At 40.6% G+C, this 72,089-nt stretch overlaps 1 long non-coding RNA gene and 1 pseudogene across 2 annotated transcripts; both read left to right on the forward strand.

The window, feature by feature from the left end:
- Nucleotides 1-3,365: 3,365 nt before the first annotated feature.
- Nucleotides 3,366-44,226, forward strand: LOC149474369 (uncharacterized; annotated as a pseudogene). Its single transcript, XR_016311213.1, has 7 exons — nucleotides 3,366-3,495; nucleotides 18,509-18,748; nucleotides 27,422-27,721; nucleotides 32,090-32,419; nucleotides 36,043-36,162; nucleotides 41,057-41,093; nucleotides 43,646-44,226. The product of XR_016311213.1 is annotated as an uncharacterized LOC149474369 (transcript).
- Nucleotides 44,227-47,758: 3,532 nt separating this feature from the next.
- Nucleotides 47,759-59,210, forward strand: LOC149474370 (uncharacterized). The gene is made up of 3 exons (XR_016309167.1): nucleotides 47,759-47,868; nucleotides 50,553-50,593; nucleotides 56,547-59,210. It is a non-coding gene; the product is annotated as an uncharacterized LOC149474370 (long non-coding RNA).
- Nucleotides 59,211-72,089: the final 12,879 nt, after the last annotated feature.

A 72,089-nucleotide genomic window follows, 5' to 3' on the forward strand; every position in this document is an offset into this window, starting at 1 on the left:
TGAGGCATTTTCCCGATACCATTCCTTGTACCCCAACCCAAAGGACACCCCAAACAAGATGTGTCTGTAGGAGACATGAAATTAGGCGTGTCCCTCCTGTACTGGCCAGCATGATCTCTGCCTCAAGGACTGCTTCTGTCGCTACCATACACTAGTGGACTATTAGTATAGGGTACAACACGGCACAGTTTAGGGCACATATTTGCACAGGGTCTCGAAAGATGTTAGGTAGTCAGGAAACTGGTTATCGTATTTTGAGAGACCCTGCAATCTGGTTAAAGTTACAAAAAAGGTAAAAAGAACCCATAAAAAATTAAATGTAAAAGTAAAAAAAAATAAAAAAATTTAAAAACCAAAAATAGTTGTTTTTATGGTTTTACTGTTACTGTGTTATTGTCCTGTTTTATTGTTAACCATTCAGCATATATATTTTATAATATTTTTTGGCACATATTTCAATAAAAAGTTGTTTTATTGAGTTACTGTTTTATTGTTAACCATTGCTGTTTTCTTTGTAGGAATGCCGTTCAACTGCAGCACTGATCTGTTTATTCTGACAGCAACAGGGTCTTGCTCTCAGAATATACATAAGTGTGTGCAGTGCTGTTGGATGAGATTCTTCATCCACAGTTAAAAAAGAGCATATATGCCCAAGCATGGGGGCCTGAGGTGGCCAGTGGGTGGATGGCCCCTATGCTTCGGCATATATTTTTTAAAAACATTTTTGGCAGAAATTTCTTAATCCACATCGATCAATAGAGGAATCTGGCAGGTTCTTTTTTTTTCGTTCAGCCCGTGGGCTGAACGACAAAAATGAGAACATTTCATGTGTGCCCACGATTAGAAATGGGTAGATGCAGGGTGGTATATGGTGGGCATATGACACACTTTTTCTGGCAGAGATTTCTTCTCTTTTTTCCATTCAGCCCACAGGCTGCATAAAAAAAGAACATAGCATATATGCATATATACCTAACGAGGACCAACGATGTACTGATACTTCATTGGACTTTGAGTGGTTATACCAGGATGATGCCTGCAGCTTGTGAGAAAAAATGAGATCTGAAAAATACTCACCATGCCTTTTTTTAAATTTCTTGGGGTGTCCACATTCCAAAAAGGGGTCATTGGAGGGGGTTTAGTGCTATCCTGGCATTGTAGGGCCTCCGAAACTGTGACAGGTAGTGAGGAAGTGAAAAGAGGAAGTTACATACCTTCAGGCTTTCAAAGTGGTCATTGGATTTTGGGGTCCTGTATGTGGCTAGGCTCCCAAAAAGTCTCACACAAGTGGTATCCCATACTCCATAGATGTAGCAAAATGTATTTTGGGGTGTAATTCCACATATACCCATGGCTTGTGTGAGCAATATATAATTTAAGTGACAACTTTGTGTAAAGAAAAAAAATTGTCATTTTCCAAAAACTTGTGGAAAAAAATAAATCTTCCATGGACTCAACATGCTTAATACATTTTCCCCCAATAAATAATCCTTCCACCGCTTATTAGCAGAACGGGGAGCCTATTTATCCACTGAACCTCCCAGACGTTGTTGGCTCAAAAAACTCCCTTATAAAGTGCAGGTGCATTGTGCATGGCAAGGAAATCCATAAATATATATGGCTCAGGTGCTGCTGGACATCACACCATCGTCAAAACGTTTCGCCTATGGCCATAATCACAGCTTTGTGAGGACATTCCTGATGTATCCAGGTGCTCGCTATATCATTATGCCTTTCAGGGACAATTACAGATGAGACTATGGTTAATCAATTTTTCCCCTAGTGCCCAGTACTGGGACTGCTACATCACTTCCTCTTAGCAGAGTGGATTCAGTTTTTCTGACAGCAGAGAATCTTGGAACCTGTAGTCCTATAGCCAATACATCCTGTATTCCTGAGTGCTGAACTACAACTACCAGAGAGTTAGGGAATGAGAAGGATGCAAGGAAAGCAGATATATTCTACAGCAAGGGACTGCTGGCACTGACTCACTGTCTTGGCACAAGATTCAGAGCTGAACACAGGGGGGCTGGTGTTCTCAAAAGACAGATTGCTGGCCTACTGCTGCGGGACTCTGCACGATGCCGATCCCCACACTGGGATCGCATCAGCTTCTCTTCATTGGGACTGTCACTGTCTACTCTTCACAGAGACATCCGTGCTCGCCGCAGTGATAGGTTGTCAGGTGGTAACTGTGCACTTCCCTGCAAACAGCCAAGAGCCTGGGCAAGAACTCTCATTCCTAGGAAGCCGTGCTATCCATGGGATTGGTGAGTGGGCGGATGCACAACCTGTTTCTTTCATCACTCTAGAGACACTGCATGCAGACACCTTTACACCTCAGTTAGCAGGAGACCTTTGCTTTGAGCAGTACCACGGCTTATATGTTTAACTTCATTGAATTACCAATATTCCCTAATACTTATGGGCCCCACCATTGCTAGCAGAAGACAGTGGATACCACTATATCAGGAGCTTTAAACATTGCAGGACTCAAGTTTCAATCTCTTGTTAAAGAGACCTTTTTCTCTTTTAAGGTCATAATTCTCTGCATGCAATGTTGCCACATCAGTGGCACAGAGGGAGCTGATAAATCAACAAACCTTTTCTTCCTCCTATTGCTGCTGGTGTTGCAATTAGATAGTTGAAGCTTACTACTCATGACTGTATAACCTGTTAAATGTTGCTAATTGATTACTCCTATTTTGAGTGTTCTGCTTTTTTTTCATTAACTGGGGTTGTGTATCCTAAACCCATTATTCCAGTAACCTACATTTTTGAATAAGTCTTATATAGAGGTGTAACTAAAGAATTGTGTCTCTTGCATTATTATTCTGTACTGCTGAAATATGTCTGAACCCAAAGTATTAAAGATGTCGGGAGGCTTGCAAGGTGAGGGCAACCACTGGGTACAAGCATTATGAAGCAGCCCCTGCTGGGGTATTGCTACACTATATTTACCTGTATTTCGTTAGTGGAGGGTGGAATTATTTTATATATAAATATCGGACAAACCACTGCTCATCTAAATAGTCTAAACTTTTTTTTAATAACCTATTCAGTTACCTATTAAATGGTTGTCATACAGTAAGCCTACAAATTTTACCCCAGTCATACAAACAATCAACATGGACCTATGAATAACTTAAAATGTGTTTCTAGAATGTTATTTTTTCAATGAAAATATGCATAATATGAATGTAAACCACTTTCTCAGTCTTAAACTTTTATTTACTGGCAGGAGGAGGGAACGCTAGTTCATATTTACTGGTAGCTATGGCTCTTTTTCTTGCTGTGAAATAATGTGACTTCCTCTTAGTCAGATACCCAACACATTAACTGCAATTTAGTAGTAAGCTGGAAGGATTCCAGTAACCTACATCTGCAGGTTTGTGCTGTTCACGCAACAACACCAGCAGAAAGCATAGATGTGGCTAATTAATGAAATGACTATCTGCATGTTGGTTTTTTGCATGGAGTTTACTTTTTCATCTTGTGAGTATAACTTTGTTCACTATTTTTGTTACTATTATCTCCACTCCAAATTAATAGTTTAGTCTTAGCTCAGCTTGGTTGAATTGTTTGCCAACTTCTTTAATAACTTGGAGAATCTAGAGAAGAGGTTTCCTGACATTAGCTTGTGCTTCCACCACTTTGATAAGAAATATATCACTGTCTTAAAGATGGATTCCCTTTTTGTTGGTATGCTCTATATTATTGAGAAGTTATGGTATAAATATTATTATTAACAATGAAAAATGTTGTGTCACACAGTATAACACATTGTTTCCTATACAATATACAGAAAATTAGTATTTATGCCATGCCATTGTTTAGAGTGTGTTTTTTTTTACTTCAATATTAACTTTACTTTATATAGATGCTGTCTTAGGGTAGAAAATTGGATGGACTTTACAATTCTGCTATACTGATGTTGAATAGGGATTAATGAATCACCAAGGGTTTGGCAAATCCTGTTGGTCTGTTTTAAGACTAATGGGCAGGTTTTTGTCAAACAAAGGGAGGCTGGGCACTGTCATGGGGGGCATATTGCTTAGCCAAAAAATGTAAAAAAATACAGTAGGGGAGATAGCCCTTTCCATGTGGCCTTTCGGACAACTCAGAAAAACACAAATCTTTAAATTTTTTTTATTACAAGTATTTATTTAGTGCTGACAATTTACTTTATACTTACTTTATATTTATCTCATAATGTGCAGCACAGTGGCTAAATGGTTAGTACTTCCGCCTGGCAGTACTAGGGTCATCGGTTCAAATCCCAACCATGGCACCACCTGCCTGGAGTTTGCATGTTTTTCCTGTGCCTGCGTGGGTTTCCTCCAGGTACTTCAGTTTCCACCCACACTCCAAAGACATTCTGGTAGGTGAATTGGCTCCTGTCTAAATTGGCCCTAGTATGTGTATGTATGAATATAAGTTAGGGACCTTAGATTGTACACCCCTTGAGGGTTAGGGACTGATGTCAATGTACAATATATGTGTAAAGTGACAGCGCTATAAGTACCTGTAATAAATAAATAAATCATACATTCAGTCCCTGCCCTCAAGAAGCTTATGATCTAAGGTCCCTACCTTAAATGCACATACTGGGGTCAGTTTAGACAGGAGCCAATTAACCTATCAGCATATCTTTGGAGAGTCAGAGGAATGTGCTTCCACATTTTATTTTATTTGTTTGCATTTTGAAATCTTGTAGAGAGTTTAGTCAGCTGTGTGTCTGATAGTATTCTCTAAGCATGTAGCGTGTTATGTTAATCACATGCTGTGTTAAGCTTTCTCCAGCAGGATGTGCTAGATACAGTTGTGGCCAAAATTATTCAACCCCCACTGAAATTGAGTGTTTTGGCCAGTTTGACATTGCTTTTGATCATTCAGTCATCTTGCTTACATTTACATTAAAGAGGCACTTGTAGGTCAGACAAATATAACATAACAGTTATAATGAAATAACCACAAATGTCTTTTCTGTGCTCACAGCATTATCAGTTTTATTCAACCCCCAAGTGACATTCAATCTTAGTACTTAGTACAGCATCCTTTTACAGTTATAACAGCTTTTAAACGTGAAGCATAGCTTGACACAAGTGTCTTGCAGCGATCTACGGGTATCTTCGCCCATTCTTCATGGGCAAAGGCCTCCAGTTCAGTCACATTCTTAGGCTTGCGCACTGCAACTGCTTTCTTTAAGTCCCACCAGAGGTTCTCAATCGGATTTAAGTCTGGTGACTGCGATGGCCACTCCAAAATGTTCCAGCCTTTCCTCTGCAACCATGCTCTAGTGGACTTGGAGGTATGCTTGGGATCATTGTCCTGTTGAAAGGTCCAACGTCTCCCAAGCCTCAGGTGTGTGACGGACTGCATCACGTTTCCATCCAATATCTCCTGGTACTGAAGAGAATTCATGGTACCTTGCACACGCTGAAGCTTCCCTGTACCTGCAGAAGCAAAACAGCCCCAAAGCATGATTGACCCTCCACCATGCTTCACAGTAGGCAAGGTGTTCTTTTCATCATAGGCCTTGTTCTTCCTCCTCCAAACATAGCGTTGATCCATGGGCCCAAACAGTTCTAATTTTGTTTCATCAGTCCACAGAACACTATCCCACAACTTTTGTGGTTTGTCCACATGGCTTTTGGCATACTGCAGTCGACTCTTCTTATTCTTTGGAGACAGCAAGGGGGTACGCCTGGGAGTTCTGGCACGGAGGCCTTCATTACGCAGTGTGCGTCTTATTGTCTGGGCTGAAACTTCTGTACCCACATCTGACAAATCTTTTCTCAGTTCCTCAGCAGTCACACGGGGACTTCTCTCCACTCTACGCTTCAGGTAGCGCACAGCAGTCGAAGTCAGCATCTTCTTTCTGCCACGACCAGGTAGCGTTTCAACAGTGCCCTTTGCCTTGAATTTGCGAATGATGCTTCCTAAGGTGTCTCTTGGTATGTTTAACATCTTTGCAATCTTCTTATAGCCATTGCCCTTCCTGTGAAGAGAAATCACCTCTTCTCTTGTCTTCCTGGACCATTCTCTTGCCTTCACCATGTTTGTAACCACACCAGTAAATGTCTAGAAGGAGCTGAGTATCACAGTCATTTTAAAGCTGCCTAATTGGTGCTTATTATGCTTGATTGCTGCTCGGTGACATCCACAGGTGTTTTCAATACCTGATGGAAAGCACCTGTATGAACCTCTGTTCTTCAGAGTGGTAGTCTTTAAGGGGTTGAATAATTGTGGCAATGAAGAAACCACATAAGAACCATTTACTACTGTATTACATAAACAATTGATGTCATTTTAGTTGCATTTGGGTAGTTACAACGTCCTTGTAGGATTTGATTCTGAATACAATTCCAAATGTACACTATAGTCCCTAAACCCCTTTACAGCATTGGGGGTTGAATAATTTTGGCCACAACTGTATATCATTCTATGTTAAAGCGGAGCTCCACCCAAAAGGGGAAGTTCCGATTTAAGGCCTCATTTCCTGCTCCCCGTTAAGGATTGGCACCTTTGGGGAGCAGGTACCCGATTTTGACACTAACGCACATAATTTGTGAATGTGTTTGTGTAACATGGCTGTTAACATTCAAACAGTTATATACTAGTTAGCACAAGGACTTTTCACTTTATGATGATATTACTGTATGATATTTTTTGTTGAGGACTGCACTCCTATCAATAAAGTGCAACAAAAAGGGTCAAAAAACCACACAGCAGCTGCTATTCAATATAATGTAAACATCAAAAAGCAATATAAATAAGTGAAGAACAGCGATAACCGCAGTGTAAACCAAAAACCTAACTACCCTTTTTTTTTAAAAACACATATTAATGTGAAAGTGCTATGTGCAATATCTACACACACAACAAAAAATATCATACAGTAATATCATCATAAAGTGAAAAGTCCTTGTGCTAACTAGTATATAACTGTTTAAATGTTAACAGCGAACTGTTGGCGCTTTATAAATACTGTATAATAATAATAATAATATATGGATAAAATAGAGGTGAATCTGGAAGAAGTGTTCAGTTCTACCAAAGAAAGAACTGGTATTGATCTGGAACAACAATTTAAAGAACTGAAACATGTTATGGAGAAACAGATCAAAATTTGGTGGGATGTGAACAGTTTTTATATATTAAAGAGAAGATCACACCTAGGAGACTAAGGTGGGATGTTCCTGCCGATAATGGCCTTGTAGAAAAAGAACTTATGGAGGAATGGTTCACATTCTTCAATCGATGTGAAGGGAGACTGATGGAATTAATTATAAAAAGGAGACAGATTAAATTTAGAAAGGTGGAAGCCAACATTAAAGATCTTAAGGAAACCATGACTCCCCTGGTAAATACCAATGAATAGAGATAAAGGTCCAAATTAGTGCAGGATTAGGTCACCAAGGTAGATAGAGATACAACAAAAAAGCTGAAGAAATATCAAAGGGATACAGAGGACAGGGAATCTAAACAATCCACCCCCGAGAGAGAGAGATTATGGAGATAAGGAGCAAACCAAGTGAGAGAGAGCTTGAGAACAGTGATAAAAAAAAGAGAAACACCACAAAAAATACCCAGAGGGTCCAATTCCAGAAAAGCCCTTATTGCTCCACTTACAGGTGAAACTCAAAAAATTAGAATATCGTGCAAAAGTTCATTTATTTCAGTAATGCAACTTAAAAGGTGAAACTAATATATGAGATAGACTCATTACATGCAAAGCAAGATAGTTCAAGCCGCGATTTGTCATAATTGTGATGATTATGGCTTACAGCTCATATAAACCCCAAATCCACAATCTCAGAAAATTAGAATATTGTGAAAAGGTGCAATATTCTAGGCTCAAAGTGTCCCACTCTAATCAGCTAATTAAGCCATAACACCTGCAAGGGGTTCCTGAGCCTTTAAATGGTCTCTCAGTCTGGTTCAGTAGGAATCACAAACATGGGAAAGACTGCTGACCTGACAGTTGTGCAGAAAACCATCATTGACACCCTCCATAAGGAGGGAAAGCCCCAAAAGGTAATTGCAAAAGAAGTTTGATGTTCCCAAAGTGCTGTTTCAAAGCACATTAATATAAAGTTATGTGGAAGGGAAAAGTGTGGAAGAAAAAGGTGCACAAGCAGCAGGGATGACAGCAGCATGGAGAGGATTGTCAGGAAAAGGCCATTCAAAAGTGTTGGGGACTTTCACAAGGAGTAGACTGAGGCTGGAGTCAGTGCATCAAGAGCCACCACACACAGACGGATCCTGGACATGGGCGGCTTCAAATTTCGTATTCCTCTTGTCAAGCCGCTCCTGCAGAACAAACATCAGAAGTGTCTTACCTGGGATAAAAAAAAACAGACCTGGTCTGTTGCTCAGTGGTCCAAAGTCCTCTTTTCTGATGAGAGCAACTTTTGCATCTCATTTGGAAACCAAGGACCCAGAGTATGGAGGAAGAATGGAGAGGCACACACTGCAAGATGCTTGAAGTCCAGTGTGAAGTTTCCACAGTCTGTGTTGATTTGGGGAGCCATGTCATCTGCTGGTGTTGGTCCACTGTGTTTCATTAAGTCCAGAGTCCAGGGTCAACGCCGTCTACCAAGAGATTTTGGAGCACTTCATGTTTCCTTCCGCAGACAAGCTTTATGGGGATGCCGACTTCATTTTCCAGCAGGACTTGGCACCTGCCCACACTGCCAAAAGCACCAAAACCTGGTTCAATGACCGTGGGATTACTGTGCTTGATTGGCCAGCAAACTCGCCTGACCTTGGCATTGCCAAGGAGAAAGATGAGAGACATGAGACCGAACAATGCTGAAGAGCTGAAGGCCGCTATTGAAGCAACCTGGTCTTCCATAACACCTCAGCAGTGCCACAGGCTGATAGTTCCATGCCACGCCGCATTGAGGCAGTAACTGCTGCAAAAGGGGCCCAAACCAAGTACTGAGTACATATGCATGCTTATACTTTTCAGAGGTCCGATATTGTTCTATGTACAATTCTTGTTTTATTGATTGCATGTAATATTCTAATTTTCTGAAATTGTGGATTTGGGTTTTTTATGAGCTGTAAGCCATAATCATCACAATTATAATAAATCACAGCTTGAACTATCTTGCTTTGCATGTAATGAGTCTATCTCATATATTAGTTTCACCTTTTAAGTTGCATTACTGAAATAAATTAACTTTTGCACGATATTCAAATTTTTCGAGTTTCACCTGTATAATAAAAATAAAACCCCAAAAAAACCATCATATGGGAATGTCTATCAGAGGGCTGATTTTTTTCAAAGGGAGTTACAAGGGCGCCCCCCCTCAGGGGATTTAAAAATTACAGAATCTGCCATTGGCAAAGAGGAGGCCGGCAAAACAGAGGGCGATAGCAGGGATGGAATTACAGGGGGGATTCCAAGGTCATCCCAGAGGGGGTTGGAATCAAGGACGGTACATATCACAAGAGAAAGAGAAGGTAGAGAATAGATATGTGGAAGACAAAGAAAGAGGAGGATAACAGGTAAGAGAGAAGGAAGGAGAAAGAAAGATTAAAAGAGAAGACTAGGAGTGGGCATTTTTAACCTGAGCAGTGCTGTGTTAACTGAAATTGAGTTGAGAGTTTTGGACTTATGGTTGAAATATATACCACACATCAATAATATAATAATTTCAATACCTTTATTGATGTACAAAAATTTGTTAGAACACTGAACAATAGAAAGTTTTTTGAATTGAATAAAAGTGATATTAATAATGGTAAACAAGATGAAATGGAATTTCAACACAGTCATTTGAAGAATGCTTCCATGCTTAATCCTAAGAACAAAGGGAATTAATTTTTAGAAGTATTTAAAGTTATGGTGGAAAAATGTTATAAAAAAGATTAACACTAAACATTCTAATAAGTATCTGAAATACATTGAATAAGGGATTAAAGACCTGGAAAATAGAAAGAATATAGTAATTAGAGCAGCCAATGAAGGAAGGGGGGATTATCATCCTGGATAAAAAAGATTATGAAGAAGAAATGTCCAGGTTATTGTCAGTTAAGAATACATAAGGAGACTATCAGGTAACCCTACCAGAAAGTTAACACATCAATTGAAGAAAATCATCAAGAAGGGGAAGAAATTAGGGATTCTCACAGAAAAGTAGGCCAGATATTTAATACCGAAGGTTCCCAGGACAATATATTACCGTCCAAAAATTCATAAACATATTTTAAAAAACCCTATAAGACCCTTTGTGAGCAGTATTGACTCTTTATTTTCTAGAACTGGAGAATATTTGGATTTCTTATAGTAACATATAGTAACAAATAAGGAGGCTTTTTCAAAAGATAGCAAGGAACTCATCAAACTATTTAGGGCCAATAGTGTTACAGGTGACATTAGTCAGTAGACATGGAGTCGCTGTATACTAGCATAGATCAGAAAGACACAAGGGAAGCTGTTAAGAGGGCATTAGAAAAGAAGACAGTTTTGAATAGAAAACAGAGAGAATTGAATTGTTGGATTTTGCCATGACTAACAACTTCTTTTGGTATAATAATACTTTTTTCCAGCAACTAAAGGGTATTGCAATGGGAGATTTTCTGATTAATTATTAGATTCTTATTTTGTGGGATTAGATACAGTGACCTTTGTGAATGGATCTGGGTACAACAATCACTTCCTTACCCTGTGTTTGGGGGAGACCAGAGATTGTTTGAGGATGGACATCTGGTGTGGGAGTTTACCATTTTTTGTAGTACTGTATCTTCTAGGGATTTATATATCTATATATATATCTATATATATATATCTATATCTATATATCTATATCTATATATATATCTATATATATATATTATATGTTTTTTTTATATTCCCATTTTTATTTTAATAGTTTTTAAATATTTTAGTCTCATTCTTGTTTTTCATTGAGAATTAAGGATATAGTTTATATATAATGTATTTTTTTTTTTCTTTGGTGGTTTTCTAACTAAATATTGGAATATTAAAATATCTGGTAAGAGTGCCCCTTTAACAGAATATTGGCCCTTTAAATATGCCTCCATGATAGTGGAGCAGAGAGGACCGTTTTTTCTGTTATAAGGTTCAAAATATATATTTTTTTCAGATTATAACATGTTTATTTAGCTTATGGAAATGTCTGTGTCTTGTTTGTATAATTGTTACCATGGCCACGATACACATAAATATGGCATAGGGGCTGGCACGTGTCATTCCACTCTGTGAGGATGTCTAGTGACTAGGGCGGGGCTTGCATGTGACATCACCACATAAGGCCATGGTTGGACTTGTGGCTTGTGGATCGTGGCCAGAGACAACCCTGCATTACATAATACTGCTGATTTACCAGTGTCAGTGGCACTATAATATGTGAGTGGCCTCTTGTTTTCTTACATAGTAAATAGATTTTATGGTTTTACGCTATTGGAGCTTCCCTCTTCTTTCTTTTTTAATGTTCTGTGTGATTGTCATATGGTCATAGGTCCTAGAGGTAGCAGAATGCAGATCCCCCCCAACATGAAGATGGTGAGTGACTAACTGGGTAGGAAAGTATTATAGGAACCTTTCTATTGCTGTCCTGCCTTGAATACTTAAGCTGGTCATACACTATACAATCTGATTGTACAATCTCCTTTTGGATCCACCATCAATGATGTAGTGAAAGGCCCTGCTTGGTTTGATACAAATTAATAAAATTGTGGTTTGTCCTTATACTACATAGTTTTGGTAATGCTAAAAAGATTGTACAGACATTGTACTATTTTCTTGTATAATGCAACCTTTTTCAACCAGGGTGCCCAGGCACCCTGGAGTGCCTTCAGGTTTCTTCAGGGGTGTCTTGACAAAATGCCTATAAATTTCCCAGAAATTGTAAACAAGCTGGCTGGTGGATCAAGCCTGCCTTTTATTTACACAAAGCCACAGGTTTTCATTGTGCGCCATTACAATCTTCAAGAGGCCAACATCCTAGCAACCAGTGACATAATCAATTGATAAGGAGGATGTTGGGCACCTGCACAGTATCCTTGTTTGCCCTCCCTTGCCCCTCTCCATCAGCACTGGGATCACATTAACTAAGTGAGGGAGAGAAACTGAGAGAAAAGAGAAACATTGAAATACCAGTCAGTACCAGTGTGCAAAGATATACAGTATATGCTTTGGAAGAGTAAATCACCTATAATGTTGGGTGTCCTACATTTGTGTGGATGTTGCTACTTTATTAACTATTATATTTTTTTACCCATTTTAGAATGGGGTGCCTCAGGTTGTGCATAATTTTAAAGGGTGCCTTGACTAAAAATAAGAATGTATGTAGTGGCAAGGTGTGCTGGGGTGTGCTGGAGGGTCTATTGATACTGGCTGCTGGGGGATATATTGTCGCTTAGTTCTGTATTCTCTAAAAGGGTAAGAAATGTGAGGTGGGTAGGAGGTCAAATCGAGGGACAGGCCTTGCTGGTGGGTATGGGGCCAGGGATAAGGGGTGACTTGGAAAATGGGAGTACCCAGATTTTTTCTTTGAGAAAAAAAGCCCTGAGGATATCAGAGACACTTGTGATACAAAAGTAGTATATTTCGGTTCCAAATGACAAAACTTAAAAATAAAAAGTTAAAACCAAAGCAAGCTTTTAAGATATAAAGTTCATTAACCTAGAACATAACCAGATATACTTTAGCTGCCTCCCAAAAAGTTTGTGCTTTAAAACTTGCAGTGATATCCTCTAATATGCTTTTGATGACATTAAAGAACTCTGGTCAGTATGCACTCTTGGTGTTGAAAACTTTTTCTTCCTTCCTTCCTTCAACCCGTTGACAAGTACCCTTTAAGAATCTAGAACTAATTAGTGTACTTTAGTGAACTGTGCTGAGTTGGCCAAAATGCAAGATGAAGAATTCCATACATGAGCTGATAACAGGTATTTGATGCCCTTTTTGCATCTATCACCGTCCTAAACATATTTTATATATATATATATATATATATATATATATATATATATATAAAATATATTTTGTCAGTGTTCCTTATTTTGTAGATGCAGCAATACCTAAAGATTGAAGGCTCATATTTACAAACCAGCTTCCTTCAGCCTGAGGATTTACAATTGGACAGAACTTCCCTGACAGTAATCTCACAGAAGCATGATTCCGGCTGCTAGTAAGGATCTGCTTAACCACTAGCCTATCGGGCACTTTTATCCCCTTCCTTTCCCCTTCACTATAAATGAAAAAAGACCAAAAATTTTGAAAAAAAAAGCTTTTCTTTGTTTCTGTTATAACATTTTACAAATAAATTATCCTTCTACACAAATGTAGGCCAAATATATTCTGCTGCATGTCTTTGGTGAAATAACTCAAATCAGTGTTTATTATTTAGTTGGTACAAAAGTTATAGACTCCATGAACTATGGTATATATCTAAAAATTATTAAATCCTGATGTACTGACAGCTGATCTCATTTCTTGAGGCCCAAAACTGCCAGGACAGTACAAATACCCCCGAAATTACCATTTTTCGGAAATTAGACAGTCTAAGATATTTAGTAAGATGCATGGCAAGTTTTTTGAAGTTGTAATTTTTGTCATAATTTTGTGGAAAATTAATAAAATATATTTTTTTTACATACTGTCACCAATGCAGTACAGAGTTATCATATAACTGGAGTGGTGGTGATCAGGGACACTGACTGGTGACAGTATGTAAAAAAAAATATTTTAATTTTAATAAAACAAAAAAACAATTATTACTTTTTAAGGTACCATAGAAACATTGTACTACTCTGGGCAAGTGATAAGGATTTATTTTTTTTCTATTACTATGATTGCTTATACCAGTGGTGGGCAACCTTTTTTTTCAACTGAGCCAAATCTCGCCAAAACCACGATTGAAATTTATTTTGAGAGCCACATTTTTAAAACTGAAAATACATAGGATGGTACACTGTTTTTAGTTTCGATAAGTTTTTATAGTAATTCATCCCCCATAGTAATTCATCCCCCATATAGTAATTCATCCCCCATAGTAATTCATCCCCCATATAGTAATTCATCCCCCATATAGTAATTCATCCCCCATATAGTAATTCATCCCCCATAGTAATTCATCCCCCATATAGTAATTCATCCCCCATAGTAATTCATCCCCCATATAGTAATTCATCCCCCATAGTAATTCATCCCCCATATAGTAATTCATTGCCCATAGTAATTCATCCCCGATATAGTAATTCATCCCCCATATAGTAATTCATCCCCCATAGTAATTCATCCCCCCTATAGTAATTCATCCCCCCTATAGTAATTCATCCCCCATAGTAATTCATCCCCCATATAGTAATTCATCCCCCATAGTAATTCATCCCCCATATAGTAATTCATCCCCCATAGTAATTCATCCCCCGTATAGTAATTCATCCCCCATATAGTAATTCATCCCCCATATTAATTCATCTCTCATATAGTAATTCATCCCCCATATAGTAGTAGTAAGTAAGTAGCAAGTAGTAAGCCAAGTCCCCCCTGTGTCAATTCACTTACCTTTGCTCCGTGCGTTCCTCTCGCCGTGCTCCCGCGCAGTTCCGGTCTTCAGGGCGGACTGTGAGAGGAGCCTAGCTCCTCTCACGTTCGTCACGCTGCCCCGCCTACACACATCCTGACAGCCAATCACTGGCTATCAGGATGTGAGTGGCAGCGAGACTGGCCAATCATTGCATTTGAGCGCGCTGCCCTGGCTGTTTTTTTTTTGGATCACGCTGCAGAGTCCCTGCCGCCCGAGAGGAGGGAGGGGGCGGGCGCCCGGCACACAAGAGCCGCATTAAAGCATGTAAAGAGCCGCATGTGGCTCGCGAGCCACGGCTTGCCGACCACTGGCTTATACCAACAAATTACATTGGTATAGGCAAGCATTTTTACTGAATGAAACTGATTCATTCAGTAGTTTTTGTTGTGATCAGCTGTAATTGGCCATAGCTGATCACATGCTACATGGGCTGTGATTGTCTCAGTCTGTACATGTGATCACTGTGACCAATCACAGCTTGCAGCACAGTTGTGAGCAGTGAATGACATGAAAGGAAGCCATTCATTGTTTACAGCTGGCATTTGATCTGCTGTGGTTGGTCACAGCAACCACATGACACTGGCAGCAGGCCGGCTGAGTGATCTGTCTTCATCAGTGTCCCGTGGACACAGCCAGTGAAAAATTGTGCCAGACCGTTGCCCGAGATCCTAGGAGGACGTTATATGATGTCCTCATAGGATAATAGGGTTTGGCTTGGCTGCCATTGTACAATAGGCTAGGCAGGAAAAAGTTAAAATGGTGTTTGATGCAGAAGAGAATCGAATGTCTGCCATCAGGGTGCAACCCTCTCCTATTGGATTATTGAGAATGAACACTACATTTGGGCCAGCACAGTGCAATTACACAATTATTAAGCAAGTGAGTATTTTGACCAAATCATAATTTTTATGCATATTGTCCAACTCCAAGCTGTATAAACTTGAATGCTTATTGGATTTAACCACTTGCCTACTAGGCACTTATACCCCCTTATTTACCAGGCCAATTTTCAGCTTTCAGCGCTGTTGCACTTTCATTGACAATTGCGTGGTCATGCAAGATTGTACCCATATGAAATTTTTATCATTTTTTTCTCACAAATAGAGCTTTTTTTTGGTGGTAATTAATCGCTGCTGGGCACTTTACTTTTTGTGCCAAAAGCAAACAAAGTGAAAAAAAATGTGAAAAAAAAAGTTTCTTTGTTTCTATTATAAGATTTTTCAAACAGGTAATTTTTCTCCTTCACTGATGTGCATTGATGAGGCAGCACTGATGGGCACTGATAGGCGGCACTGATGGGCACTGATAGGCGGCACTGATGGGCACTGATAGGCAGCACTGAAGGGCACTGATAGGCGGCACTGATAGGCGGCACTAATGAGGTGTCACGGATAGGTGGCACTGATATGCGGCACTGATTGGTGGCACTGATAGGCGACCCTGATAATGGGTACTGATAGACAGCACTAATAGGTGGCACTGACTGACATCACTGCTGGGCACTGACTGGCAGCACTGCTGGGCACTGACTGGTGGCACTGACTGGCACCACTGCTGGGCACTGACTGGTGGCACTGACTGGCAGCACTGCTGGGCTGCACTGATGGGCGCTGGTGGGTGGCACTGGTGGGCACAGGTGGGTGGCACTGGTGGGCACAGGTGGGTGGGCACAGGTAGGTGGCACTACTGGGCACAAGTAGGTGGCACTTCTGAGCACAGGTGATGACACTGCTGGGTGGCACAGGTGAGCGCACTGCTGGGCACAGGTGGGTGCATTGCTGGGCACAGTTTGGCGCACTGCTGGGCACAGGTGGGCGTAACTTGTGTGTGGCACTGCTGGGCACTGATCATCAGGGCACTGCTGATCAGTGCCCTGATGATCGGTGCCGATCCCCACTCTGACAACTGCCGGTTTTCGGCTGTACTTTCCTCACGATCTGACAGCGTGAGGAAAGTTCAGCTGAGAACCGGCATTTGCATTTCCCGCTAATCAGCGTGTCATTGGACACGGCTGATCACGTGGTAAAAGGCCGCTGTGATTGGCCTTTTACCACGTCACATGATCAGCTGTGTCCGTAGGACACAGCGATCACGGAGATCGCCGGGTGCGCGCCCCCGGGGGCGCGCAGGAGAGTGCATTCTGGGAGGACGTCATATGACGTCCACCCAGAACTCGCCGGCCGCAGTGCAGCTGTCATTCGGCTATCTGCGGTCGGCAAGTAGTTAAGCATATCAGGTAATGTGTGTTTGTGTAATGAGGGAGGGTGTAGCCTAAGGAGATCAACACCCTATATCATAATTATTAGGCAGCTTTTTTTCCTCAGGCAAATGGGCAAAAAGAGATTTAACAGACTCTGAAAACTCAAAAATTGTTTAAAAGTCTTTCAGAGGGATGCAGCACTCTTGAAATTGCAAAGCGATCACAGAACCATCAAACGTTTTGTTGCAAATAGTCAACAGGGTCACAAGAAACGAGTTAAAAAAAGATGCAAATTAACTGCCAAAGATTTGAGAAGAATCAAACGTGGAGCTACCAGGAACCCATTATCCTCCAGTGCTCTCATATTCCATAACTGCAAACTACCTGGAGTGATGGCCCAAGGTAAACCCGACCACCACTGAACAAGACACATAAGTTGAGATGTTAAGACTGGGCCAAGAAATATCTGAAGACAGATTTTTCAAAGGTTTTATGGACTGATGAGATGAGAGTGATTCATGATGGACCAGATGGATGGGCCTGTGGCTGGATCAGACATGGGCACAGAGCTCCATTTCAACTCAGAAAGGTGGAGGTGGGGTACTGGTATGGGCTGATATTATTTAAGATGAGCTTGTTGAACCTTTTCAGGTCGAAGATGGACTCAAAATCAACTCCCAAACCAGTTCTTAGAAGACACTTTCTTCAAGCAGTGGTACAGGAAAAAGTCTGCATCTTTCAAGAAGACCATGATATTTTTGTAGGACAGTGCTCCATCGCATACATCAAAGTACTCCACTGCATGGCTAGCCAGTAAATGCCTTAAAGATGAAAGAATAATGACATGGCCCCCTTCCTCACCTCACCTAAACCCTATTGAGAACTTGTGGGACCTTCTTAAATGGGAGATTTATGGTGAAGGAAAGCAGTGCACCTCTCTGATCAGTGTCTGGGAAGCTGTGGTTGCTGCTGCACAAAAAGTTGATCAGCAGATCAAGGAACTGACAGACTCCATGAATGGAAGGCTTATGACTGTTATTGCAAAGAAAGGTGGCTATATTGGTCACTGATTTTTTTAATGTCAGAAATGTTTATTTGTACATTTTGGGTTATTATTCTCACTTTAACAGATGAAAACAAATGAGATGGGAAATTCTTTGTTTTTTATTTAGTTGCATAATAATTCTGCACACCAATAGTTGCCCAATAATTGTGCACACATAGATATTCTACTAAGAAAGCCAAAACCTCACTTTTACTTTTTAAATGTTCAGGTTTGAGGTTTATTAACATTTTGGATTGACCGAGAGCACTGTAGTTGTTCAATAATGAAATTAATCCTCAAAAATACAACTTGACCAATAATTGTGCACACAGTTTAATTAGTTCCTAAATTTTTGGGTGTGCTTGGCAGGTGTCAAAATTACCTAATAAGTACCCCAGTTTTAGAATCTGTCTGCATATTACCTTTCAGACCCATATAATTATAGTGTGTTTTATTTTATTTTCAAATGAAAAAATGGTGCTACATAGGTATTTAGCATATACGGTTGAAATAAAGACACCAGACTATCCATCTCAATCTATGACCATACCTAGGACCATACATTTCCACGACCTGTTAAAAACTCATACTTGCAGTATTCATGCATTTATATAATCACAGAATTGTTTCTTTTTTATCAGTGGTATGGTGTATTAATGTTTTTCTGAAATAAGTGCTTGATTGATCTTCTAGATCTAGACCCTCAGAAGAAAGATTTCCTTCTTGGTTCTGATGTCACTCGAAAATGCTCATGCCCAAATGAAGCTGAATCACAGTGTTCCGGTTCATACCCTAAGAACAGCAATACTAAAGAATTCCGCTATAAAGATTCACTGTTTGTACTCATTTCAAACTTCTGCAAAAAAAATGAAGGCAAATATGTTTGCGTTAAAAATGGCTTTTTTGACGCAAGAACATTTGAGTTGATAGAACGTAAGTATGAAATTCCACATTAAATGTAATAAGCAAATATTTTAAAACCAACTTCTTGTATCATTCGCATAAGTGAAAGCTATTCTAAGTTGCCCCACTGCCTCTGGAAAATTACAGATGGAAGATGATTAGGCTCTGGAGAGATGGCTCCGGAGCAACTTATCTAAATTAAATGTTAAATAAGACCTATTTTAAGATTAAAGGGTCAGTCCAGTAGAAAATAAAATTTGAGGTAACTCTTACTTAAAAGCAACAAAAATTATATATTGAAGCTTACCAGTCCTTAAAGTGTTACTAAACCCAGGACCCTGCAATTATTTTAGTAAATATAAACTGCTAAATACCTTTTCTCATCAGTAGTATATAGTAGTCTTGTGACTTCTATCAGTGTCCAGCAGAGCACTGATTAAAGCTTGTAGGAGGAGTTTTATTTCTGCTCTAGGAGGATGCAGAACCCCTGATCTCTGTCTGGACAGTGCTGATTGGCCATGTGGTGATCACATGCACGCTCCCAAGAAAAAAACAAAAACCTCTCTAGCAATACACACCAAGCTGAGCATGTACAGAGTGCCTCCACATGATATGTCTTATCAGGAGATAAAGGGGAGGGCACTGGAAGAAGGACAGGGCCAGAGAACACAGGATCAAACAGCCTTTTTACACAATGCAGATGATTAACCCCTTAGATTCCACAGTGAGTATAACAAGCATGATTTACTGCATATACAGACTGATTTTACTGTTGTGGGTTTTGTAACACTTTAAATGGTTGGTTCAGATCACATGCAGTCTAGTGCATTTTTTTCTGCATCAAAAACACATAGACAGTAGGTTAAATGGATGCCAATGCCATAGTTCTTACCATTGCAGTGCGTTCCAGTACAGTCAACAAAAGTAGAACATGCTGTATTTGTTCTGCATGGAACTGCACTGGAACAAGGCAAAGCACAAAAAAAAACCACACTGGAATACAACTAATCACATCAAAGGGGCACCAAAAGCACATGTCACCAATTAGCCCCTCTCACACTGGTGCAACTTCTGATGTGACTTGAGTCGCACAGAATAGCATGACAAGGAAAACCACCTTGTTTTCAATGATACCCTGCGATTTCAGCACCATAGACTTCTTTATTAACTCACAGAAGTTGCATCAGCATTAGATATGGAGCAATTCCTATGAGACTTTGGTAAGATAAGTGTTTGTTTAACCCTCACCTCTCCACACAGGTCATCCTTGCTTCCTAAAAACTCTCCTCCCAATCACAATCCATTCACACCTGAGCGTAGCGGAAACACACATTCTCGCACTAATTTTTTGTGCATTTTTCACAGGTAAATGCATGTCATGCGTAGGGCAGCCCATTCACTTGAATGCATGATAATCATTTCAAAGTAGCTCAAGAACATTTTTGGTCGTGGAACGATTTGTGCGCATTTCAGTAGGATTATAGCATGTTTTGTTGCATGAGAAATGCACAGCAAAACACGTGACTGCTAACTGGGAATGGGGTGTCATGAACAATTAGGCTGCATTCCCATTTGTGTGTTTCCAAACAATCAGCAACCCGCACAGAAAATGTGCGATTTACAGCGAGTTTTGTAAATGTGTTGCAAACACCCATCACCTTTGCATTTTCCATTATGGTGATGCAAGTGTAATGTGGGTTTGCAGCATGATTCTGAAACACAAGGCAAAGCACGCCTTTTCTATGTGGGTTGCCATGCGTTCAAAAATGCATAGATGTGAATGCAGCATTGTTAATGATACCCCAATTGCAGCTAGCATGCCATTACGGCGACACAAGTGTGATGTGTGTTTGCAGTGCGTTTCTGAAACACACGGCAAAGCGCACGTCTTGTGTGCTGTTTGCTGCAAATGTGGGAAACTCAGAAGTGAATGCATTGCAATGCAAGCAGCACACTGTGAGTTTTCAGTGCGTTTTTGTGCACTTTGCCATGCATTCAGAAATGTGCAGCCAAATTGTTAATGACGCCCCAGTTGCAGTTAGCATGCCATTATGGCAATGCAAGCACAATGCATGTTTGCGGTGCATTTCCAAGATGCACGGCAAAGTGCACCTTTTCTGGGTGGGTTGCTGCGCATTCAGAAACACAGATGTGAATACATCCTAATTGTTAATAACACCCCATTCACGGTTAGCAGTTGCATGTTTTTCTACAACATGTCTGCATTTTATCGCAGCACATCGCAGCACAGCCGTATACTGCATTGCAGCGTGAATGGGACACGGGAAACAATTGTTTCTTGTGTGTTCCTGCGGTGACAGATGTTTTACACTGCAGTAAAATGACTATCACAGCACATAATTTGAATTAGTCCTTAACCTCTTATTGCCGGCCAAACGCAAATGCGCGGCCTCCCGCCGTCTGGGCCTAGGCGCCGAGTGGCCGCACATTTGCGTTCTATTAAAAAAAAAAAAGGGGTGAGAGTGCGCGTCCTGCGCGCTCCCAGCACACATGTCTGGTACTCACGATCATGTGACCACCATGACGGTGTGTCACGGCGGTCACATGGCCCTAAACCCCGCCCCGCCTCCCGGCTTCTGAAGCCCTTAAAGGTCCGGGAGGCACCAGTGCCAAGGGGTTAAGGGTTGGTAAGCTGTAATATATTATTATTTAGTTTTTGACTTTAGATACACTTTAAAGATAGTTTCTGATAAAGTGAATAACACACTACTTGTTGTTTTGAGACCTTAACGCCACAATATTTGATTCTAGTCACCCTAAAGAATTATACATTTACACTTTATTAGGTACAAATTGCTAATCAACCAATCACATGACAGCAACTCAATGTATTTAAGCATCTGGACGTGGGGAAGACCACTTGCTGAAGTTCAAACCGATCATCAAAATGGGGAAGAAAGGGGCTTTAAGTGACTTTTAACATGGTTGTTGGTACCAGATGGGCTGCTCTGAGAATTTGCTGCTGATCTACTGGGATTTTCATGCACAACTATCGCTAGGGATTACAGAGAATGGTCAGAAAAAGAGGAAATATCCAGTGATCAGCAGTTGTGTGGATAAAAATGCCTTGTTGATGTCAGAGGTCAAAGGAGAATGGGCGGATGATAGAAAGGCAACAGTTCATGTCAATATGGACCAAAATCTCTGAGGGATGTTTCCAATACCTTGTTGAATCTATGCCACGAAGAATTAAGGCAGTTGTGAAGGCAAACGGGGAACAACCCGGTACTAGCAAGGTATACCTAACAAAGTGGCTGTTGAGCGTAGTTTGAATCTCAGTTTTCCTGCAACCTGTATAATGTGCAATAAAGAAGGTAGAATTAAGCTTAGAAAGTAGGTACATTTTGGGAGTCTTAAGTGGAGACTTACTCATCAAAATCCCAGATAAAAGGCTTGTGTCAGGTTGTTAAAAACTTTCTTGGACTTTCTAGAGAACTGTTTAGGACTTCCTGGGCCTTAGTCTTATGTGTTAACAATTTTGATGCTGTCACTTCTTCTGGTTTTTATTTCTTAGACACACTTTTTTGCTCAATATACATAAGAACTTGGATATGTAACCAACCTACCTACCATCCTTCCTTCCCTCCTCACAAAAATCTGGAAATAATTGGTGTACTGTGTTAGCAAAAATTCAAGATGTAGCGTTGATTCTCATTGATCCACCAGAAGAAAGTTCCACGCATTGGGCTGATGACAGGCATTTAATGCTCTCTTGCATCCATCACTCTTCTAAATATAGTCTTATATGTTGTCAGTGTTCTTTTTTCTGTAGCCGAAATAATACTTGCACATTCAAGGTTCATGTTTACAAATCAGCTTCTCTTATGGTTTTACACCTGAAGCTCGAAGCTCCAAAACAGTCAGGGAGAAAAAAAAAAAATTATTCTCTATGGAGGTGGTTCACACCTCCACGCCAAATCACCTGCAACCAAACACCTGAAGCTCAAAAAAAGTTTTGGAGCTACTTTTATAGCTCAATTTGGGCAGATTGGTGCGTTTTGGAGCAGCTGAAGGCAGAAACGCATAGCAACAAATGATGTAACAGATGACAGCTTTCTCTATTTGCTAATACAAAAACATCAAAGCTCCAAAACACTTGGAAAACTGTACAAAAACTCTAAAAAAAAAGCATACTAACGCACAACAAAATGCGACACTCAGCTGTAAATGCAGCCTAAGACTGAGGATTTACTATGACAGGACTTCACTGAGAGTATTCTCCTAACATGTAGGAATGCAGAATCATCAGCCCATAGGTCCTGGTTCATTCCTGGTGGATCAGTGAAAATGAACACTACATCTTGCATTTGGGCCAGCACAGAAAAGTTAAGTACTGTAAACTAGTGTCTGATATTTCAAGGGTGCTTGACAGGGGACAGAATGGCCTAATAAGCCTTCTACTTCATAATATGTCTGCTGATTGTCTGTCACATGTATTGATACTGTTTATATAAAAAATCCAAATGGGATTGCTGCACTTAAAATTTATTAAATAAACAAAAATAACAAACTCTTACAAAAAACTCTTACAAAAAAAAGCAGAAGTTTTCCATTTTACCAGCTTGGGGCTAGTCTGGCAGTACGCTTCTTCGGGTAAACAGAATTGGGCTAGCTTGGCAGCGCCCTTCTACAGGTATACCTTTTTGGACTAGTTCGGTAGTGTCTTTCTTCAGGTAAACCAATTCGGACTTATCCGGTAGTGTCCTTCTTCAGGCAAACAGCTTAAGGCTAGTCTGGTAGTGTCCTTTTTCAGGTAAACAGTTTTGGTCTAGTCTGGTAGTGCCCTCTTTCAGGTAACAGTTTTGGGCTAGTCTGGTAGTGCCCTTCTTCAGGTATCAGTTTTGGGCTAGTCTGGTAGTGCCCTTCTTCAGGTAAACAGTTTCAGGCCAGTGTGGCAGTGCCCTTCTTCAGGTAAGCAGTTTCCGGCTAGTCTGGCAGTGCCCTTCATCAGGTAAACAGTTTCGGGCCAGTGTGGCAGTGCCCTTCAGGTAAACAGTTTCAGGCTAGTCTGGTAGTGCTCTTTTTCAGGTATCAGTTTTGGGATAGTCTGGTAGTGCCCTTCTTCAGGTAAACAGTTTCAAACCAGTGTGGCAGTGCCCTTCTTTAGGTAAACAGTTTTGGGCTAGTCTGGGAGTGTCCTTTGGACTAGTCTTGTAGTGCCCTTCCTCAGGTAAACAGTTTCAGGCTAGTCTGGTACTGCCCTTCTTCAGGTATAGAGTTTCGGGCCAGTGTTGCGGTGTCCTTCTTTAGGTAAACATTTTCAGGCTAGTCTGGTAGTGCCCTTCATCAGGTAAACAGTTTTGGGCTAGTCTGTCAGTGCCCTTCTTCAGGTAAACAGTTTTGGGCTAGTTTGGTAGTGCTCTTCTTCAGATAAACAGTTTTGGGCTAGTCTGGTAGTGCCCATCTTCAGCTAAACAGTTTTGGGCTAGTCTGGTAGTGCCCTTTTTCAGGCAAACAGTTTTGGGCCAGTGTGGCAGTGTCCTTCTTCAGGTAAACAGTTTCAGGCTAGTCTGGTAGTACCCTTCTTCAGGTAAACAGTTTTTGGATAGTCTGGCCCTCCTCCCCTGTTCCTTTCTTCAGGTAAACAGTTTCAGGCTAGTCTGGCAGTGCCATTCTTCAGTAAACAGGTTTGGGCTAGTCTTGTAGCACCCTTCTTCAGTAAGGAACACATCTAAGTAATTTCACAAAACTACACACTTGTATACAATTTAGGCAATCTGGAACCAAATAAATAATCTCACAACTAATGTTAAACAACTAGAATACATTGTATAGTCACTTAGCAGAGAGTAAATCAACAAATTAAGCACACTCCCCAACATCACTCAGAGGGCTTCCTGGTAATAACCTAGTTTTTAAAATACAGTGTGATTACTTCAAATGTAACTGATGTGACCCAAGAAAAATAATACAAATACTCTCCACACTGTAAAAATTAGAGCATTCATATAAAAAGATACAAATCAAAATCACAATTAAGTCCCTTGGGCTGCAATGTGTCCAAAGGATGGATCCACTGCACCTCACATTTACTCAGAGATAGCTCTTGATTTCCTCCTCCCCAATCTGATTTACTTCATCAATCACCATGAATTTGAGTTGAGAAATAGTATGTCCTTTTTCTATCAAATGTCTCGCAAGAGGCAATTGCACTAATTTGTCCCTAATCAAATATTTGTTATGGGCATTCCAATCTTTAATTTCTGTGTCGATTCTCCCACATAAAGTAATCCACATGGACTCCTAATGATGTAAACCTGCAGGATATAATAGAAGTCTATGCAGCTAACCCACAGGAAAACCACAGATTCACTGCTAAAAAATGTATCACTGGGCAAGTGAAACACTATTGCAGCCGTGTTGATTTCTATACCCAAGAAGGATAGCACAGTTGCAGGGCCTTCAGTTTTGTCTGCAGACAGTGGAATGCCAAGCTGCTCACAGGTATCCTGAAAAACAGAAAGGAGCCATCGGCACTGGCCACATGAAATCGCACAACCCATGGGGAGGCACATGTCAAAAAGTAGCTTCCCTGAATGTGGCAGCCCAGTAGGTGAAAACATTCCAGGTGCAAGGGAAGGAGGCGGAAAGACCAACTCAATGTCCGCCTTAGCCAATAAAGTCGAATGACCAGCAGACCTACTCAGGTGGAAATCTTTGTCAAATGAGACATATTGGACCCAGGATTTCTCCTTATCAATGTCGTTGTTTACTGAAGAGCCAGAAGGATAGGAAAGGTAGTGCATGAGGTAGAATTTACTCTCTTTCTTCTTGGGAACCATGCCAGGTAAATTTTCAGGTTATGGAAAGGGGGAAAATCGAACTGGCCAGCAATATGCCCCAGTTCCAGCTCCTTCTAGAGCTTCTTGGCCATGACGAGTTCAAATTGAACAGCAGACTTTAAATTTGATGACATAGTAAGCTCGTCGGAGGTATAAGGGGATCCAGAATTCACAGTCAAACCTGTCTTTCAAGATTAAAGCCTCCCTATTGAGGGGGTAATGGTCTAGCCAGTGATGCATCCTTGGGATGTTCACCGTTGTCCTCTGCCTTAGAAAGGTCAGGCTTAGCCACAGGCTCCGTAGGTGGTTGTTTGCTTTTCTTGAAGCATCAGATGGCTTGTCGCTCTGGACTCATAAATCCACTTGTCGTGATTTGTCTACCATCTCCCTGTCAGGAGGCACCAGCATGAGCAAGTCAATGAATTTGAAATACCAGATCTTATCCTTGATGTCTGTGGGCAGATGTATGCCGGTTGGCGAAACTGTCCATAGAAGGCCTCCTACAATATCACCCAGAACTAACTGTGGGCATCTGAACACCTATGCAGGACAAAACAGATTTAACAACTTCAAATATGCAGTCTTTTGGTGTGCCTGCATCGCAGGACCTACCCCAAACTAAGCCACAGTCATACTCACTAATATGTGAATGAGGAGCAGGGGAAAGACAGCCATCATCTAGGAAGCCTGTCCGCAACCGTAGCAGTGTTGTCCATGGGAGGGGATGGAAGATGCTTGTTGAATCCAGCTGCAATGGGAACAGGAGAATTAGTGGAAGCAGGTGGACAGTGCATGGAGAGATCCAGAGGCAGAGGTCCTACCACTGGCACTGATGAGCCCAGATGGCGGTGAGCCACAGCAATGCAGGAGAAGGAACATAGAGTCCATGGTAGGAGCCCCGTGATGGACCATAGGAGAAGTAGCATGTCCAACCGACAGTGGAGAGGAAAATGCAGGACCCTGAGCAGAGACAGCCATCTGAGCAGCAATGGCCATGGAGTAGGCAGATGAGGAGTTTGAATCTTCCACCCAGCCAGGCTCTGGGAGATGAGAAGGAACATGGAGATCCGACAGAGCCAGGTTGACAGGGGGAGCTGTCACTGGCATTGAATGACATGACGATTGGGAACCAGCTTGAGAGGACCCTGTGGAGTTACAAGGACAGATTGAAAGATGAAGGAAAAAAATTGAAAAAACTGCAGTGGAGCGCATCAAAAACAAGCATCTGGAATGTGTTTCTATGGCGTGAGTCGACCCTTGGGGCCATTTCACAGCAGATGCAGTCCACTGTTTTTTTCTGCATCAAAAAATGCATAGACAGTAGATTATATGGATTCCAATGGCATAGTTCACACCAGTGCAGTCAGTTCCAGTGCGTTCCCATACAGAAAAAAAAAAGTAAAAGATGCTGGATTTTTTTCTGCACAGAACTGTACTGCAACACGGCAACTTGCATAAACAAAATGCACAAAACACATCTAACTGCATAAAAAATGCACCAGAACGCATCCGGAGTGAGTTTTTGAGTTGTGAACCGACCCTTAAATAAAGCCCAGCTGAAGATATAAAGAAACATTAGTACACATGTATATCTACACACAACACCCAAAAAAGTCAAGTTGTACTCCACCCTTTTATTCAAACTACTCTTTGGCCTTGCAATATGTCAACTGGGTTATTAGCACCATTTTTGTTCATCCTTATAGTTCTTAGACAATGTTCTTAGACAAATCTAATTATTTGCAAAACAAGTAATTAGATTCTCATCTAGTAGGGTACAGGTTATTGGCTAGGTTTGGGATTCAGTTCTCTGTGTGGGAGTCTACATACAGGCTTTAGTCTATGAACAAATGTTGCATACTATGTCAATGAGGCTACTGTATAATACTTTGTCTTCTAGGGAATACAAAAGATGAAATTCCAATGTACCGGGCCATTGGAGATGATCTTATTCTTCTCTGCAAAGCCCTAAAAACAGTCACCCTTATTAGCTGGAACTGGACATCACACGACACAGTAAATAAAGACACTATACGGGTGAATTTTAAGGATAACAATACAAGCGCTGGACAATTTCACAACCACTTAAATTGTTCGTATGGAGTCAAATTACCTGTGAGTTTTAATACTTCTGGACAATACAAATGCATTTTTCCAGATAACAGCATTGGGATTACAATAAATCTTGTAACAGTTGAAGGTAAATTGTCTTACTACTTTACATTTAATAATCTAAATAATAGGATGCATTTTTTTGTGTGCTTTTATTATTCAAAATGCTAACATTGACGTACAAAGCTGTTCATAATACTGCCCCAAACTACATCACCGATTTGGTATCCATAAACCACCCAAAACGTACTCTCCTCTATTCACAAGACCTCCTACTCTCTAGTTTCCCTGGTTTTAATACTTCTGGACAATACAAATGCATTTTTCCAGATGTGCAGTGCAATTTAGCTTGAGGAGCTGCAATAAAATGCAGCATGTCTACATTTTAGCGCAGCGCTAGGCTGAATTGCAGTGTGAATAGGACACATAGGGAACAACTGATTCCTGTGTGTCCCTGCGGTGAAAGATATTTACCGTGCGATAAAACATCTGTCACTGCACATAGTGTGAATTGGCCCTACCTGATACAGTACATTCTGTTGGAGAGCTTGTTCTTTTGAAAAATGACAGACATACTGTCTGGATCACCATATGAAAATCCGAAAAAAGAAAGTGAATGCAGCTATCACAATTAAGAAATGGTAAGACGCAATATATATAAATGTTTGTTTTTGGGTATAATACCAATTTAATGTGAAAAGGATAGAACATTTTTTTATTTATTTTTTATTTTATTGATATACTATATGTGGTTGTAACATCATTGTACTATCTAAAAGCAGAGCTCTGTGCATTCAATAAAACATGAAATAGGTAACTAAAACCAACTGTATTCCTCTGTAAAAACATATAGATATAATGCATAAAATAACAGATACAGGTGAAACTCGAAAAATTTGAATATCGTGCAAAAGTTAATTTATTTCAGTAATGCAACTTAAAAGGTGAAACTAATATATGAGATAGACTCATTACATGCAAATCAAGATAGTTCAAGCCGTGATTTGTCATAATTGTGATGATTATGGCTTACAGCTCATGAAAACTCCAAATCCACAATCTCAGAAAATTTGAATATTACATGCAATCAATAAAACAAGGATTGTACATAGACCAATATCGGATCTCTTAAAAGTATAAGCATGAATATGTACTCAGTACTTGGTTTGGTCCCCTTTTGCAACAATTACTGCCTCATGCAGCGTGGCATGGAAGCTATCAACCTGTGGCACTGCTGAGGTGTTATGGAAGACCAGGATGCTTCAATAGCGGCCTTCAGCTCTTCTGCGTTGTTCGGTCTCATGTCTCTCATCTTTCTCTTGGCAATGCCCCATAGATTCTCTATGGGGTTCAGGTCAGGCGAGTTTGCTGGCCAATCAAGCACAGTAATCCCACGGTCATTGAACCAGGTTTTGGTGCTTTTGGCAGTGTGGGCAAAATGAAGTCAGCATCCCCATAAAGCTCGTCTGCGGAAGGAAGAATGAAGTGCTCCAAAATCTCCTGGTAGACGGCTGTGTTGACCCTGGACTTAATGAAGCACAGTGGACCAACACCAGCAGATGACATGGCTCCCTAAATCAACACAGACTGTGGAAACTTCACACTGGACTTCAAGCGTCTTGCAGTGTGTGCCTCTCCATTCTTCCTCCATACTTGGGTCCTTGGTTTCCAAATGAGATGCAAAAGTTGCTCTCATCAGAATAGAGGACTTTGGACCACTGAGCAACAGACCAAGTCTGTTTTTCTTTAGCCCAGGTAAGATGCTTCTGACGTTGTTTGTTGTTCAGGAGCGGCTTGACAAAAGGAATACGACATTTGAAGCCCATGTCCAGGATGTGCTTTGATACAGCACTTTGGGAACATCCAACTTCTTTTGCAATTATCTTTTGAGGCTTTCCCTCCTTATGGAGGGTGTTATTGATGGTTTACTGCACAACTGTCAGATCAGCAGTCTTTCCCATGATTGTGATTCCTACTGAACCAGACTGAGAGACCATTTAAAGGCTCAGGAACCCTTTGCAGGTGTTATGGCTTAATTAGCTGATTAGAGTGGGACACTTTGAGCCGAGAATATTGCACCTTTTCACAATATTCTAATTTTATGAGATTGTGGATTTGGGGTTTTCATGAGCTGTAAGCCATAATCATCACAGTTATGACAAATCACGGCTTGAACTATCTTGCTTTGCATGTAATGAGTCTATCTCATATATTAGTTTCACCTTTTAAGTTGCATTACTGAAATAAATTAACTTTTGCACGATATTCTAATTTTTCGAGTTTCACCTGTATAATAATTCCAAACTCAGTAAATCTCATATCAGGCACTAATATACTAATGCTAGTTATATTTATAGTTTTGCGCTTATTATGACATTACAGGAGGTAAATAGGCAGGTAGGATGAGGTGGTAGAGTCGTTTAGCACAGAAGGGCTAAGCTTAGGGATAGTAAACTGTTGCTGTAAGTATGCTTACATTTTATAGTGTTTTTGAGTGATTTTAAGATTGTGCTTTGGCATAATGTATATTCTTTTGGGCATAGGTATTTCTTCACGTATAGGATGTGTTTAGGTGTACTTGCCCTCCTGAGGATTTACCCCCCTACCTGACCCAGGCCATTTTTTGCGTTACTGTGCTGTGTTACTTTAACCAAATGGCCGGACGGGAGCAGTGCAGTGGCAGCTTCCCTGCTTGTGTGCGCTCCCTGGGAGCATGCAGCACCACAATCCGGTGCCCTCTGTGTCTTGAGGACACAGCAAAACACTGAACGCTGTACGGGACCTCTGTGTGAGCTCCCGATCATGTGATCACTGATTGGCTAATCAGTGATCACATAAATAGTAGAAAGCAAGATGTCACTTCTGACATCATTGCTTACTACTAGTGAAATCTGTAAATGATCACAGAGGTCACATGGTACAAGGCCATTCACAACAGCCTTGTACCATGTGACAAGCTGTGACCAATCACATAAAACAGAGAGCAAAAAAGTGAGCGCTTTCAATAGACAAGCAGCTGAAACACACAGGATAACCAAAAAAAAATCCTCACATGAAAATAAAATAAAGTGCAGCGCTAAAAAAATTATATGTGACACAATAAAAACGATCATAAAAAGTCCCAATTATGGGTAACAATGCACACTAACCAGAAGTGCACATAAATAGTGCAGTGTAGTAAGGATGGAATTCATAAAGTTGTCATCAACTTGGAGAGGGTAGAAGTATTCCCTTGATCAATGAAGGTCCACACGGTAATACAAAGCTAGGCAGAAGAAATCCACTAGATGGCAGAAGATGATCACGGCTCCACCAAAGGAAAAAACTGCTCCTCCACTGTACACCAATGATATCTGAGGGAAAAGATGTGTGTGGAGGTTTTGGCGCTCTGGTTGTAGGCTCAGAAATCTGTCAGAGACGTAAGCAAGGAGCATTTTTTCCCTCAGATATCATTGGTGTCCCAATACGTGTAAATTAATTAGTTTATGTGACAGTTATAGCGTTTACAAATGGCGGTATATATACTGGAATTTTTTTAAAGAAAAATTATTTTTACTAGTAATGGCGTCGATCAGTGACTTATAGCAGGACTGCGGCTGGCATTTTGACACGGGGGAACTGACTTGGGGTCACTGACATCTCCAGTGACACCAATACAGTGATCAGTGCTAATAAAAAGCAATGACACTGTACTAATAACACTGGGAAGGAAGAGGTTAACATGTGGGGCGATCAAAGGGTTAACTGTGTGCTGTTTTACATACTGAGCTGTGTTTGTGCTTCTCTGTAAGCACACTGTTTTGCATGGCTGTGCTATGCACAGCCATGCAAAGCAGTGTGCAGGAGCTGACAGGAGAGAGAACTGTTTTGTTTACAAACAGTCCTCCCCCTCCTTGGAGATGCTTGGCAATCACCAGGCGCCGGCGAGTAACCACCGGTCGGGACTCGGTAATTGACATCTGAGGCCGTGAGTGGCGGCCCCCTACCCAGAAATGCAAAATCACGTGTGTGTGTATATATATATATATATATATATATATATATATATATATATATATATGTGTGTGCGTGTGTGTGATTTTTCACACCTGTGCTGCCCTGCTATACTTCTGCTATAGGGCGGACGGGAAGTGGTTAAAGTGTATCTCTAGCCGACACCTTTTTTTTTTAGTATTAGATAAAAATGACAGTTGTACCTGAAACAGGGTTTTTGAATAGGGTTAATAAGTAATAAAAATGCTACACACTAAAAGCAAGTAAGTAAAGGCTATACTTTAAGCTTTAGTTTTGATTGCAAGAGAAGGAACCCAGATAAGGATCTGCAAGCATATATTTTATTTGTCCCATATGATTACACTCTGAACGGATTTAGAACATTCACTCCATATGTTTGCCTTTGAAAACCCTCACTGTAGTTTCTAAACTAATAATAAATGTTTATCTTTTTATTTTACAGTTAATTCCTACCCTTCATCTGCAGTATTCCAGAACAGCAATGTATCAATTACATGCAGAGTGTCCCATGTTATAAGTAACAGTCGTGTTTCATTAGTGTGGGCTAAAGGGAACAGATATACCTTCATTGCTGTAAAGGAACACAATATAACATCACAGTCAAGGCAAATTACTCTAAATGTTACAGACATCGATGAATACTCTACAAACTGGACATGTTTGGTATTTAGTGACAATACGTTGGTTGCTCTGTCTCCACTCCCACTGAAATATAAAGCACATACAGACATCCAACCAACAAACATTGTTGACTCAACTGCAGCCATTCAAGGTACATGCTTTAATTATAATACATGATTTAGTTGTTTTTTGGGTTGAGGGGTCCTTATACGTTTGGGGAGACTTACAAAATTTTTTTTTAGAAATTCCTTTTAAATGTTATTATTTTAATTTACCAACATTAGCGTAGGAGAAAAATTACAATCGAATTTAATATTTTGTCGCTGCTACCTAAAAAGAGTGGTCTTCCTTTGGGTTAAACAAAAGAGCTTCTGCCCTAATGTGGTTATTGGAAAGCTGTTGTCTGCCTGAGCATCCATTCAATGCCTCTGCTCTGCTCACCCTCTGCTCTGATAGTCAGGCTTTTTGTAACTGGGAATCAAAAAGCCTAATGGACATGAATGGCAACCACTCGGGGCTTCATAAATATTCTATATTTCTTAGGTTTTAGTGACAGTATGAAGTGTGGAGGGTATGCGGATCTAGAGTCAGTTTCTAACATTTCATACAGCAAAATGGAGCTGAACTGTTGTATGTGAATACTTATTTAATAGAACATACTGTTAAAGTATATGCAAACTCATTTAATACACTTTCATAAGTGGTAACATGTAAATGTAATTTCAAAAGTAATTTTTCAATAATTTTAAAATTGTAGCTTTTATTTAAAAGAAACTATGAAAATCCTACAATGAAGGTCCTTGTTCAGGCATCTCCCGTTACAGTGTGACAAAGCTGTCTCTGTCTCCCAATTGTGATGTTTTGTCATTCTGTCATGCAGGCTTTCCAGGGACCATGTAGGCATGGTCCACTGTTGTTAACATTAGAAAACTTACTCTAAGAAATGCCATACAGCCATTGGTGGAGTGCATGAATGGGGACAGAGACTGGGAGACATGCTACAATAGGTGGTCAGAGACTGGGGGACATGCTACAAGAGATGGGCAGAGACTGGGAGACATGCTACAAGATATGGGCAGAGACTGGAGGACATGCTACAAGAGATGGTCAGAGACTAGGAGATATGCTACAAGAGATGGGCAGAGACTGGGGGACATGCTACAAGAGATAGGCAGAGACTGGGGGACATGCTACAAGAGATGGGCAGATTGGTCTCTCTGTATTCTGCCTCCAGAACACACATCACTCCCCAATATCCATACCAGCAGTAAGATACCTATTCACAGAGTTCACTATCCAATTTGACACCACTCACAATACTGCATTGTATAGAATTAACCCACCAGTGGCCAGTCTTCATTGTATGTGCTTAGTCCTCAGAGTAATTAGCAGGAGAAGAAGTGTTTACCCCTCAGTTCACCAGCTTATAGGAGTTAACCTCTCAGTGACCTATCTGTAGACAGTATATATAATGTGACATACCTGCTTATCAACCCTTTAGTGACAAATACACACAGTGTGTGCATTAACCCTTTATTAACCAGTCACCATATATATATATGACTCCTTGGACTCTGTATCAGCGACCCCTCTCTGCCAATCCCTCCACTGGCTTCCCATTGCCCAACGGATAAAATTCAAAACATTAACAATAGCATATAAAGCCATCACCAATCTTGTCTCCAAATATCAACCAAACCGTACTCTCCTCTCCTCGCATGACCTCCTGCTTTCTTACTCCCATGCTCGTTTCCAGGACTTCTCCAGAGCTTCCCCCATCATCTGGAACTCTCTACCCCAATTTATCAGACTATCGCCTACTCTGCTCACTTTTAGGCGATTTCTGAAAACCTATCTCTTCAGGGAAACCTATCCTGCCCTCAGCTAATAATGGAATCTTCTACTCTTCCTACCAGTCCATCCCCCACAGTTATTACCTTTTGTACCACTAGCCCCTCCCTCCTAGATTGTAAGCTCCAAGGAGCAGGGCCCTCCTAACGCTCTTGTATTGAACTGTACTATTGCTGTATTGTCTCCCTTTATATTGTAAAGTGCTGAGCAAACTGTCGGCGCTATATAAATCCTGTATAATAATAATATTAATATTGCGGGGCTCTATTGAAGTGGATGTTCATCTATCCTGTACCTTACAAAGTGGTATGCCGCCGTATCATGTTCATTATTTCACGTAACTATAGAAATTGCTGTACCAAAGTCAGTGTTGACTATATATTTAGTGGGAGACTGCTTATTCCTTATATAGGTGCCCACACTTTGCACCTCCAATCCTGAAAACCCTCATGAGGGGTAACTGGTGAAACGGTGGCTATTGCTAGTACCAACGGGTTAACCACCTCCTGCAGCCTAATTGAAAGCATACCTCTTTCGTTTTTTGATAACGATTGTAAGGCTCTTCACTTACTGACTTGTGTGGTGCACTACATCACAGCCTATTTTTGGACTTGGAATTGCTTTGATCAGTCCACAACAAGCTATTACCGAACAATAAAACAAATGGTGTTGCTCTCCCTAAATGGTATCTAAATAAACTAAATACAACCCATAAATATATACATTAATCCAATAATCTTATGCATATAGACATAAATAATAACATGTGATACTTAGATCAATAAACATACATGTGTAAACAAAAAACATCATATGATGACATAAATAAGTGAAAACTAAACATACTTCCCCAAAAACGGGGAAAAAACGTGACTTCGGTCACGAGTGAAGTGATAGATGAATGGCATAAATTGTGCCTTAATAGAAAGTGCCTTGTAAAAATAACTCACAACAAATGTGGATGCGCTAAAGGTCAGGAAAAAACCTGATAACAAAAAACAAATTAATACCACATGACCTCCTCACACATCAATGTGTTAAATCAAAGTGATAAATGACAACCAATTGTTGTCTACCTGGTGCTATGCAATCCCTAATTGGGATAAATAAGTGTGAGCACAAAAAACAGTGTTACAACAGATAGTGAAAGAAAAACTTTTCAAAGAAAACCGCATATTGCTGAAAAATGTGCAACTATATCATTCATATATAATGGCGAAAAAGTTCCCTTGTGCACTCTTCAAACGAGTGAGCCACATATATTGGTGATGACGGTGATATGAGTGAAAAATCGGGATCCTCCAACGGCTGGATTGCCCCCTCACCTTATTGCAGTGACCCAAAGGGCCAATGAGCCTTCAAATTGCCAGGTATATTAATACAACCCATCGACATCAATGATTCAGGTAAAGCAGTAATGGTGGTATGCCCCTTTACATGCAGCACAAGTTTTTTTTTCTTTTTTCTTTAATTTTCTTTTACGTTTTTTTTAACATACTGTGTCCGAAGCAATATAATGTTACCTTAGTAACATTGTACTAATCTGGGAAAGTGATCAGGATTTTTTTTTTTAATACATTGTGATTGGTTAAAGCTATTGTGTATTATGCAGTACGAGGTCTACAACTAGTTAAGGACTTCAACTTCTTTGCTACCCATCACAGCCTGCCAGGTGGACAATGAAGGAGCAGCAATGCATTGAAGAGGTCATCTCTGTGTTCTCCCCTTTTGAAAATTTATGAAAGGCAGATACATCAGCCACTTGCTCTCTTAGTGCAGCTGAAGGGGGGATTATAGGAGAATTATGTAATGCTAGATTTTGATGTTTAATTCTTTGTTGCCCTAAATTTGATATAATGAAACATTTCTGCAACACACACCAATTATAAAACTGACATGTTTTGTTCCATTACCATTTTGCAGGTGTTAATGTATCAGAGTCGGATGAGAAACATCATCAAACCCACAGAACATACATCTATATAAGTGTTATGGCTGTGGTTATAATAATTGCAGTTTTACTTTTTATACTGAGAAGATCAGGTATGTTATTTCTAAAGGGATAGTAGAAAATGTTGAATTTGGTTTACATTTAGATATTGTAAGAATGCTAACAAAGACAAACGGAAATGAAAGTTACATTTGAGTATTGAATGAACACATACATTAATTAGAACACAGGTTCCTGAGCAATGATACTTTGCAGTAGGGATGAGATTCAAGTTCAGGACAATGCAGGGTTCAAGTAGAACCCAGGCTGTTCGAGGTTCATGGTCCCGTCAAACAATTAATTTCTCCAGATTTGTTGGAATGATAATGTACTGCAAGGGCCTTTGAACTTTGGTCAGCATCTTAAGTGGGTGCAGAGCGTCAAAGAATACACAGTCCGCAATTTCACCAAACAATGTATTGTAACTCACAACAGTCAGAGTGGAGAGTCAGTGGTAAATAGGCCTGAGCTAGAGACAGTGCATGTTAAAGGAAGCTGAGTGCGGCCTGGCTGGCCCAAACCAAAAGTGAACATGCTCAGTTGCAGACAGACCTTAAGCTTTCCTTTCTCCTCTGGAACCTCTCCCTGCTGCTAGTGCTGTCCCTGACAGATGAGTATCCACTCCCTACATTCCCTGGCAGATGGGTATCCACTCCCTACATTAGCCACCCACAAAATGTGCATCAAAACCCGAGGGAAAGGACTTTAAAAAGACTCTGCGTGACCCAAGATATCCCTCAGGGAACAAGGGAATCAGAGAAACAGTTTTTTCTGACCTCCTCCAGCTGCATTGCTGTTTCAGACGAGCGTCACCTGCAGTGGAGAATGTAGACTGCACCTGCCTACAAACTTGCCTAGAAAGGCCAATAATGGGGGCTATGTTATGTTCCAGCCCCTCATCAGAAAAGGCAGAGGGGGGAAGGACGCAGAGCTGTCATAGTGTCAGTGTATTGGAAAGGAGGATAGGAGGATATTAGGGCCACTTAATATTATTCTGTACTTTATTTCTGATTGCAAGCTCTGTATGAAATCAACCCCTTTTGTGCTTTGTTTGTAGTTGATTTGAGGTCAGTAGTCACTTTTAGAATCTTGTCCCAAGGCTTTCCTGGGATATTTGGACATCATCTTATTATATTGAACTTGCAGATTCTACTATTCCCCCCTTATTTTACCCCAATCTCCTTTTTGGGGCATCAGAGGTAGGGAAAAAGACCTGGTGTCTCAACATTGGGAAAAGGGTGCTTTGCAAGGTGGGGGCTTTTCTGCCCCCAAAATTGAAAGGTAAATGGCTCTGTCTGGTACAACAAGAGGGAGCACAAGCTCACTGTCCTTTCTCAGCCACCCAGGCTGCCTATGTAGAGCTACCCCTGCATGGGTTCGCTTGATAATGCTTGCCTCCAGTGGTTGCCCTGACCTTGCAAGCCTCCTGACACTTCAAACCAGGCCCAGACTGACCATAAGGCACACTGGGCATTTGTGCGGTGGGCCGGGGCAGCCTGGATAGGAGGGGCAGTTGGGCGGCACATAGAGGAACTGGACCGTGCATTTCTCGGTTTCTCTATGTGCCACTCGGCTGCCCCTCCTATCCATCTCCTGCATGCCGTGGGCTCCCCACCAGCCTCATGTCTTCTCTTCTTTTTTCTCTTTCTTTCTCTCCTTCTTTCTCTCCTACAAAAAAAAATATATATAAATGAGACTTGTTCAAAAAAGAGTAGGCTACAGGAGCAAAACCAAATTGTAGACAACAAAATCACAATTAACAAGAATTCAACTACAGGTGAGTCTAATTATTCATTAAACAAATGTCCAGTAGACAGTTGATTATAATATGGCATTACTTAACAAAGAAAACCGCTTCCCATTTCATGCTGTCAGCAATGGCATCCCATGGAAGAGAAATGTCACAAGGCCTGAGAAAGAAAATAATTTCATTACACAAGAAAAGGTGAAGGCTACAAGAAAATCAGGAAAGCTTTACTTATCAGTCAGAATACTGTAGCAAAAGTGATACAAAAATTTAACAAAGTTGGAACTGTAACCATCTCACAGAGATGTCCAGGCCATCTACGGAAGTTAATAACGCAACAGAATCTTCTAATGAGAAAGGTTGAAGAAAATCACCATGCAAGTTTACTGCAGCTAGCCTAAGAAGTAGAAAGCCAAACTGGGCTAATTGTTTCCCATGACACAATATGGTATACACTACAGAAGAATGGCATGCATGGGTGTCGTCCACAAAGAAAGCATCTCCTAAAGCCCATGCACAAAAAAGCCAGGCTAGAATTTACCAGGACCAATAATGAAAAAGAAAAAGAATACTGGAACTCTGCACTCTGGGGTGATGAGACCAAGATAAATGTTTTGGGAACTGATGGCTTCAAAACTGTATGGCATCGCAAAGGTGAAGAGTACAAAGAAAAATGCATGGTGCCTACAGTGAAACATGGTGGTAGCAGTGTCCTTCTGTGGGGCTTCATGAGTGCTGCTGGTGTTGGGGAGCTGCATTTCATTGATGGTATCATGAATTCACAGATGTACTGCTCTATATTGAAAGAGAAGATGCTACCATCACTCCGTGTCCTTGGCCGTTGTGCACTTTTCCAACATGACAATAATCCAAAACACACATCTAAGGCCACTTTTGCATTTCTGAAGAAGAACATGGTGAAAGTGAATCAGTGGCCAGGTACTGTATGTCTCCTGATCTAAACCCAATTGAACACCTATGGGGAATTCTCAGGAAACAAGTTGAGCATCACTCTCCATCCAGCATCCAGGCTCTAAAAGAGGTCGTTCTTAAAGAATGGAAAAAGCTAGATGTTGCAATTTATTGCCAACTTGTTCATTCCATGCCTAGAAGACTTGGTGATGTCCTTACAAATCATGGAGGTTATACAAAACGCTAGATGTACTAATTTTTGTTGTGGGGTGTATTCATTTTTGCATCAAATAATTTGAGTAAAACTGAAGGTTTTGTAATCTAAGTTATATGATAAACAAATGTTCTATAAAACTCAGTGAGCACTGTATATATATATATATATATATATATATATATATATATATATATATATATGGAATACATCTATGTAGAACCTAAAAAGTCCCACTAATTCCTAACATATTCAAGGATTTGAGCATAAATAGCAAGTGATGTGTTGCCCTAATACAGGCCAACTCCAGGAAGCAAAGAAAGTTTACCTTTTCAGTGCTGAGCGGAGAATAGCCTCTTTCACCTACATGATTTTATGCTTCAGCCAGCTCCAGTGCTCCACCTAACACTTCAGCATCTTGACATACCATACATTAACGCTGTGTGGTACAATGCCGAGGCTGGAGTGTGACTAGTCACATTGCACACAGAAGCTGTGGGAAACTAGTCACAGCGCTGGAGGGAGCCTGGTGAAGCAAAGAGTAAGGTAAAGCTGGGTACAAATAGATTAAAATTCATTTTTGCAGGCCGAATTTTGATCTCTGTGAAACTCTCCCTGTTAGACATAAGCTAAACATTAGACCAAAGGAAAACTTGTTCGATCAGTGGCTTGCAGCCAATCAGCTGCAGCACTGATCAGTGTAATCTGACAGCAGAGAGTCTCCATTGTCAGAATACAATGTCTGGCAGGGGGATTTCTGCATCCACTTCATTTAGCTGAATGAAAGAAAAAAAAATATGCATGTGCACCAGCTTAAGTATATATTCCTTAAAGTAGTATTAAACCCAAAAGCAAACATTTATTGTATTGCAGTTTACCAATTCTTAGATGTGATGGCTGCATTAGTCTTCTTTTTTAGACATATGCTGTTTTCATCTGGTGATCTGACCATTTAGTCTGTTGCTTTTCAAAGAACAAGCTGTCCTGCAAATGTATCAGTTAGTGGGATGAGACAAACCATTTACCACTGAGAGGGGTGCTTATGATGATCATATTGTATACACTCATTGGTCTCTTTATTAGGTACACCTTGCTAGTGCCAAGAAAATATCTCCCACACCACCATTACACCACCACCACCAGCCTGAACCATTGATACAAGGCAGGGTGGATTAATGCTTTCATGTTGTTTATGCCAAATTCTGACCCTACCATCTGAATGTCACAGCTGAAATCGAATGCCCATTTTCCTATGACCTCTGACATTAACAAGGAATTTTTTTCCCCAAACAGCTGCTGTTCACTGGATATTTGCTCTTTTTTGGACCACTCTCTGTAAAGTCTAGAGATAGTTGTGCATGAAAATCCCAATAAATCAGCAGTCTTGGAAATACTCAGACCAGCCAGTCTGGCACCAACAACCATGCCATGTTCAAAGTCACTTAAATCCCTTTCTTCCCCATTTTGATGCTCGGTTTGAACTTCAGCAGGTCATCTTCACCACGTCTAGATGCCTAAATACATTGAGTTTCTGCCATGTGATTAGTTGATTAGCAATTTGTGTTACCAAGGAATTGAACAGGTGTACCTAATAAAGTAGCCTGTGAATGTATATTCATGTAAAACCTTTATCCCAAAAAGAAAAAAAGTGTGAGCTGGAGTTTGGCTTAAATTTTATTAGTGTATCTAAAACTGCTAATATAATCTAACACTTCCCTCCACCCAGACTGACAATGTTGCTGTTCAAAGGTGCCCCCTGTGCTCCTTCATCCTGAGTGGGGGCGCTCTATTACGAGAGGTGTGTTACTGGCCAGATCACCAGGTGAAAACAGAGGGAAAAAAGCCTAACAAAGAAAATAATGCAGCCACCACATCTAGTGATGAGTAAGCTGCTATATATTACTGTTTAGACTAAATGAGCAGCTAACCCATGCAGCATGGGGAACCACTGCAAGAGTGGCCTTTTTTATTTTCTGGAGCTGGGATTTAAACTGTATAATGAAATAGACAGAGAAGACACCTGGGTCAGGCAGGTCCAAAAATGTGTGTGTGTTTTTTTTATATGTGTATGCAGGTGTGAAATACCTCATAGGGGTACTGCTGTGTACTAGGTAAGGCAGTTACTCCATCTCTGTAGTCTGCAGTTTACCTACTTTTGATTCCTGAATATTTGAATATTTGCACTGTAGTTTACGTAATTTGGGGGTGATTCTGCACATAAACCCACTGGGACCTCTAAGCTCAAACCCGCAGGATTTTCATTGAACTCATGGTAATGACAAACTGAAACCTTATCCCTAGTATGCTGTACTATACATCCCTCCAGAATGTTGTACCCTCCTGTCTTCTGTATGTTAAACACTGCAAACTGCTGCACTCTGCATGTTGTGTTGTACATTACATACTTCTGACTGCTGAACTCCGTTACATACTTCATCCCACAGTGTTCTGTACACCATACTGTACATTATGTAATCTGGACCAGTGCCTCTGAGGTCCCAGGAAGTGTTACAGGTAGGGGCTGTCCCAGAATTTCAGTGGCAAGATGATGGTGAAGATGCTTTAGGTAAATGAAAGTGTCCATGTCTAGATCTGTGGGAAGTAACTGACCATACCTCATGCTTTTGGGTGACAAGGGTGCAGGAATCAGTCCAGAGAAGCTCCTATTTCAGGAAAACTAACGAACTATTAACAAGAGCCCTTAACCCTTCTCTCACAGAATACCAATGACTGAGGTACTTTATTTATATTAGTGGTCTGTCTATATACTGCAATATAGGTGATTTGATGTTGAACACAGGAGTGTTGGAGAACCTTTTATGGGGAGAAGTCTAAATTTGCTGGCTGAATGCAGAAAGCAATAATCTATAATACATATGTTACCCAGTGGTGTATTTTGGCTTTGTTCTGCCCTAGGCAAGACTAAAATCGGGCATCCCCCCACATCTAAATTTGTCTCACCCCTTCCTGTTTAAGATCCACCCCTTCATCTGTAAACCTCACCTCTTCCTATTTAGGCCCCACCTCTTCCTATTAGAGCTCCACCCACTGACAATGATGGGGCTCTATTCCTCCCACTGACACCAATGATGGGACACTATTCCTCCCCCTGACACCAACAATGGGGCACTATTCCTCTCACTGACACCAATGATGGGGTACTATTACTTCCACACTGACACCAGTGATGGGGCACTATTCCTCCCACAGCTCTACATAGAAACCAATCAGCTTCCAGGTTTTATTGTCAAAGTTTAATTGAACAAGCTGAAGTTAGAAGCTAATTGGCCACCATGCACAGCTGTACCAGATTCTGAGTGCTCCAGTCTTAGTAAACCTCCCCCATAGTGTATCTGAGGACATGTATCGGGCTGTCTTAATCCAGAATTGATTGTGTCTCTGTGGACAAGTTTCTGTATTAGCAGCATGACACACTTCCAATCTCTACATTTTTAGGATTCCCAGGACCACCAGGTCCACCAAAACTTACTATATGTCTCTGCTCTAATTCATCCCAAAGGTGTTCTATCCAGTTGAGGTCAGGACTGTCAAGTTCCTCCACCTCAAACTCGCTCATCATTGTCTTTATGGACCTTGATTTGTGCACTGGTGCGCAGTCATGTTGGAACAGGAAGGGGCCATCCCCAAACTGTTCCCACAAATTTGAAAGCATGAAATTGTCCAAAATGTCTTGGTATGCTGACAACTTAAGATTCCCTGGAACTAAGGGGCCAAGTCCAACCCCTGAAAAACAACCCCACACCATAATCCCCCCTCCACCAAACTTTACACTTGGTACAATGCAGTCAGGCAAGTACCATTCTCCTGGCAACCGCCAAACCCAGACACATCCATCGGATTGCCAGACAGAGAAGTGTGATTCGTCACTCCAAAGAACACACCTCCACTGCTCTGGAGTACAGTGGTAGAGTACATTACACCACTGCATCCAACGCTTTGCTTGCCACTAGGTGATGTAAGACTTGCATGCAGCTGCTTGACCATGGAAACCCATTATATGAAGCTCTCCATGCACTGTTGTTATGCTAATTTGAAGGCCACAGGAAGTTTGGGAGGTCTTTAGCTATTGACTCTGCAGTCAGTTGGCAACTTCTGTTCATGAGCTGATTTTGCTGTTTTATTGTACGTGGCCTACCACTTCATGGCTAGGTTGCTGTTCCCAGTTGCTTCCACTTTGTTATAATACCTCTAACAGTTGGCCGTGGAATATTTAGTAGCAAAGAAATTTCACGGATGGACTTATTGCACAGGTAGCAACCTATCATGGTACCACTCTTGAATTCACTGAGTTTCTGAGACCCATTCTTTCACAAATGTTTGTAGAAGCAGTCTGCATGCCCTGCTGCTTGACCGGTGGCCATGGAGGTGATTGGAACACCTGAATCCAATGATTTAGAGGGGTGTCCCAATACTTTTGTCAAGATAGTGTATATTTTACTCTATGTGGATGACTTAATTATTGCTCACAAAATGAAGAAGATGCAAAGTTGACTGCAGTACTTAGCCAGCATTCTGAGACTAAAGATCTTGGGGAGGTAACATTACCTAGGAATTAACGTACGGTACAAAGAAGATGGCAGCTTCCTTTTAATTCAGAAATCTAGAATTGAGGCAGTGCTTCAGCAGTTTGGCATGACTGAAGCCAAAGAAGTACTCCCATGGACACAGCATATCCAAAAATGGAAGGGGATAAGGATCTTCTTCCTAATAATGATCAGTACAGACAGGCAGTGGGGACATTGCTATTGCAACCACTGCATGTCCACATATTGTAGCTGACATGTCGCTTCTTTGTAGATGTGTGAGTGAACCACCTCAAAGAGACTGGATATCAATTAAGAGAGACACGAGATGCATCAAACAAATGAAAGACTTGAGTCAGAAGCTGTCTGCAGTTGGTGATTTTAACCTCATAGGATATGTGGACTCTGATTGGGCAGGTGACCTAAGCACTTACAAATCCACAAGTGGTTACTTGTTCAAATTAGGAAACAGTTCTATAGCCTCATCCAGCAAGAAGCAGATCTCAGTAGCTTTGTCTTGTACAGAGACAGAATACATTGCTGTTGCCTATGCCAGTCAAAAAGCTGTGTGGTTACGGCAATTGCTTAAAAATCTTGGAGAGCCAATTGTCCCAGCCTACAATCCTGTGTGAGGACAATCAAGGATGTATCAAATTTGCCACCAATGAGAAGATCAATGCAATAACAAAGCATATTGAAGTCAGACACTATTACATTCGTGATCTGGTTGAACCAAATGTAATTCTGTTTATGTATTGTGAAACTAATAACATGATTGCAGATGCTTTGATAAAATCGCTTACAAGAAACAGATTTATGGAACTGAGATCTGAAATGGGACTAATATAAAGAGTAGTTGAGTGGGGATGTTGGAATACAATGTTCATGTATTTTGTGTGCAACAAGTACATCAGTGGCAGTGTTCAGTAGAGATATATTCTTCAACCAATAGGTGACAGTGTTTATAAGTTTGTAGCTGCATCTATTGTTAAACACTATGTCTTTTTCCTTTAATAAAAAGTTTCCTGTTTGCAGAGAATCAACAGATAAACACTGGACTGTGCACTGTTCTGTAGGACTATATACAGTCCCTCCAGCGATCCTTTATAGAGGACAACTCTTGCTTCTTGTGTAGAAGCTTCTTGCACACATTCAGTTTCACACCCTCATCATAATACAGCAATGCTCTCTGCTGTCCTCTTCAGCACTGAGCTCCTTTCCAAACTCACCTCTCTCCTTTTCAGTGTTACATTCTACCCCTGTATATGTGCTTCTTTCTCTTTTTTTGTATTATGTGCCTTCACCAGGGGCGGACTGACCATTTGAAAACTCAGGCACTGACCGAGGGCTCGGGGTCAGTAGGGGGCCCCATGAAATGCCCCTGGTATCTTTTATAGGCTTTTTTGGGTGTGCTTTGAGTGTGGGCATGGAAACAGGGGTCCCATGATCCCCTATTGCCCGGGAGCCCCCATGAGTTGTCAGTCTGCCCCTGGCCTTCACTACAGTACACAGATTCTGAAGACTGCATACCAGGAAATGAAGGCAATGTACAACTGCCCACTTACAGTACATAGCAAATGAAGAGCATGCACACTGTTTGACACACACACAGGGGTTGATTTACTAAAGCTGGAAAGTGCAAAATCTGCTGCAGCTGTACATAGAAACCAATCAGCTTCCAGTTTTTTGTGTGAAAGCTTAATTGAACAAGCTGAAGTTAGAAGCTGTTTGGCTAACATCCACCACTGCACCAAATTTTCACTCTCCAGTTTTAGTAAATCAACCCCAAAGTGTCAGGGCAGAGACACGCACACATACATGTACAATGCCAAAGCTGATATACACAGTGTCACCAATATGCACACTGTTAAGGCAGACATATGAACATACTGCCGAGGCATAATGTCAGGGCAGACACATACACATAGGGTGTCAGGACATCAGATAGAAAGAGACACAAACACAGCGTAAGGGAAGGGCAGACATAAACACACAATAGCATACACACACTATCATGGCAGACACACGCATGCAATGCCAGGGAAGAGAGTTACACATGCAGTGTCAGGGCAAGCACACACACAGTCAGTTCATATGCTTGTCTTAAACAAGGGCTACTGGTAAATTTAGCTTTGCTAGGTTGGAGTTATTTGTAGTTTTTTGGTCATTTGGGTTCACCCCTAAGGCTAGCATAGCTGTGGTTCCTTCCTTTTGCCAATAGGTGGCACTGTTATCTTCAGCAATAGTAAGATGAGCTGTATTATAAATATGCATACTTATCTCACCAATCAGTATGAGTTTCTCTGGCCACTGGTGCATGTGGGAGAGAGTATATATATTTGGGGAGCTCAAGTGATCAGGGTTCTCCTACCTAGACCTTAGTCTGGTGTGGGTGAGTGAGGAACAGCTGCGTTGGGCAGGCCTGAAGCCTAAGGCTTAGCCATGTGCTCTAGGCTCTGCCAGGGAGAGCCTGTCTGTCTGCCTGGAGGCATGAAGAAAGAGATGGCGTTTTGAGATGAAGTACCAGAAGTGCATGCTGGGAGAGAGTATATATATTTGGGGAGTGCAAGTGATCAGGGTCCTCCTACTCAGACCTTGGTCTGTTATGGGTGTGTGAGGAACAACTGCGTTGAGTAGGCCTGAAGACTAAGGCCTAGCTTTGTGCTCTAGGCTCCGCAAAGGAAAGCCTGTCTTTCCCCCTGGAGGCATGAGGAAAGAGATGGAGTTCTGAGATTAAGTACCAGAGGTTACTCTTCCATGGATCGGGGACTGTGAAGAGCCTGGGAAAGCATCAAGACAGACTCATCCAGATAATCCCTGCACAGTACCATGAATTGTTATAGGAGACAGCTGTTTCTACATAGGTACAGATTGTTGAGTGCAGGTCAAAGGTCCTTTTCTGTACTACTGTCTACCTTGCTATTTTTGTATAAGATGTGTGCTGGTCTGTTTGCCTACTGTCCTAGAGTGTTCTAATCCTCTCTACCTGAACTTTGTTGTTGTGAGCAATAAACTCACTTTTGTTCAGCCTAAAAGTAGCCAGTGCCCGTTTTTCTGCAACCATCCACACCCACCATGCCTAGAAACCAATGAAGAAAAGAAATACCGCTCAGGTAAAACAATCAATATCAAACCCAACACAGGTGCAGACCCTGGCTCGCCACCATGTCAACATGGAAAAAAAGAAGAAGGGTTTGGCTGCATGCCGGAGGTATGATGAAAAAGTGAAGATAGTTTATTGATCCATGAAAGTACACAAATAGCTCTAGGGCAATGCTATCTGTTAATGCGTTTCACATGGTCACATGCTTAGTCATAACCATGCTTAGCAACCAGCACCCTGAGGTGAAATGTCACCCCTCCCTGATGCCAGGGGTCAGCGGTGCACTAACACAATACACCATTCTGCTTGCAGACCTACTGCACAGCAAAAATACACAGGACATTCACATTCAGAGCACACAGATACTTAGCAATGCCCATTGTTGATATTTTGGTAAATGTAAAAAAAAGCATGGTGGCCATATGATGGAATATTTTTTCCTGCTCCATTGAATTGTCATTATTTTTACATATAATGCAATGATACCAACATGTTGGCGATTACCTTCGTGTATTTCAGTAAGGTGGCAATCTGGGATCTAGCCATGTAGAATGTCTTGGTTGGTAAATAATCGTGTGTTCTGAAACATAAAAAAAGACAAGGACACTCACTGACAAACCTGAAGCATTAATTTCTCACTTACATGGGTTGTAATGGGGTGACATTCAGACCTAATATATAGACAGCACAGTGAAGGGCTACAGGAAGACAGTGTCACATTAGATATATGGGGTTATGCATGTGGGTCTTCAAAAGTGTGGAGATAGACAATGTAACCTTGTGGCTTCCATACTCACACAGTCATTTTTGATGAGCCATGTGCTAATATTACCATTTTACTGGGGCCTAAACTGAAATCCAGATGGTTAGGCTAACTAATTATCTGTGCATGAGCAAGCATCTTTCATTCTTGCAATGTCCATTTGGCACCATTTAGCACACAGCTGTGTGACTTTAGAGCAGCCATATTGTTACACTGTCACCCTCTAGGTTTCAAAGTCTTGCTAAAACCATTGTTTACACTTAAGCTTTATAACACCTGACATAAATGACATATTTATGAAATTATAACACATTCTGTTCATACTAGGCTTGTGCACTATTTGATAGTACTGTATACATAATAATCATTTGCTTTGTGGTCTATTATAGGTGGAAAAACAGAAGATACGCAAGCTTTGTCTCCAAAATGTGAAGAAATACAATATATATCTGTATCTTTCAATATGCAAGGTACAGGTACGCAGACTCAAGTTTTTTTTTTTTCAGGCAGCAGTGGTCAGTTGCTGAGTACAGTTGCTGTTCTTGCTTAGGAAAATGTTAAATTCATCCTGAACATTGCAGGTTTGTTCTTATAAACGAGAACCCAACATCTGTGGTGTTCAAATGCACTAAAAACAGCCACGTAACATAGATAATTATATGCACATAGTGGTCATTATACACACAGTTCTTTAAAGTCAGTGGGGGTCTATTTATATTGTTTCATTATAAATCAATACAAGGTTGGTTTACGGTTTGATGGTTTGGAAAGGTATTGTCACCAAAATGCCATAAAAAAGCGCCCCCCTCCATACACTTATCCAGACAAGCAGCCTGGGTAGCCAGAAAAGGAGGAATATCTAGCGAGCCCCTTCATTTACCATACTAGGACATATGCCTTTGAACAAGAGGGGATACCTTGCATGGAGGGGACTTTGTCTAGAGATAAGGACTTCTTCCTCACCTCTGTGTGCCTCCAAAAAGGAGGCATGGGGGTGGGGGAGGGTAGAGGGGCTTATGGTGGAATTTAGAAGTCTAGATATCCACCACTCCCAGGGAATGAGTACACAAACATATACTTACATACTTTTAAAATACATTTTAAGTTAATAATGTCCCCAGAAGTAAATCCATTGCCAATCATGGATGTATCGATCTGTAAAATTGTCCAGCAAAGTAATCCATGTCAATCACGATGACCTGTCAGTCAAATGTCAATCAAAATAATAAAGTATAAGGAAACAAATTATCCAAATATAAATATGAATTAAAAAATTAATTCAAAGTTGAAATGGAAACATATTACAATAAATACAGTAAGATATAAAAGTGACATAAGATGATGATTCCTACTCAGGCTGCTTTATGGGATAGAATAGATAAGAATAGAAACTAATAAAATACAATAGAACAGAACAGAATGAAACAGAATAGAAAATAATGGAAAATAAAAGAATAGAATAGTATAAAACAGAATAGAATTGAATAGAATACAAAATAAAGGGATAGATAATACAAGAATATAACAACATAAAATAAAATAGACTAAAACAGAATATGGTAGAAAATAAAATAATAAAATAAAATAGAAAGACTAGAAAAGAATAGAAAATAAAAGAATAGAATAGAACAGAATAATATAAAATAGAAATAATATAGTCATCTTCTGAAATTTGAATGTCAAACAGAATAGAATAGAATAGGAAGAATATAGCCGTCTTTCGAAATTCAAATTTCGAACAGAATAAATAAAATGGAAAGCATATACCCGTCTTCTGAAATTCAGATTTCAAAATTAGAATTTAGAATTTTGAATAGAATTAAATAAAATAGAAATAATATAGCTGTCCTCTGAAATTCGTATTTAGAATTAATAAAAAAATTATAAATATATGCAATGACTAACAAATAAACAAATCGAATTCCGAAAACAATAAATTCTAATATACAGGTAATGAATATAATGAAACAAAATTATTACTTACCAAACTAATCTTAAATTAAACATTTTTCTGTTGTGCACATCTCTAACTCTAAAAAACATTTACAGAAAACATTTAGAGGGTCATTGAGTATGGCTACCTGCAACTTGATAAAAATTCTTGTGGGAGTTATCCCAGGTACCATGTAGTTAGACAATTGCAAAGAATTCTCAGAATCAAGGTTTGTAGAATATTAGCATGCACTAATAACATTATTTACTCTACATTACTGTACAGCAGATATTTTTTACACTCATTTTTAACACATCAGTTAAAAGATTCTACATCTTTTGCATCATTATTATACTGAATTGATATAGCACCAACAGTTTGTGCAGTACTTTACAAAATAAAGGGACACAGTACAATTAACATTCAGTTCAATGAGGGAGCTGCTTGTGAGAACTAACAATCTAAAAAGAGTGGCAAGCAATACAAAAGGTAATAGCTGTGAAGGGGCAAGCTGATAGAGAAAACAAAAGTTCAGGTTTTAGATACAGGGAGGATAGACTTTCCTGAAAAAAATGAGTTTTCAGGGATCACCTAAAGGTGGACAGAGTAGAAGATAGCTGAAGAGATTGGGGTAGGAAGTTCCAGATGAGAAAAGAGGTTCTGGAGAAGTCCTGGAGGTGAGCTTGGGAGGAGATGACAAGGGAGCTAGAGAGCAGGAGGTCTTTGGTGTAGTAAAAAGAATGTTTAGGGTGTTAATTTGATATGGGGTGGTGATGTAGCTCGGAGCTATGGATGGCTTTGTTTGTCTTTAGTATTTTGAATTTTATTTGTTGGGCAAATGGAAGCCATTGGGGGAAGTTCCAAGAAAGGGTCAGCAGAGACTAAACAGCTGGTTCAGTGGATGAGTCTGGAAGAAGCATACATAACAGATTGAAGAGGAATAGCTTTGGTAAAGGTTTGCCAATGAGGAGGAAGTTGAGGTGAAAGATGATAAAGGAGCAAATAAGTACCTTGGTTAGGTCATTGGTTAAGGGGTGTATTTCGGAAATGTTATGGAGATGAAGAAGGCAGGATCTGAACAGTGATAGCTACAGTACTATAATCCTGTTTGTTTTTAATAATGCTGTATATATGGCAAAACATAATGACATTTATTAAATCAGACCTATTGCTAGTGGTTCCTATAGTGTTAAAATACCTAATGCTTAGATAACATTTCTTCCACAGATGGTGAGAGAATTCTGACCCCTAGTGATATTTCAGCTGGCGTAAGTCTGCTTTTTGTTTTACAAAAATGCACAGATAAGTCCAATCTTTGAAAAGTATAAATTTAAAATTAATTCTTTATATTGAGAGCAAAATATTCATCATTTTATTTTAAAATAATCAAAATTGACAGAAGAGGTAAGTATTAATTTGCTACTTTATGGTATCTATGTTATAAGTAGCAGCTTTACCTTGCATATACAGTTTAACAACAATAATGACACTGGGCTTCATTCAACCTGGAAGAGAAGCAGCACTGTGTAACTCCATCTGTGAGTCTGCAGGGGACAGGGCTGGAGATGAGGTGAGTATAGCAGCTAGAGCTGATGTTTAAAGAGGATTTTCATTTCTGACCGGCCATTTTATTTTTTTTTAAACCGCTTGCCCTCCAGAGGATTTACCCCCCTTCCTGACCAGGTCATTTTTTGCGATACAGCACTGTGTTACTTTAACTGACAATTGCACGGTCATGCAACACTGTACATAAATTAAATTTATGTCCTTTTTTCTCACAAGTAGAGCTTTCTTTTGGTGGTATTTGATCACCTGTTTGGTTTTTATTTTTTGCACTATAAACCAAAAAAAATACTGGCAGTTTTGAAAAAAAAACCCCCAAAAATCAAAAAACAATATTTTTTACTTTTTGATATAAAACATATCCAGTAAAACATTTTAAAAGTCAATTTTTTTCAGCCTATCAGTGCAGCCTTATCAACACACATCAGTGAAGGAGAAAAATTACCTGTTTGCTAAATTTTATAATAGAAACTAAGAAAAACTTTTTAATTTTTGGTCTTTTTTTGTTTGTTTAGCAAAAAATAAAAAACACCCTGTAGTAATTATATACCACTAAGAGAAAGATCTATTTGCGTGAAAAAAAATTATAAAAATTTCATATGAGTACAGTATTGCATAACTGCGCAATTGTCATTCAAAGTGCAACAGCACTGAAAGCTGAAAATTGTCCTGGGCAGGAAGGGGCTGAAAGTTCCCAGTAGGCAAGTGGTTAAACATCCACTGATATACAGATCAATTTAAAAATAGAGTTGTTTTTCATATGATTGATTATGTATGCAGGTCAGTGGCCCACCCAGGGGATTGCTGTCTGTACTGGGTACCACCATCTTGAGGGTGCCCCAGTGTGATATGCAGAGTGGCAGGGTGTGTCCTTGGTACTAGAATACCCTCCACAGTGAGAATGCTTCATGGTGCATTCCACCGTCCTTCCAATGGAAACACACATGCCCTCCCTTCCTTCTTCCCTTCCACCCCTCCCTTCCTTCCTCCCTTGCACCCCTCCCCTCCTTCCTTCCACCCCTCCCTTCTTTCATTCTTTCCACCCCTCCCTTCCTTCCTTCCACCCCTTCCTTCCTTCCTTCCTTCCTTCCTTCCTTCCTTCCTTCCTTCCTTCCCTCCCTTCCTGGAATTGGAGCATTCAGCTTCCCCCAATGGCTTGTAGATACCCATCTTAGAAAGGTGGAAAAAGCATGCTTTCCTTCCTGCCTTCTGATCCTTCCTTCTACCCTCTGATCCTTCCTTCCACCCCTCCCTTCTTTCCACCCTCCCTTCTTTCCAGCCCTCCTTTCCTTCCTTTCACCCCTCCCCTCCTTCCACCCCTTCCTTTCTTCCACCCCTCCCTTCCTTTCTTCCACCCCTTCCCCCCTCCCTTCCCTTCTACCTCTCCCTTCCTTTCTTCTACCCCTCCTTTCCACCCCTCCCTTCCTTTCTTCCACCCCTCCCTTCCACCCCTCCCTTCCTTTCTTCCACCCCTCCCTTCCACCCCTCCCATGTGTGCAGTGCTGTTGGATGAGATTTTTCATCTGCAGTTAAACAGTATAGAGTATATGCCCAAGCATGGGGGCCTGGGATGGCCAGTGGGTGGATCGCCCCTATGCTTTGGCATATATATTTTAATATTTTTTGGCACATATTTAAAAAAAAAAGTTGTTTTATTGAGTTACTGTTTTATGGTTACTGTTTCATTGTTAATCGTTGTGGTTTTCTTTGCAGGAATGCCATTCAGCTGCAGCTCCGATCTGTTTATTCTGAGAGCAATAGGGTCTTGCTCTCAGAATATACCCAAGTAGGTGTGTGCAGTGCTGTTGCTTGAGATTTTTCATCTGCAGTTAAAAAAAGCATATATGCCCAAGCATGGGGGCCTGGGGTAGCCCCTATGCTTCGGCATATATTTTTAAAAAAAATTTTGGCAAAGATTTCTTTATCTGTATCGATCGATGTGAATAGAGGAATCAGTTAGGTTTTTTTTTTTTTTGCTCAGCCCACAGGCTGAACGAAAAAAAAAAAAGAACATTTTATGTGTGCCCACCATTAGAAGTGAGTGGATGCAGGGCAGTATATTCTAATGGTGGGCATACCACACTTTTTCTGGCAGAGATTTATTTTTTTCATTCAACCCACAGGCTGCATAAAAAAAAGAACATAGCATATACAGTAGTACACCCAACAAGGACCAGCAACATACTGTCGGTTATACCAGGATGGCATCGATACCATCATTTTTTTCAGCCAGCGATCGGCTTTCATGTAACAATAAACCTAGTGGCTAATTAGCTGCAGGATTGCTTTTACAAGCAGCAGAAGATGCTCCCCCGCTGCCTTCCAAAGCTTTCTCGGGCAGTCTCATGCCATCCGGGGAGAATCTGAAATGCAGCCTGTGTTTCTGCCAACTGACCATAGAGCGGTTTGGAGACTGGAATGGCGACAATCATCTCAATAGTTTAAAAAATCAGAAGCTATGAGCATTTCATCACTTCAGTTTTACAGGATATAAACAGCGCCATTTGTATATTGGGAAAGCATCTGATCACACCGATCTTGGTGAAATCAGATGATATAAGGGCAGAGGAGATATCTAGAGTTCAATAGATCCCAGATTTCTCAGAAAAGAATACTTGTCAATACTTATTGCTGTCACAGGGGATATTTAGATTCCCTGTGATAATAAAAGTGATAAAAAAAAAATTAAAAAGGACTGTGTAAAAATAGAAACAATAAAAAAAATTAAAAGCGGCCTTGCCCTCCTGCGCAACTGCATGAGCAAGCGTGACCCTGTGGCGGTATGTAAACAGCGGTTGCAATATGCATTTGAGGTATTGCTGCGAACCACAAATAGGGAAAATTATAGTACTAGCGCTGTGTATATCTAAAATTGTAACATGTAAAGGCCTTTAAAGCGTCACCTATGGATATTAAAATTGCATGCAGTTAAAGATCACAGTCCAAAAGCAAAGGTTCAACAAACAGCTGTTAAGCCTCCTGGCTAGTAAATAGACCCTGCTGAGCCTGCTTCAGACCTGCAGACATGTTGGTCTCACAGAATGCTTGTCTCCTTTCAGGTTGATGCAGTAAATATATTTGTTATATTTTGGTCTATTACTTTTGTCTCATCACATAGTATCACACCGGTACATTTAGTTATTAGTTTGTCACATTGCATGGGGTTTGCGCAGTTTTAAAGAATGTCATGTTTGTTATATATTTACTGAACATATCTTTTATATTGTACCAAACAATTGGCCATATTTTGTGTTTTTGTGCATTAAAATTAAAAAAAGTGTATTTTGTTTTCTAAATTTGCGTTTGAAAAATCGCTGCACGAATACTATTTGACATAAAAAAAATAGCAGCACCCACCATTTTATTCACTAGGGTGTCTGCTTTAAAAAAATATATAATGTGTGGGGGTTTAAAGCAATTTCCTAGCAAAATATACTGATATTTTTATGTTAAACAAAAATTGTCACAAAAGGCTTGGTCTTCAGGTGGTTAGAAGAGTCAGTGATGTGTGGCATAAACTTCTAATGCTGGGCATAAAATACCCCCCCCCCAAATTACCCATTTTTTTTAAAGTAGACACCCCAACCTATTTGCTGAGGGGCATGTTGAGTCAATGAAGAGTTTCTCTTTTTACCACATGTTTTTGGAAAATTACAAAATAAAAATTTACACAAAGTTGTCACGTAAACGATATATTGCTCACACATGCCATCGGTATATGTGGAATTACTTCCCGAAATACATTTTTCTACTTCTCCTGAGTATGGGGGAGTATGGGGGTACCACATGTGAGAGACTTTGACAGTCTATCTGCATACAGGACTCCAACATCTAATAAACACCTTCATTCTAATAAGCACCTTCATTCAAAAAAAGTTGTAATTTTCCAAAAACTTGGAGATAAAAAAAAAAAAAAAAATCTTCTATGGACTCAACATGCCTCTCAGCAGATTGCTTAAGTAGACCCCCAAATTCCTTGGGGTCTACTTTCCAAAAAAGGGTCACTTTGGTGTGTTTGTCGTGCCCTGGCATTTTAGCACCTCAAGAAATGTGATAGGCAGTCACAAAAAAAACTGTGCAAATTCCAGTATCTATAGTTTGTAGACGCTATAACTTTCACACAAATGAATTAATATGCAGTTATTGGGATTTTTTTTAACAAAGGCATGTAGCAAAATACATTGGTCTAAATTTATGATGAAATTTAAGTTTATTGGATATTTTTTAAGACAGGAATTAGAAAATATAATTTTTCAAAATTTTCAGTCTGTTTTTGTTTATAGTGCAAAAAATAAAAAAAACCCAGAGGTGATCAAAAACCACCAAAAGAAAGCTCCATTTGTGTGAAAAAAATAACATAAATTGAATTTTTGTGCAAAATTGCATGACCGTGTAATTGTCAGTTAAACTAGCGAAGCGCCATATAGCAAAAAATGGCTTAAATTCCCATATCTATACCATAATTTGTAGACGCTATAACGTTCACACAAACCGATTAATATACACATATTGGGATTTTTTTACCACAGACATATAGCAAAATACATTTTGGCCTACATTTAGGATGAAATTTGAGTTTATTGGATATTTTTTATAACAAATGTGAAAATATACTTTTTTTCCCCACATTTTCATTATTTTTTTTGTTTATAGCGCAAAATAGAAAAACCCAAAGGTGATCAAATATCGCCAAAATAAAAGCTCTATTTGTGTGAAAAAAAGGACATACATTTCTTTTGAGTACAGCATTGCATGACTGAGCAATTGCCAGTTGAAATAGTGCAGCTCCGTAAAACAAAAAATGGTCTGGTCAGGAAGGGGGGGGGGGGAATCCTCTGGAGGGCAAGTGGTTAAATAATTTACTTATTTTTCATAAGCAGTAAGAGAACTTTCAAGCAAGTCATCCTTCACCTGTATCTGTTTAACGTGAAATTATTTGCAAATAATCAGTTAGTTTTAGTCAGCCTCTAAAAAGCTCAAGTACTCTTTTGAGTTTGGGCATAGAGCATAGGGCACCTGACCATACAAGTGTGAACAGGGACAATTAGAAAGACTGGGCTTCTGCATTTTGAGCGTAGTTGGTCGTAGGGAGATGAGCTCAAATGTGAATGGGGCCTGCTGTGTGTTTACATTAGAGGGCTGGCAGACTGCTAAATTAAGACTAGGACATCAATGTCTATGTTGTGAGCTTTGAAAATTAATTTCTCTTATAGATACAGACGTGAAGCAGATTGTTTTACAGTGAAAATATTTTAGTGTGTGATCTTGAGTAGGTCCATTTTAAATACTCTATGCAATAATTGGTATAAAATAACATTGTGTAAAGCTTGTATAGTTCAGGCTCACAGGATGGCAAAACTAACTTTATTTCAATATATCCAAGTTTTCAGGTAGCACTCCAATTATTTTTTATACACTCACCAGAGGGCCTCAGTGTGAATACTACTGTAGAAGATAGAATCTTACATCAGCCTGGGAATCTTATAGAGAAATAGTATACTAAGGTGCTGCATTGCGGGGATCTTATTTAAATAATCCTGTATTTCCAAAATGCATAAACATAAGAGCACTTTATTTTGTTTTCTGCTTAACAGTATTTACATTTAAACTGACTTATCATTTATTATGCATCTTTATTTTTATTTCTGTTTAATTTAGAGATGTGAAGTACTTTATGCGGGAGTAAAACAGAATACATGAAGAGCAACTGTTACTGATTTTATGAAATGGACCTTAAACCAATTTTAACACATCTCATAACATGTTTAAACAGGATGATGTAGATTGTAGTAGTCTGGAGTGAGAATAATATATTGTTTTATACACAGTGATGTTCTGTGTGTACCATGATGACATTATCACCAGACCTTAAGCATGGTGAGGCCATTATTATTCATTAGCTTTTTTGGTTCAATTTACAGTAACGGGACCTCCACAACATCTTACTCTCAGTCGTTGAGGCCCAGTCTGTACTGCTCTAGGTAATATAGTTGTACCACTTACAAGAACTGCTAGTGGGAGAAATATTTTAGTTCCTTTTCACACGTATGTGTTGTAATATGCATGTTACAATGCACCAAACCACATCTTATTTGCCAATGGGTCTGATTTACATATATGAATTGTAGTGCATGGACTCTTAAAAGTCAACAGGAGTCCATGAAAATGCATGACACGTTTTCATGTTCTACAAATGGTTATTGAGACCTTCCCCTGGCAACCAGTCAATTGCTCTTGGCTAAGCTAGATTTTGAAAATGTCAGACTCATCTTGCACCTCCCTAGTTATGAGCACATAATTTGATTTTTTTTTTTTTATTTCTTGCATTCGTATCCAGAGGCCATCTTCAAGAGTCTATTCCATTAACTTCCTTGGGATTAGTGAAAGGTAATAAAAGTGATGATACCATATGAACTGCTTTCATTCCTCATCAGGAACCGGGCGTGCAATTGTATGGTTATATTTCCATTATAAATTTCCTTCCCTTCTGCTTTTTTACAGCCACTTATTACTTGTTTCAGTAAATGCAATTGTCTATCAAAAGGGAGAACATAGGACAGAAATGGGAGGAGCTACATTGCAGTGTGCAGTAATGGTCTTTGCCCCTCATAAATATACAGACATACTTAAAGGGAGGAGTGAAAATCCTATATCCTCTGAGCTGTGCAGCTAGCACAGCTCAAGCCAAGAGGTCATAAAAAATCCTAGGACTGACTGCTATGCCAGCACAATATCTGGGAACCCTATTTAGAAAACTACAAGATGCACAGTTTTGAAAGTGTGTAGGCATGCAATTTCAGTGTTTGCATTAAAAAAAAAAGAAACATTAATTTTAATATCACCAACAAAATGTTTTATTCAGCTTTAAAGTGGTTGTAAAGGCTCAAGGTTTTTTACCTTCATGTGTTCTATGCATGAAGGAAGAAAAAACGTTCTCTGTGCAGCAGCCCCCCCCCCCCCCAGTCCGCCCTAATAAGCCCCCTCTTGATCCAGTGATGTGTACTGGAGTCTCAGCAATCCCAAGACTCCCTTCTCTTCATTGGCTGAGACAGCATCGGGAACCATTGGTTCCCGATGCTGTCAATCACAGGCAGTAAGCCAATGAGAAGAGTGAGAAGTGGGGCTGAGCCTTTGCTCCACGTGTGAATGGACACGTGGAGCAGAGGGTGTCCTAATAGCAAGGCTGCTTGCTGTGGGGGCACCTGACAGGAGGGAGGGGCCAGGAGAGCCAGCGGGGGACCCAAGAAGAGGAGGATCTGGGTGGCTCTGTGCAAAACCACTGCACATAGCAGGTAAGTATAGACATGTTTGTTATTTTTAGAGAAAAAAATAAGTCTTTCGTATTGCTTTAAATGTATGAAGAACAGCAGAGAGTGGCAGCAGTCTCTGTAAGATTTTTATTGCTATCTGTGTCCTTGTTGGAGAGATTTCCCCTCACTCTGTGTGTGTGTTCACCATGATTTAAAATGACATGCAATCTTTTGGATGTTGATACTACCAAGTATGTTGATACTACTAAGTATGAAAGTTAGATCCTCTGACATATTTTCATTAATACCTGTGTTCTTGTGCTTTGTATTGCTGTACATTGTTAACATTTCAATCAGATCTTAATGCGGACCTTCCATGTAAATGAAAGGTTAGCTTTACTGGCACCTTCCTAATGCACATAGTTTAAAAAATATAGTTTTTTTGCAGAATAAAAAAGTAAAAATTATAATCTCACCCCCCCTCCCACCTTTTGACATTCTGGGATGTTTGGGTGATGCCACTGTGCCTCGCCTCAAAGTAAAGTGCTCAAAATGCAGTGAAATGCATTCAAGTTAATGCAGGAGTGCATTCATGTAGAACTTCAAGTACTAACTTGTGGGAGGCAGCTGCGAGGCATAGTGACATTGCCTGCATTCTACTGAAGCATGGAACACTGGGACCAAGGTATTTTTTTTTTTAAGAAAAACTATCTGTGACTTTTTTTTTTTAAGTTATTTACCTTGGGGTGTGTAGCATTAAGTAAAGCAGACCTTTAATTTTCATAAGTTCACTTTACAGAGTAAACACTGTGGCCTTTCTGATCCTGTACATTTACCATTGCAGAACAAACAGGAATATCCATAATAATCTTAAATAATTAGATAATTATTGATCTATAATAGATTAATATTATTATATTTATTTATTTTTTTGCATGTTGACTACCACAACAAATGTTTAATGTTACAGAAATGCTTGTAGTGTTTACAGTAATGCCTCCCTCTGCATTACATTTTGTGTATCCAGTTTTAGTTACTTTTTTGTTACTTAAATAAATTATAGTTTTATCAATTTGTGTGTCTTGTTATATTTATTTTAGTATTCAGCTTGTAACCTCTTTATATGGAAATATTCAGATAACAGCAAATACAACCTTAAAAATGAAGATTATAAATTAACAAAATGTGGTTTCTTCACGTTTACAGCTAACAGTCCACAGATGCCTGATAAAAATGTTGCTTAAGTACAAGACACATCTTCCAGACATTACACACAGGTTCTGCATGCTCAGTGTCCTTCTTGAAGATTGAACTGCATTTAAAAACAAACAAAAATTTCCAGCTCACTTACCAGCTAGCCTGCTACAAATCCAAATTGACCCTGTCTAAAAGTTCATGTTAACATATATGTGTGACCCCATGTTAAAAACAAGGGGTCACACATATATGCAAATATATGTGTAAGTCGCAGGGGCCATGTCAAGGCACCCCAGCGTACTGTGGTCCTAACGAATTTTGATAGTTTCTCAAGTTGGAGCACATGTACTGGTGCATAGATTAAGGACAAGATTGCTTTGAAGGAGCCTATCCACCTCTTTAATTGCTACTACTTGAGAGACTCTCAAGTTAGGGCTTCAGTACAATGGGGTGCCTTGATGTGGCCACTCCGGCTTACACATATATTTGCAAATGTGTGCATCTAAACTTTTGTTTTTATTTAAAAAAAATTTTATTGAAAGTTTTCAAGAATACATTATGTAACATTTAAGGCAAGATATATTCTCATTACATAGAGCAATAAAGCTGGATCAAATCTGACCCCAATGCTGAAAACATGAAATCACATTATTCTACTCGTACATATGAATTTAGTGTGCAGTTTCAGATAAAAAGAAAAGTTTGCAGTTGCAAGTTAACCAAATGTAACCAACATTGGTGCAGCAATATATTAGCCATCAAATGTATCTATGAAAGAGTAATTCAAGTATTAAGTATCTTTCCTAAATGCTATCCAGAGAGCCCAGATTTTATAGAATCCATTAGGCCTATATTCTTTATAGGCCATGATCTGTTCTAGGGAATATGTATCTGCAACATGTTGGGGTTGTTCTGACTCAGCTACAAGACTATAAACTTTGTCTCCAGCGATGTATACAGCTATAAGATGTGGTGTTGAATGTATCTCTTGCATCGGGTCAGACAGTTTAACTCAATGAATAAACTCACATGTTGGGGAAGTCAGATGAGGAAGCCCATTTGAATGTTCTGTTTAATGGTGAATAATCATATTAAGAAAAACGTTAATGTTGTAAGCCCCATGGAAAGATGCATTCAGGAAGACAGGATACAGTGGAATGAATACAGAGAGAGGCAGGGGGGAGATGTATACACAAGTACAGTGAGAGAAAGAACTTGAACAGGAGAAGATAGCTTAAAGACACAGAGCAATGATAAACAAGTGATGGTCACAGAGAAATAATAATAAATCAAATAGTGTAACACAACACTCCCTGTCTGAAATCTTTAGATTTTATAACTTCAAAATATATATATTCAATAAGTCCAATTCTGATGAATGTCTTGGAATCTGTAACAAGAAACATGCAACCAGCAAACATAAACACAAGTTCAATTACATGACAGAAGACGTAGTAATCCAACATGGGACATCTTCAGAGAATACTAAAGTTCCAAGTAAAAAACCTATGGTTAGCAGCAATGCACTCCCCGCCGTGCAATAGCATAGCAGAGTGGTTGCATAAGTCAGTAACCTGGCAAAAGAAGTACTAAATCTGCAATTGATCGAGCAAAGGTTTATGTTGACCCTCCCTTGGTTACCTTGACCTCTACCTTCTGGACCTTGTCATCATCACTGGGCATAAAACTTTAGTAATAAGACCCATAGGTCATTCATTCCGACAAATGTCCTTGTTCTTTAGGAGAATGAAATCTCCAGCTCTCAGCAGCCTATTGGCGTCAACAACAGGGTTTATATTGAAGAGTGAACTGTTTTCGGACAATTCAGTTCCATTTCTGATTCTCTCAAATTCCACGTGATACACCTCTTGTTGCACACAATGGATAATTACCTCTTCTGCGTGTGCAATATCTGCTGCTGTGGAGCATCCAGAACAAATGTGCCAGCCATGACACTGATGTAGAATTCTTTGCAAAGCAACGAGCAATAGCTCTTACAGCAGATGACCAGGTAGAAAAATACTCAAAACAGTGTGACTGCAGTTACTGTTTTGTACTCAGAAGTGTAGAGTGAGGTGTTTACAGTTTTCATTTCCTTATCTTCAGGACTTACTAGTCCATAGGTGTCATCAATAAGGAGTAAGTAGGAGTTCTCAAACAAAAACCTTGGAAGTGAAAGCCAAAAGCTGTTCTGAAGAGCTGCTGGTGACACGGCTCTGGTCCCACAGTCAGCTGGGTGGAGTTCAGGGGGAACGTAATGTCATTGACTTGGTAGAGAGAACCTCTTTACATGTTCTACAGTTGCTGACGTATACAGTATGTAAAACTGTTTTGTTTGGTTGTATTTATTTTTTATTCCATAAAAGTTTATTAATGAAATACAGAATGACATAGGGAATATGCAAATGAAGTGGAGACAAGACATTTGGCAATGCATAAAACATAAAAGAAAGGAATGAAATGCAAAAATATGGATAGTATTAATATACTAGGCCGCGACAGGGTTATGCTAGTAATACTCAGGTGTTATTGTAAAGCGATTTGGAGGATTGTGGTGCCAGACCTCCTGTAAATATATCTCGATGTGTAGGTCTGTGAAGAAAGGGAAGATAGATGCGGAGCTTATATAAAAGGCATTGCTACAATCTTAAGATGATAGAGGTATCTGAATGCAAATGTAAATTGTCGTGAGGGTCGCTAATAAAAATAAGGGAGGTATGCTATCAACATGCCAAATGTTCCTTTAATGAGTATGTAAGATGTATAAGAGAATGTAAGAAGAGGAGAAGGAAAGATGGGAGCGAGAAAAGAAAAAAAAAAGGGGGGGGGAGGGGGGAGGGGAGCACAGGGAAGGGGTAAAGTAATAGAGGGGGCAATGTGCGGAGTTTGTATCATCGTCAATACAATAGGTCATAAGCGGATGAGATTATGATCTAAACTATCACCAGTGTCGAGCAGTTGGGAGTAGAACACTGAAGGGGAAATCATTGCCATCCGTACCATTAAGGGTAAAGGAGTATCACAAGCGGTAGGACTAAGTTAAATCAGATAGATTGATCCATGAGGGATCGATATGTAGGAGTAGTTTGAAAGTGAGTCCAGCAGGCCCATATATGGGAGAATTTAGTCGGGGTATCAAGTGCAGTCGCAATCAGTTCTTCCATCTCTGCCATTTTACCCACGCAGGTAAGCCAGTCACATATGGAGGGAGGGCAGGTGGAGCCCCATAGAACAGGAAGACAGAGTCTAGCTGCGTTGACCATATGCATGGCTAAGGATTTGAAATACTGTCTCTTGGTAAGGGAAGAATGATGGAGAAGGAGCTGAGCTGGAGCGAGATCTAGGGGTAAGGTAGTTACGGACACCACAAGCCGATGGACCTCTTGCCAGAATGGTTGAACGATCGGGCAAGACCACCAGATGTGGAGAAATGATCCATCTGAGGTCCAACATCTCCAACAGCTGTTGGGAAAGGAGGGGTTGAAACGATGAATTCTGGAAGGAGTTCAGTACCATCTAGAGGCCAGTTTGTAGCCGTTTTCCTGCGTCGAGACATTGAGGGAGCATTTATGGGAGTACATAAATATTAGGTCCCAGTCTGAATCCGACAAGTCAGCCTCCAGGTCACTGTTCCACGCACGGCATGAGGGAAGAGAGTTGTAGGTCCTGTTCTCCTCAAGGAGGTGGTAGATCTCCGAGATCAGATGTTTCGGTGGTTCAGCTTTAGAGCATATAGATTCAAAAGGAGTAAGAGGACGGGTCCAATTATGATGGAGTTTATGTGAAAGCAGGAAGTGTCTAATCTGGAAATAAGCCCAGAAAGGGAATTTGCGGATATCCAGGCTATCAAGCAGTTCATGGAGTGGTTTCACCTTGCCTTTGTGGAGAAAGTGTTTTACTAAGATCTGGTCGTGTGGCCAGTGTTTGGATAGGAAGTCTTTGTGCATGCCAGGGGGGAAGTCTGGATTGAGACTGATGGAGGTCAAGAGATTAGGTGTATCGGAGATAGATGCAGATTTATAAGCCAAGCGGAAAATTTTTAACGTGGGCCCCACCAGAGGGTGGGTGAGAAGAACTTGAGGCGTATGCTTCGGCAATAGCCATGGGATCGATGCCAGGGGTGAGGGTGAGAAGGCATTTTCTAAATGGACCCAGTCTTTGGAGGCAGTGTGGACGTGCCAATCAACTATACGGAAAAGATGACATGCCCAATAGTAACGGTGAAAGTCAGGGAGCCCAATTCCCCCTCTAAGTTTAGAAAGGGTCAGTTGAGAGAAAGCATTGCGTGGACGCCTATGGTTCCATAGGAATAGTGAGCACAGTTTTTTGCAAGAGGTAAAAAATGCAAGAGGTAGCTGAATTGGCAATGTTTGAAAGAGATAGATGAGACGGGGAAGTATATTCATTTTAATTATCGCTGCCCTTCCAAACCATGAAAAGCAAGGACAATGCCATTTATTGAGATCCTCCTGAATAGAACGAAGAGCAGGAAGAAAATTTTTGGCATAGAGGTCGTCAAGGTTACGGGTTAGCAGCACACCAAGATAAGGAAGGGCTTCCCTTTCCCATTGAAATGGGAAATGGGACTTACAGAAAGAGACTAGTTCAGGGGGAAGGGTGATGTTAAGGGCGAAGGACTTGGAAAAGTTGATTTTTAAATTTGACAAGAATCGAAAGAAAGCAAAATCTTTCAGTAGATTCGGCAAAGTGGTATGAGGATCAGCAAGGAACAGGAGTATATTGTTCGCGTAAGCAGCGAGCTTATATTCTTTGTCTGCTACCTTAATCCCTTTGATATCAGGATTTAAACAAATTTTCTGTAATAGAGGCTCAAGGGATAAGACAAAGAGGAGAAGGGGCAACCCTGACTAATTCTGTTTACTAGGTGGAAGGAGTTTGACAGATGTCTGTTAACCCGAACTCGGGCTGTTGGGCCAGAATATAGGGTCATTAGGAAGTTAAGCATCTTCTCACCCAAACCTAGTGCCATCAAAGACCCCTGCAAGTAATCCCATGCAATCCTATCAAAGGCCTTTTCTGCATCCAAAGAAAGGAAAAAGCCGGGAGTGTTAGATTTACGAAGCCAGTGGTGGAGATTAAGGGCCTTAATAGTATTGTCCCTTGCTTCTCTGCCAGCTGATAAATCCCACTTGATCCAAATTGATCAGGGAGGGAAGCAAGGGAAGAAGTCAGTTAGCAAGAATCTTCGCGAATAATTTAATGTCCACATTCAGCAGGGAAATGGGTATGTAATTGGAAACCTGGGTATTATCCTTATCGCTTTTGGGGATAACTGGTATGTGAGCCTCCAAAAGTCGATTTTGTGGCTGGGGAGCTTGAGAGAGTATTAAAAGCAGAAAAGAAGGGAGTACCCAGGATGTCTAGGAAAGATTTGTAATAAGCTACTATAAAACCATCAGGGCCCGGCCTCTTGCCCGGTTTCATCTTCTTTACAACGCACTGCAGCTTATTCAAGGTCAGATCTTTTTCCAAAGAATGAACCAGATCCTCAGAGAAAGCATTTGGGCCGTAGAGATGGAGGAATTCAGAGATCAAGGAAGCTCTGGATTTGTCGGTATGCAGAGGGGGACGTTCAGGAGGGAGATTGTATAAGGATTTGTAAAAGTGTTCGAAATGGGAGACTATGTCCGGGTTAGATGTAGCCACAGTGCCGTCGGAGCCTCTTATTTTATGTACCATCATGTTAGATCGTTTCTCGCGGAGAGCTCTAGCTAGGAACTTCCCGCTCTTATTAGCGAATTCATAGTACAGCTTTTGTGAGAGAATAAATCTTTTTTTAACCACCTTACCCAGTTCTGTGAGAAGTTCTATGCGGGTGTTCATGAGTTCTGAAAGGGTCGACGCAGCCAGAGTCCGCTTATGTGCTCTCTCCTACCTGTAAGGAGTTTCAAGCGCTTCTGTCTGTCTCTTTTACGCCTCATCGCAGTAGCTATGAGAATACCACGGATAACACACTTATGGGCTTCCCACTGCGTGAGGGGAGAGGTGTCCGAAGAGCAATTCAAGGAGAAATATTCAGTCAGATTAGAGCGGATCTCTTGTTCAATAGCAATGTCCGCAAGGAGAGAGGCATCTAGGCGCCAAAATTTTGAGCTTGTGTATTTCTCGGGGAACCGTAATGTTATGGTGATAGGGTGGTGATTGGAAAGAATCATCGGCTCTATGGAGGCAGCGTGGAGGAGTGGGAGATTTGATTGCGACAAAAATAAGTAATCTATCCTAGAGTATTTATTATGTGGCGGGGAGAAAAATGTGTAGTCCTTAACAGTAGGGTAGAGGGTTCGCCAGGAGTCGTGTAGTTGCAAGTGTTGTAATTGTATCTGCCTAAGTGCCTTGCAAGGCAAAAAGGAGCTTCCCGAGGAGGAGTCCAGCAGTGGGCTTAAAGGGACATTCAAGTCACCCCCCAATATCAACACAACTGATTGGAAAGTGGCTAGGGCAGTAGTGAGTGAGCGCATGAAAGAAACCTGTTTGGTGATGGGAGCATAAATGTTAGCAAATGTTATGGGTCTGTTGGCAAAGGAGCCCTTTATAAACAGATATCTACCTTCAGGATCTGCAAGGGAGTCTGTAACATTGAAAGGGAGATGTCTGGCGAACAAGATGGCTACCCCCTTCGATTTGGCCAAGGGGTTGGTGGCATGGAGGACTGTGGGGAAGCGGAAGTTAAAAAGCTTGGGAATGGAATCTTGGCGAAAGTGCGTCTCTTGGAGAAAGACTACGTCCGCTTTTTGTTTATGCAAGTAAGAAAGCAGCATGGAACGCTTTTCGGGTGTGTTCAGACCCTTGACATTCAGTGAGAGAATTTTTAAGGACAATGGTCCCGAGGTGGAAGAGGGCATGACTACAGGTCAATATTGTGTGAATCCGAAGACGCAACGCACTAATGGTCAGGGTAGTGGGGAGGATAAGGAAAGAAAAAAAAACAAAGGGGAGGGGGGGAAGAAGTGGGGAGGGGGGAGGGAATGGGAGCACTCCCAAGAGAAAAAGTAGAAAGAGAAGGAAAGGTATTAGTAATAAAGGGCTTGAGGAGAAGTCCCGCTAGTCCACGTGAGGGAAGAAGAGACTAGAAAAGAGGATTAGAGTTAGGGAGAGAAGAGAAAAACGAAAAAAGGAGGGAAAAAAAGGTAAAGAAAAGAGATAATGATAGTAGCCGGAAATAAAGGTTCAGTAAGAGCTCGCAGAGCTCACTGTGTGGGGAACGAAGTAGGCGTTGAACCGAGAAGAGAGCAACTGCCTGTCGGTAGCCTCTTATGATGAGTTAAGGAGAGAAAATTAGGTTTTGGAGAGGAGGGGTTCGAGAGGGGCGGGTGTTGCAGAAAAACCTCAGGGCTGAATATATAGGATAGGTCACTGAACATCTCTGGAAAATAGCATGGCGTGTGGTGTTCAGGGGGTGCCAACGAGGAGAATGGGAAATGAGTGCAACATGAGTGATAGGATTCCAGGCATGGAGCACCTCTATTCGTTGTATGGAAGAAGTACCAGGGTGCAAATGAAACGAGTGTGTTTGTGAAGTCAGACTAAGCCGAGACGAGATCATGACAGGTAAGGGAGATATGTCTATAAATGGAGTTGTGGAAGGCCGTAGCGAGTATTACAGGCATACCGTATCAAAATGCAGAGGTATAATGAATCAACATAATAAATACAGGTGAAAATCGGTGCAAAAACAGGAAGAAAAACATTGAGCCCCAAATCTGCATACATTAACCGTCTAAGCTCCATAGGGTCAGAACCAAGCGTTATACCTATGAAAATGGACAAAGCTAAGTATTATATGTAAAGAGAAAAAAGAAGTGTCTAAGGCCCCTAAAGTAACAGAGCGGACGAGCATTACCTCTCGCATGTCTGAAAAGAAGGGGGGAACAAGGAGGTGGGGGGAAAGTATATGGGGAGTGTCGGAGGTGTGAAATACCCCGAGTTTACCTCCTCGGCAAGGTAGGTAAATGGAGACAGGCCAAGAAGAAGAAGACAACTCCATTCGGAGTGGTCTAGCAGGGAGTGGGGAGAGGTGATGCTCATTCACAAAGCTAGAATCATGGAAAAGTGATAGCTACATCAATCCCCTGAGGGCTTCCACAATTTTCTTTTATTCAATATCCCCGCCTCCCCATTCCCCCCCCCCCCCCAGGAAAGGCACAAGGCCCCCGTCACATTCCCACATATTTTATACTGTATGAAGTAGACAGAGGTCGCTTCCGAAGGATCAGGATGGGCGGAGAGATTCGAAGCAGGTGGAGGAGGAACAGAGTACGTCTGGACGTTCCAGTTTTGGTTGCATTTATAACCAAGTACCACCTTACTGTCTGTATAAAAGGTGGAAGAATCAGTCCTAGTGTCCATATCACTTTGTATGACTTTGGCAATTTCTACCACTAGCACAGCCACACAGAGTTGAGTTCAAGTCTTGGTATGGTATGTGCAGGTTTGGGAGTGAGTTTTGCCTTGCCTAGAATAAAATACAGTGTGATTCTCTATTAATTCCAGAGGTCTTTAAATAGGCTACTGCAGCAATAGCTTCAACTGATGCATCAGAGAAAATATGAATCTCTCTATGGTCAGCAGTTGAAATGGAAATTGGAACATAGCAATGTGAAATCTGAAGTTTTTTTAATGACCTCAAAGAACATCTCCACCTCTCCCACTTGTGCTGTTTCTCACTAGGTAAAGGAGTATCCCAGTCTGTGTTCTCAGTAGATAACTGTCTTAGTAGGATCTTAGTTTGAATGGTAACTAGAGCAATGAAACTTAGTGGATCATAGATGCTGTTCACCACCGACAAGACTCCTCTCTTAGTGAAGGGTTTGTCACAAGTTGACACTTGGAAGGTGAATGTGTCTTGTTTGATGTTCCACAGCAAATCCAAACTACGTTGTATGGTAGACATATCTGTACCTAAATCAAGGTTTTTTGGACATAGTCCTCAGAGGGAAAGGCATTCATAAGTTCCTGACTGTTAGATATAATCTTGTGAAGTCTAAGGTTTGCTACAGATAGCATTTCCTTTGTTCTGGTGAGAAGATTGATTGCTTCTTTAGCAGATGGAAAGGATGTGAGTGTGTCGTCAACGTAGAAGTTTCTTTCAACAATTTGGCTGGCATCAGATCCATATTCCTTTTCTCCAGCCTAGGCTGTTCTCCCAAGTCCATAAGTTGCCACTGCAGGGGGAAGGACTGTTACTGAAGACATGTACCTTCATTCGATAATCTATCACTTCCTTGTTGATGTCATTGTCTTTGTGCCATAGAAACCTGAGGTAATCTCTGTTGTCTTCTTTGACAACGGAGCAGTGAAACATTTGTTGAATGTCAGCCATTACTGCTATGGGCTCTTGTGTGAAGCGGATCAGGACTCCTCTTAGACTGTTCAGGTTGAGACCAGTAAAAAGCATGTTAAGAGAAACACCTTCATGCTGAATGCTGGAATCAAAGACAACTCTGATTAGGTCTGGTTTGCGTGGGTGATACACGTCAAAGGATGGAAAGTACCAGCATTCTTCTCCCTCCTTTACTAGGGGTGGAGGCTCTGCATGTTCTCTGTCAAATATATTTTGCATAAAGTCCACAAAGTGCCTTTGCATCTCTGGTTTCTTGCTTAAGTTGCGCTTTAAGGAGGAGAATCTACTGATGGCCTGCTGCAAGTTGTTGGGCAATCTCTCTCTTGGGAGACGAAAAGGTAAGGGTGCTACCCAGTAATTTTAGTTGTCTTGAAAGAATTCATTGCCCATTACTCTGATAAATTCTTTGTCTTCCATTGAAGGAGTCAGTATATCATCTTCACTGGTTGTATTAAACACTGTAGAGCCCAGGTCGTTGTCATGGGGAGAGAAAGGGCTTGTCTTATCTGGGACACTATGTCACAATTTGCAGCTGGCTATCTTCTCTTTCACCTAGTAGTGATGTGGGCATGGCTCACAGTAAGTGTTTCATCCATTTGGCAGAATATTTGTCTTTAATGATGAAACGTTGGTAGGTCGATTCATTTTGCCTACACAGACATTGCCTATGATGACCCAACCTAGATCTGTGCACTGGGCAAATGGGGCATCAGGGGCTCCACTGACTTGTCTGTATCTTGTGAACCCTTAGAATGTCTCTTCCTAACAGAGGAAGGATCTGAGCATCTTTGTCAAGTGGTGGTATCTCACTTGCTATTACCTTCAGGTGAGGGTGATGGGAGGCAGCAGCTGGTGTAGGGATTTCTACCCTGTTAGCAGGTATATGGTTGTACTCAACAAGTGTAGGTAGGAGTAATTGCAAGATGTTGGCTGAACGGTGCTGATTGTGGTATCTTTGACATCGCTGTTATAAGACACAGGGAAATATGGTGCAGCAGATGCATTCAGGCAAGTTTCTTGCTTGAAGTCAGTTGCTCAATTGGTACGTTTGAGGCTGTACTGATGACAGGAGATTGATGACTTGCTTGCAGCTTGCTCTGATGCTCTGTGACCTATGAAGGAAGATTAGGTAGATAGGCAGGAAAGGTGTTGGAGTAAATTTGCATGCAGGAAGTTGCTGGAACCTCTAACTTGATGCAGAAAAGAATTCTCTATATTGTCAGGAGCATTAGAGACGATAGAGTGTCCACTGCAGTGGCTTATAACATAGTCTGTAGTGCGTTTGAGGGGATCTTCCATATCCGCTATATTTACAGTTGCAAGAAAAAGTATGTGAACCCCTTGGGATTACGTGGAGTTTTGGATGAATTGGGCATAATATGTGCTCTGAACGTCATCTAAGTCACAACAATAGAAGAACACAGTCTGCTGAACATAATACTACACAAACATTAGATGCTGCCATGGTTTAATTGCACATAACATGTAAACATTCACAGTGCAGGGAGGAAAAAGTATGTGAGGCCCTAGCTTAATGACTTCTCCCAGAGCTAATTGGAGCCAGGAGTGAGCCAACCTTGACTCCAATCAGTGTGATGATATTGGATGTGTTGCTGACAGCTGTCCTGCCCTTAAAAAACACACACCTGTTTTGGGTTTACTGGTTTCAAGAAGCACTGTCTGATGTGAACCATGCCTCGCAGAAAAGAGCTCTCAGAAGACCTACGATCAAGAATTGTTGACTTGCATGAAGCTGGAAAGGGTTACAAAAGTATCTCCAAAAGCCTTGATGTTCATGTGTCCACGGTAAGACAGACTGTCTACAAATGGAGAAAGTTTAGTACTGTTGCTACTCTCCCTAGGCGTGGTCGTCTTGTAAAAATGACTGCAAGAGCACAGCGCAGAATGCTGCATGAGGTAAAGAAGAATCCCAGAGTGTCAGCTAAAGACCTACAGAAATCTCTGGCACATACTAACATTTTTGTTGACACATCTACAATAAGGAAAACATTAAACAAGAATGGAGTACATGGGAGGACACCACGGAGGAAGCCATTGCTGTCCAAAAAGAATATTGCAGCACGTTTGAAGTTTGCAAAAGAGCACCTGGATGTTCCACAGCACTACTGGCAAAATATACTGTGGACAGATGAAACCAGGATTGAGTTGTTTGGGAAGAACACACAACAATGTGTGGAGAAAAAAAGGCACAGCACACCAACATCAAAACCTCATCCCCACTGTAAAACATGGCGGAGGGAGCATCATGGTTTGGGGCTGCTTTGCTGCCTCAGGGCCTGGACGGATTGTTGTCATTGATGGGAAAATGAATTCCAGAGTTTATCAAGACATTTTGCAGGAAAACGTACCACCATCTGTCCGCCAACTGAAGCTCCGCAGAGGATGGGTGATGCAACAGGACAATAACCCAAAGCATACAAGTAATTCAACAAAACAATGGCTGCAACAGCACAGAATACGCCTTCTGGAGTGGCCCAGTCAGAGTCCTGACCTCAACCCGATTGAAATGCTGTGGCATGACCTTAAGAGAGCAATTCACACCAGACATCCCAAGAATATTGCTACACTGAAACAGTTTTGTGAAGAGGAGTGGTCCAAAATTACTCCAGATCGTTGTGCAGGTCTGATCTGCAACTACAGGAAACGTCTGGTTGAGGTTATTGCTGCCAAAGGAGGGTCAACCAGTTATTAAGTCCAAAGGTTCACATACTTTTTCCTCTCTGCACTGTGAATGTTTACATGTTATGTGCAATTAAACCATGGCAACATCTAATGTTTGTGTAGTATTACGTTCAGCAGACTGTGTTCTTCTATTGTTGTGGCTTAGATGACGTTCAGAGCACATTTTATGCCCAATTCATGCAAAACTCCACGTAATCCCAAGGGGTTCACATACTTTTTCTTGCAACTGTAGGTTAACGTGGTCTCTCACTTGCACTTCTGTCTGTACTGATAGCTTGTTCTAGGACCCTTAGTTTTGCCATAGCTGTATCATGTTTACACTGTTTAAAATTTATATTGCTGCTCTTTGGTGTGCTGACTGAGTTTCCAACTCTTTTTTGCATATGCAGTCTGCACCTTGCTGGCTTCCACTTCGGCGTGGGCACTAATAAGTTCCTCACTGAGTGTAGAGCATCTTGAACTATGGGATTTAGAGGACTTTAGATTGTCTTGTAGAACTGGATTTGTGAGATGCAGTGTCTTGTAGCAGCTTTATCTTTGCTTCTGCCTTTAATTTGGTTTCCTAGATAAAACTGTCTTTTTAGATTAAGAACCTGGAAGCTGTTTAATTCCTTTAATGAATCTTCCGTGTGCATACTTTGTAAAACATTATTGAACTTATTGCTGGTAAACCGATAAAGCTCATAAGAG

This window comes from Staurois parvus, unplaced genomic scaffold, assembly GCF_062004578.1.
Source record: "Staurois parvus isolate SC_StPar_1 unplaced genomic scaffold, SC_StPar_1.0 ptg000006l, whole genome shotgun sequence".
NCBI classification, from domain to species: domain Eukaryota; kingdom Metazoa; phylum Chordata; class Amphibia; order Anura; family Ranidae; genus Staurois; species Staurois parvus.